A 72,089-nucleotide genomic window follows, 5' to 3' on the forward strand; every position below is an offset into this window, starting at 1 on the left:
GTCCATACTTTATTCGGAAATTGACGACGTAACTTGGCGTTGAACGCCAAGTACATGCTGCTGTCTGGAGTTAAACGCCAGAAACACGTCATGATCCGGAGTTGAACGCCCAAAACACGTCATAACTTGGAGTTCAACTCCAATAAAAGCCTCAGCTCCTGGATAGATCAAGCTCAGCCCAAACATACACCAAGTGGGCCCCGGAAGTGGATTTATGCATCAATTACTTACTCATGTAAACCCTAGGAGCTAGTTTATTATAAATAGAACTTTTTACTATCATAATCTCATCCTGGATCCTGGATTGTAATTTGAATCCTGTGATCACGTTTTGGGGGCTGGCCATTCGGCCATGCCTGAACCTTTCACTTATGTATTTTCAACAGTGGAGTTTCTGCACACCATAGATTAAGGGTGTGGAGCTCTGCTGTACCTCAAGTTTCAATACAATTACTATTACTTTCTATTCAATTCTCTTTTATTCTTATTCCAAGATATACGTTGCACAACACTTTGATGAATGTGATGATCCGTGACACTCATAATCATTCTCACCTATGAACGCGCGTGACTAACAACCACTTCCGTTCTACTCTAGGCCGGGTGCATATCTCTTAGATTCCCCAACAGAATCTTCGTGGTATAAGCTAGATAGATGGCGGCATTCATGGGGATCCGGAAAGTCTAACCTTGTCTGTGGTATTCCGAGTAGGATCTTGGGAATCCGGAAAGTCTAACCTTGTCTGTGGTATTCCGAGTAGGATTCCGGTATTGAATGACTGTGACGAGCTTCAAACTCCTGAAGGCTGGGCGTGATGACAAACGCAAAAGGATCAATGGATTCTATTCCAACCTGATTGAGAACCGACAGATGATTAGCCGTGCTGTGACAGAGCCTCTGGACCATTTTCACTGAGAGGATGGGATGTAGCTATCAACAAGGGTGATGCCTCCAGACGATTAGCCGTGCAGTGACAGCGCATAGGACCATTTTCCCGAGAGGATTGAAAGTAGCCATTGGAGATGGTGATGCCCTACATACAGCTTGCCATGGAAAGGAGTAAGAAGGATTGAATGAAAGTAATACGAACGTAGAGATTCGAAAGGATTCTATCATCTCCATACACCTGTCTGAAATTCCCACTATTGATTTACATAAGTATTTCTATCCCTTTTTATTTTCTATTTATTATTAATTATTCGAAAATCCATAAACCAATTTAATCTGCCTAACTGAGATTTACAAGGTGACCATAGCTTGCTTCATACCAACAATCTCTGTGGGATCGACCCTTACTCACGTAAGGTATTACTTGGATGACCCAGTACACTTGCTGGTTAGTTGAACGAGATTGTGGAAAGAAAGTGCTGAGTTAATGTTTTTGTGCACATGCCAAAGAGCCAATATTGTTGATCACAATTTCGTCCACCAGTACGCACAATTGTAATCTCAACTCTTTTTCACAACTTCGCACAACTAACCAGCAAGTGCAATGGGTTGTCCAAGTAATACCTTACGTGAGTAAGGGTCGATCCCACGGAGATTGTCGGCTTGAAGCAAGCTATGGTCATCTTGTAAATCTCAGTCAGGCTGATTCAAATGGTTATGGAGTTTTGATAATTAAAAGATAAATAAACATAAAATAAAGATAGAGATACTTATGTAATTCATTGGTGGGAATTTCAGATAAGCGTATGGAGATGCGTTATTCCTTCTGAATCTCTGCTTTCCTACTGTCTTCATTCAATCATTCATACTCCTTTCCATGGCAAGCTGTATGTTGGGGGATCACCGTTGTCAATGGCTACCGTCCGTCCTCTCAGTTAAAATGGTCCAAATGCGCTGTCACCGCACGGCTAATCATCTGTCGGTTCTCACTCATGTTGGAATAGGATCCATTGATCCTTTTGCGTCTGTCACTACGTCCAACACTTGCGAATTTGAAGCTCGTCACAGTCATCCCATCCCAGGTTCTACTCGGAATACCACAGACAAGGTTTAGATTTTCCGGATCTCAAGAATGCTGCCAATTGATTCTAGCTTATACCACAAAGACTCTGATCATGAACCAAAAGGCTAAGAGATATGCATTCAAGCTCATTTTCATGTAGAACGGGGGTGTTTGTCAGGCACGCGTTCATAAGTGAGAATGGTGATGAGCGTCACATAATAATCACATTCATCATGTTCTTGTGTGTGAATGAATATCTTAGAACAAGAATAAGCATGAATTGAACAGAAAAACAATAGTACTTTGCTTTAATACTCGAGGAACAGCAGAGCTCCACACCTTAATCTAGGGTGTGTAGAAACTCACATCGTTGAAAATACATAAGTGATGATGGTCCAGGCATGGCCGTGAGGCCAACCCCCAATGTCTAAGATAGCATCAAACTGATCAAAGATCCCAGCATGTATAATACAATAGTAAAAGATCCTATTTATACTAGACTAGTTACTAGGGTTTACAGAAATAAGTAAATAATGCAGAAATCCACTTCCGGGCCCCACTTGGCATGTTCTTGGGCTGAGCATTGAAGCTTTCATGTGTAGAGACTTCTCTCGGAGTTAAACGCCAATTTGCAGCCTGTTTTGGGCGTTTAACTCTAGCTTGTAACCTGTTTCTGGCGTTTAACGCCAGAATAGGGCAAAGAGTTGGCGTTTGAATGCCAATTTGCGTTATCAAAACTCAGAAAAAGTATGGACTATTATATATTTATGAAAAGCCCTGGATGTCTACTTTCCAACGCAATTGAGAGCGCGCCATTTGGGATTTTGTAGCTCTAAAAAATCCATTTCGAGTGCAGAGAGGTCAGAATCCAACAGCATCAGCAGTCCTTTTTTAGCCTCTGAATCAGATTTTTGCTCAGGTCCCTCAATTTCAGCCAGAAAATACCTGAAATCATAGAAAAATACACAAAACTCATAGTAAAGTCTAGAAATGTGAATTTTGCTTAAAAACTAATAAAAATATACTAAAAAGTAGCTAGATCCTACTAAAAACTATCTAAAAACAATGCCAAAAAGCGTATAAATTATCCGCTCATCAAACCCCCTCCTCCACCTCAGAATGGTCGGAAGGAGTGTTGGAATCGGAGGGATGACAGCATCCAGTGAAGCTAGCATCTGACTCACACGCTCATATCATCGCCTGTTGCGACGCTCACTCTGCTCCATAAGCCCAATGAGGTGTTGTACAAGTCGGTACGTCGGCTGGGGTGCTGATGGTGGTGGTGGTGCTGGTACTGCAGCTGGTGGTACTGCTGTAGATGGTCCATGTGCTGCTGCTGAAGAGGAAGATGGCCTAGGTATCACTGTTGTAGATGCTCGGGCTCTGCGTGGTGCTGGTGGTCTATCGTTCACCCAAGTCCCCCACAGAATAACTCTTTCCTTTCTGTGGACTGCGGATGGCGACTCATCATTTGGCAACCATGGTACTCCAGCCCGCTGAGCCATCTTTGTGACCAAAGTAGGGAATGGGAGTGTGCCTCTGACATGGGTTTGCCACATGAACTTTTTGATCAATCAGGGAAAGTATAACTCTTTCTCCTCGATAATGCACCCAATCAAGACGGACATCTCCACCGGAATCTCAGTGAAGTGCGTGGTAGGCATGATATAGTGAGCAAGAATTTGCTGCCATACCCTCGCCTCCCTCATCAAATAATCAAACATCATCCCCTTGGGTTTCAGTTTGTTGGCATTCATCTCCCAAGGGGCGTCCGGGTGAGCAATCACACTCCTCAAGGCATCATAATCATATGTCAGACAATGCATCTCCGCTTCAACCCTTTGAAAGGAATCTCTATCACTGACCTTGGGCTAACAGTGGAGTACATCCTCAATATCAGCCTCTATCAACAGAATCTGCCCACCTCTCAAGTGAACCGAGTCAAGGGCTGATCTAAAGAAATTACAGCAAAATTTGGGAACCCATGACTCGTTCACTCGTGGTAGCTCCCTATCCACGAAAGACAGGCCCATCCTCTCAATTCGAAGCTCAATAGACTGCCTCAAATTAGAGAGAATAGCCAGCTTCTTCTCCAGATTGAGCTTCTGTTGCTAAAAATGCAGAAAATGGAGCTCACAGTATAGATTAGGAAATCTCTCTAAGTCGGTAGCAAGCAGGAGCTGATCTGCCTTATCCTTGTCAGAGAGTTGTATCTTAGCATAACCGGAGGTCGTAGAGTCGGTAGATGACTGAGACCTCTTCCTTTTTCTGGAGGAAACCTTCGCTTTTCCCTTTCCTCTATCAAACATCCTGGAGAAACAGAAATCACAAGATATAACATATTAAGCAAAGCAGAGGAGTGGAAAAACAAGGATATATGCATGACGGCGCCCAATCGTACGAGTTGGGATTTCTAAAAATAGGATTAACGTTACAAGTATAGACCCAAACCCGACAATCGGTCGCCGACCAATTTGGAAATTCACAAGATGTGTCACAACTCAAAACCAATTTAAACCGAGAGTCTTTGACTCCCGGGTCATCTCCCAAGGAATCACTTAAGAGGCAATGAGTGTGCAAATTCCAGTTGTAGTGATCAAGGGGTTGTCAATGAAGAAATAAATATATAAAGCAATAAAAGAACATGCAAAATTGTAATGATTGAACTAATGAAGAAATTAAAGAACCGACTATATAATATAAACAAGTAAAGTATAAAAGAGATTAACATAGCAATGTATGGAAAATTGAAAGCATAGAAAGGGGTCTTGGCTTGGAGTGAGCTAAGGATCCTTTCCTTGTTGGAACCACAACTATGCCAATTATGTTGGATTAATCTCATTTGATCAACCCTCACATCGGAAAGTAAGTTAAATGAGCATAAGTGTTCTTAACCCACAAATCCTAAATTGCTTGCTAATTACCTTAGCAACAACTTTGCGTTAGTGGGAACAAGAACAATTAACAATCCAAGGATTGACACTAAATGTTAGACATCCCAACTCTAGGAACCCAATTTCTCACTTTACCCAAGCCAAGAGACAAAAATTTAGCCTAAAACCATGTTTGACATTTTGTCAAACACTTGGTGGGCAAAAAGCTTAAATATGATAAAAATAAGAAAAGGCTTGGAAGTAAAAGGAACAATTGATTTCAATCAACAAGAATAGCATAGGAAAGCATAGAACAAACATCAAACATCAAACTCATCAACAAGAAAGTGAAATTGCAAAAGAGAAGCAAAATTGAATTATAACTTGAATGAGAAAAAAGAGTAATAACAATGTAACTATAAAGAGTAATAACAAGAGAATACTTACAATGAGAATAGCAAAATCCAATGATAAAAAAATGGAAATGGCACTTGGAATGTAAAATCCTAATGAAACCCTAATGGAGAAGATGAGAATAACTTAGAGAAGACTAAAACTAAAAACCTTCTATTCTACTCCTAAAACTATACTAATGCTATGCTCTATTATTTCCTTCATTTCCCTTCCAATATGAGCTAAAAGACTTCAGAAATGGGCCTCCAAAGCCCTTAAATCACGAGTCACGTGGTTTTCTAATGAGGTCATGCGCGGACACCTGTGCGGTCGTACAGACGTGTGCGTCCGCACACTTTGCGAAATTCCCAACCTGTGCGTACGCACAAGTAGCTGTGCGCACGCACACTAGGCGATGCTTGACTGGACGCACGACGCGCTCGAAATGATCCACGCGCTCTGCTTGAGCTCCTGTGCGGACGCACAAGAGGCTGTGCGCATGCACAGGTCTCTGAGCTCATCTCCTTTGATTCTTCAAGTTTCCTCCACTTTGCATGCTCTTCTTCCATTTTCTCCAACCCATTCCTATCATATACACCTGAAATCACTCACAAACACATCAAGGCTTCGAATGGAAGGCAAGTGGAATAAAAATATATCAAATTAGGCACAAAAGAGCATATTTTAATAATCAAGCACAATTTGGGAGGAAGGTTCAAAAGCATGCTATTAAAGGGAATAAATACAATTTTATATTATGAAATCCATTCAATTCTGACCAAAATTCATCATCAAATATGGATTCATCAATGCAGCAGATAGAAAATAGGTAACAGAGGGAAATTGAGATATTCATGAAGTGAGTTAAAGAAATGAACTCTTGAAATGCAAGAAAATATATATAAGATATCAATCAGAATACAAACCAAGAATTCATGCAATAATAGTAAAATGCATGTTTGTTAAGTAATCATAATTATCATGCCTCAAAAAAATATGAAAAGGTTAATTTGAAAACTAAAAAGAAGGTTAGAGAGTCAACTAAGTCAAATGTTAAAAAATTGGTTAAAAATTAGTGGCATGACAATTATGGAGCTTAACCAAGTGAAGTTAAAAAAGTATAAGAAACAAGCATACCCACTTTCATGAAGATGATGCAAGATACTGATGATGAAAAATGAAATGCATAGAAGCATAGAAGAAGAATACAAGTCATCATCAACGTTTTTGGTCATTAAGTGCAAAAATTGGTGTTAAAACATTAATAGTGCACTCGTGTAACCTAAGGTAAATTGGATAATGAAAATGGCTACATGAGTGAAATTGTACCAATAATTATAGCTTAAAAGAACCTCAATTGGAAGACACAAGATTAGGTCACTTGAAGATTTAAGAGAAAAGCTTTCATGGTCAATGAAAAACAAGCTTGAAAGCGACCATGAAGGATGAAATTGGACCTATCTCGGGTGGTTCAAAACATAAAGAAGGTTTGAAATCAATTGGTTAATCAACAATACACATGAAAAGGGAACCAAAATAGAACACGGAAGTGCTGACCAATCAACCTACGTATTGAGTTTGGTGTATGTGAAATGAGCTTTAACTCAAAAAGTGCAAATTCAATCCATAGGTTGTAAGTTAATAATAGGACAATTTTCCAAAAATTTTGGCAGTATTCCGGCATTAAATTGGATGTTTTTGTATAACAAACAGCAACAAACAATCATATGAATCCAATATATGACAGACAACATGAAGAATCAAGAAAATTCATATGATTCAGGCATCATTAAGCAAAACAAAACACTCAGATCAGAATAGCAGCAAATTGGCTATCTCCCAAACTCAATTAATCAATTCAGAGCTTCTATGAATTCATTGACAATAAAAAACACCAAAGACCATATATAAAGCCATAGGGAGTAAACAAATGAGCCAATATGGATTGAAAAATCAGCAGCAGTTAAAATTGTAGCAAGAAGAAAATGGGTAATTGAACTTGAGCAATTGACAATTTAATTCAATTTCAAGAAAGGCAGCATCATTCAGTAGAAAACAGCCATCAATGGCCTAACATACAGCACCCAAAAAAGTAAAATAAACAATCCAGCAGCAATAAGCAACTTGAATTCAGAAATTTATTATAAATCATCAACATTAAAATAGTTATAACCAATTTAACCAGAACATTAACCACTCAACAGCAAAAACGGTGCAATTATCTTACCTAAATCCTCTAACCACATCCTAAAACTACTTAACCACCAAGAATCAACTAAACATGCATCTCTAACTAACCTAATTCTATTAGAAAATAAACTAAGCTAACTGAATTACTTAAACAGAGTAGAACAAGCGTAGAGGGGGAAAACATGGGGACCTGGAAAGGTTTGGAAGTAGAAACAGAAATAGCAGAGAAAGAGCAGTGCCAACAGTGCCGCTATAGAAACAGTGACGGTGGCTCGCAGTGGTACGCAGAGACTGCAGCAGCACAGAGAAGGGGTAGCGCTGCGTTGCAGGGTTAAGAAACAGGGGAGACAGAAATGGAGCAAGTGGTCGGGGCTTACGCACAGAAAGGGCGAAGAAGGGAGTTGGTAGCGATGGAAGGTGGTTTGCCGGCGGTAATGGGAGACCACGGTTCGGTGTCGTTGGAGTGGTGGTTAGTGGTGAGACAGAAGCTTGCTAGTGGGTGGTTATGGTGGTTTTGGTTTTTGGATGAAAAAGAAGAAAATGGAACGTTGGAGGGGGGTAGAAGGACGCGACAGGCTAGGGCTTGCGCGTCTAGGGGTGCGCGTGGGTCGACAGAAAGTGAATGTACGCAGAAGCCTCCTGCACGTGTACGCGTGGGTGGAACCAAGTAGGCATCGACGCGGAAGCGTCATTGACGCGAACACGTAAAAAGGAGAGTTCACAATGACGCGTACGCGTATTGCACGCATATGCATGTACTGAAAATTGTGCTAGAAGCACAAATCTCACACCAGTCCTGCACAACTCTCGAGTAAATTTATGGGACTTGCGTTGACGCATCGACACGTACGTGTCTGTCATGCGTACGCGTGATTGCCCATACACATTTTTTTTGAAGAAACACCAGAGCAGAGCCTACAAATCAAGAATTGAAACTCCCCCTAAACTATATACAACTTTAAACCAACCAAAATACAAAATCACAATTTTTGAATTTTTGAGGATTTTTCACAAAATTTGAGAAAACTTGCAATTCAAGCAAAAACTCAAATTCAAATAATCATCCTTATTCAGGGCATGAAACCAACAACAACCTAGCAACCCAAACAAAACATATAAAAGAATAAAAAGAAATGACTATAAATACTCTAAGGTAGCTAAAATTCAAATATAACAACAAATCATTTTGGCTTTTGGAAAATTTTCAAATACAAAACAAACGTGACTTACACTTCAAGCACGGCACAATTTAACAACAACTATCTTATTCAAAACATAAAAAAACAAACAACCTATCAATCAAACAATGTAAAAAGCATAGAAATTAAGAAAAACTATCTAAAATGGCAACCCAAGTCATTCATTGATTATATCTATAAGAGAATGGAAAGAGGTTACCATGGTAGGGTGTCTCCCACCTAGCACTTTTAGTTATTGTCCTTAAGTTGGACATTTGGGAAGCTCTTTGTCATGGTGGCTTGTGCTTGAACTCATTCTCGAACTTCCACCAATGCTTGGACTTCCAATAGGCTTCAAAATTTACAATCAATAGCACCAAGCCTTGATGAAATTCCACACAAGCTAAGGGCTCCCAAAATTGATCTTCACATATTCCCGAATCCCATATCTTGTTTCTGCACCCATCTTCATGTTGATCAAGACAATTCCAATTGGGTGACAAGTGATTTGAATTCTCTAGCAAACACCGAAACATCTTCCTAGACCCTTTTAAATTATCATCCCTCCAACCTTTGGGACTAAGCCTTGGGGTTTCCATCTTAATGAGCCTAACATTATTTTTCCAACCACCACACAACCTCCTTAATCCACAAAGAGCTCTAAGTTGACCATCCATTTCAAACAATCCATATTCAAGTGGAATTATAAAGTTTAGAGATAAGAGATTTACCCACTTGAATAGTGTAACGAATTATGGTAACTTAGGAAGGGGGACCTCCCCACACTTAGGCAATGCAAGGTCTTCTCCCTTGTGCTCTTCTACTCTTCTTCAAATTCCTCCACCTCTTGACGAGTATCTTCAATTCCAATTCCTTGTTCACCAACCTCTTCTTCACATTCCTCATTGCCTAAGTCTTGTGTCGGAGGTTGTGCATTGGCGTCCTCACCATTAAATTCACAACACAATAAGGATGCTTCAATAACACATCGGTTGGTGCGGAATCATCTTCAATAATAAGGCTTGTCATTTCCTCCACTTCTTCCAATCTTTCATTACTTAACATATGCCTTAGAGGTTGTACATCCTTCTTAACATCACTTTCTAATCCATTGGAAGAAGGCTCAACAAGATCATTAAGGGAATTGATCAATGTGGACAAAAAATCATTAATGATGGAATCTACTTCTTGATCAATTTCCCTCAACTCTTCGTCCACTTCCTTAACATCGATAACTTCAACTTCCTCCTCTTGATGTAAATCATGCTTTAGTTCCTCTTCTTCACCTTGAAGCTCCAAACTCACTTCCATACTATGCTCCTTGATTGCTTCTTCGCAATAAATGAGAGTGCCTTGATTGCATAGGCTTAGGCAGGATGAGTACATGTTACTAACGGCTTCTACCATGATAGCCATCTTGGCTTCTAGCTCATTAAACTCCTTTTCCATCTCCTCTTATTGCATTTGGATATGAGAGCCAAGATCTCTTAGTTCTAGCATGAGCGTTTCATTGGGGGGTAGTGGTGGAAGAGAGGGTTCATTGTTTGAGGAAAAAGTATTGTAGTTGGAATGTGGTTCATATTGGTGAAAGTTTTGAGGTGGTGTATGAGAAAATTGTGGTTCACGGGAGTATTGGTGTGGGAATGGTAGTGGCTCTAAGTATGGTTCATATGGTGGTTGGTATGGTGGATATGGGTTAAGGTCATATGGAGGTGTTTGGTAGTAAGGGACTTGTGAGTATCGTGGTTCAAAATTAGTTTAAGGGGGTGGTTCATAGGCATATGGTGGTAGTTGTTAACAACCACAATGAGGGTCACCACATCCATTAGATTGATATGCATTAGGAGTGGAACCTATAAGGAACCGGAGGGGGTTGTTGCCACGAAGAGTGATCAATCCTTTGAGGCTCCTCCCATCTTTGATTGTTCCATCCTTGATGCATGTTGTCATTGTAGTTCCCATTTTCTACAACATAATTTGAGCCAAACTCATAGGTAAAAGGGTGAGAATTCATAGTAGCAAATAAAAACAAAAGCTAACAAAAATAAGCAACAAGTCCTAAACCTAACAAAAACTAATAAACAAGTAAAAAGCAAAAGTATTCACATATTCACAATAGCCAATAACATAACACCATTGCAATTCCCCGGCAACGGTGCCATAAATTTGATAGGAAAATTATTATTGGTCTAGAATTTTCTCTTATAGAAATAAGAACTTCATTTAAGCATAGCTCCAAACCGATAGTCAATCTTCAATTCAAATTTAAATTATTGGTTGTCACAAGTAACAAATCCCAATGAAAGTTAACCGAAGTATTTAAACCTCGGGTCGTCTCACAAGGAGTTGCAATGAAGTGCTCAATTATTGGCTATGAAGGAGCAAAAGGGGTTTGATTTTATAAAGGGACAAGAAAAATAAGTGCAAGAAAGGTAAATCAAGTAACTAAAGGAAGTAATTAATAAAGAGAGGCATTCATGGCAGGGATTGAGAATATAGACTTTCTATCCTAGTCACCAATAACAATAATTAACAAGAATTTATCTTATCTAGTTAACTATAGTATTGGAAGAAGGTACAAAGTTATCTTCATACAAGAGAAAGTCAAATAAGACTAGCTAATCTCAATCCAAAAGTCCTAATCAACTCACTAATTGAATTAGCAAGAGATTAGAGTCAATAAAAATTATATTAACTAACAACCTAGATCACCAATTTGAATTGGGTATTAATGACTCGAGATTGTCTAATTCCTCTTTCCAAGCCAAGAATGCTCAAAAGCTACTCTAACATCCAACCAAGCATTTTGTTGAACACTTGAAAGACAACAAAGGAAAGCACAATAAATTGCAAGAAATATAAAATCTAACAACTACCCAATTGATGCCAGGGCATCTAGGCCAGTTCCACTGACCTTTTCTTTACTGTTTTAGGGTAGTTTCATGCATTTTCTTAGTGCATAAGGCAAGTTTTGGATGAAATTACACTTACACCTTGATTCAAGCAACTATTGTGAATTTTGCATGATTTCATGAGAATTTTGCTAGAATTGCATGATAAATTGATAATGCATAATCTCATGACTTTGGCTAGAGCTTTGATGCACTTTAATTGCTTGATTTCAGGACAAGGGAAGTAAGAAAGAACCACGTTAGTATTCACGTTAACCTAGTTAACGTGAACACTAACGTGGAATGGTAAAAAGCTTGCAACGTTAATGAAAAAAGTGACCACCAATAACGCCTGCGAAGCCATCCATAGCTCACGTTACTTGCCACGTTAACTAAGTTAACGTGGTAGTTAACATAGAAGAAAAAGAGAAACTCCAACGTTAAGAGAAAACGTGAACACCAATAACATTTTTCTCCAACGTTAGTGGTAAAAGTGAACACCACTAACGTTGAGAAACTTGGCAATGATCCACGTTAAGAGTCACGTTAACTTAGTTTATGTGAAATCTAATGTGGAAGAGAAGAACAAAAGCCAACGTTAGTGACACTCACTTTTGTCACTAACGTTGGACCAACTAGCATTGCCTACGTTAACTTTCACGTTAAGACCGTTAATGTGAAAGTTAACGTGGAGTTGAGATCAAAGAGCCAATGTTAGTGACACTCACTTTTGTCACTAACGTTGGAAGATGGCATCACTACTACGTTAAGAGCCACGTTAACTTAATTAACGTGAGTTCTAACGTAGAGAGTTTGGGCATTTGGAGAGTTAGTGACAAAGGTGAGTGTCACTAACGCTCTCGAAGGTGAGACACACCCACGTTAAGAGTCACGTTAGCTACACTAACGTGAACTCTAACGTAGGAACAAAAAGGCACCAAGCAACGTTAATGGGAAAAGTGATTCCCAATAACGCTCGCGAAGGGGTATAAGCCAACGTTATTGGGAAAAGTGTGTCCCAATAACGTTGGCCAAAAATTGAGAAGGCAACGTTAGTGGTCACGTTAAAACCACTAACGTTGGAGTTAACGTGGGTACATGAGGGTGGAACGTTAGTGGAAAAAATGAATGCCACTAACGTTCTCGAACCCACAATGACACTCAACGTTAATCTCACTAAATGCCCAAGCCTAATTCATATTTCTCTGCAAGCTGGGCCCACTAAAGATGAGAACTGCTTCAACTCAAGATCCAGAGCCCACATCCAAGACTTGCAGAACTCACTAGAAGATCAAGAGGAGTAGTATATATAGGAGTAGTTTTGAACTATAGAGAAGCTTGGCACTTTTAGGGAACAACTCTCTGTAGATTTACTTTTCTGCACTTTTAGCATGGATTCTTCTTTTCTGCCATTTTTCATTTCTAGATCTATGAACAACTAAACCCCTTTCATTGGGTTAGGGAGCTCTGTTGTAATTTGATGGATCAATTATAGTTTTCATTCTTTTTCTTCTTTCTTTTCTCTTGATCTTACTAGAAAGCTTTCGATCTTAATTCAATTGGTTAGTTGTCTTGGAAAAGAAACTCTCCATAATTGGATCTCCTTTGAGCCTTGGAAAAGGAATGAGGAGATCATGCTAGAAATGCTTTCTCATGTTGGACCAAATTGGGGTTTGGGCGGATATAGTGACATGTAATCCTCCCAACACTTTGATTTGGAAATACATGTGGTATAATCAGTGACCACACTTCATCTCTTCCCATGAGCAATTAAATCAAGGAATTGGGTAATTGTTCAAGCTTAGAGAGATTGGATTGCCAAGGAATTGGGATCCAATCACTTAAGATTGCCAAGGAGATCAATGAATGCATTGATTGAGGAAGAGATAAGAATGAACTTGATCCAGAGAATGCAACATCTCCTGAACCCAATGATTTTCCCATTTCTGATCTTACCCATTCTCTTTACTTTCTGCCATTTATTTTCATGCTCATTACCCCAAATCCCCATTTAAGATTCTGCACTTTAATTTCTGTTATTTACTTCCAGTCATTTAAATTTCTGCAAGTTCCCAATCTAAATTCTGTTTAGCTCAACTAGCATATTCTTCTAACTAAAGTTGCTTGACCAATCAATCCTTGTGGGATTCGACCTCACTCTATTGTGAGTTTTACTTGACGACAATTTGGTATACTTGCCGAAGGGAAATTTGTTGAGAGACAAGTTTTCATGCATCAAGTTTATGGTGCCGTTGCTGGGGATTGATTTTGAATCAACAATGATTAAGTTTGAAGATCACTAGATTGAGCATTTTTTTTCTGTTTCGTTATTTGTTTATTTGATTCAGTCAGTTTCCTTTAGTTCGTTTTAATTTCTTCCTCATCTCTTGCACCCTCTTTGTTTTTCATTCTTTCTTTCTTTATTGATTACAATTCTGCTCACTAACCCACTAACTGTTTGATAATTTGCATCACTCACACTAACAATTACTCTAACAAGAATAGTTTCTTCATTTTATCTCCTGTTGTGCAATATGTCTGTTGTATGACAGGGAGAAGAGAAGGAGTTTCAACATCCTTCGATTCAGAACCTGAAAGGACCCTTTGGAGACTAAGAAGGGAAGCAAGAGGGAAAAGAATTATTGGTGCTGAAGAAGAGGAAGAGTACTTTGAACCTAATATGGAAGAGAATTTGGAGAACAATCATGAAGAAGAAGCTCACAACCATGCTAGAGAAGGCCATGCAAACCGTGCTGGGCAATAAAGGAGAGTTCTAGGCTCCTATATCAATCTTAATCCAGGAAACTGTGGAAGTAGCATTCAAAAGCCCACCATACATGCCAACAATTTTGAACTAAAACCCCAGCTCATCACCCTTGTTCAGAACAATTGTTCATTTGGAGGAAGTGCTCAAGAAGACCCCAATCAACATCTAACCACCTTCCTTAGAATTTGTGACACTGTGAAGTCTAATGGAGTCCATTCGAATGTCTATAGGCTGCTCTTGTTCCTTTTTTCACTCAGGGACAAGGCATCCAAATGGCTTGAATTCTTCCCAAAGGAGAGCTTAACAAATTGGGAAGATGTGGTGAACAAATTTTTGGCAAGATTTTACCCTCCTCAAAGGATCAACAGGCTGAGAGCTGAGGTGTAAACTTTCAGGCAACAAGATGGTGAGACTCTCCATGAAGCATGGGAGAGGTTCAAAGACTTAACAAGAAGATGCCCACCAGATATGTTCAATGAATGGGTTCAACTTCACATTTTCTATGAAGGTCTTTTTTATGAGTCAAAGAAGGCTGTGGATCATTCATCAGGAGGCTCTCTAAACAAGAAGAAAACCATTGAAGAAGCCATAGATGTCATTGAAACAGTTGCTGAGAATGACTACTTTTATGCCTCCGAAAGAAGTAACACCAGAGGAGTAATGGAGCTGAACCACATGGATGCATTGTTAGCTCAAAATAAGATGATCACCAAGCAGCTAGCAGATCTTACTAAGAAGGTGGAGGAAAACTAAATTGCAGCAGCCATCACTTCATCACTAGCTCAAGAAGGAGCAAACATAGGAGAAGAAAGTGACTGGGAGCAAGCCAACTATGTTGGAAACTCACCTAGACAAGTCCATGATCCATACTCCAAAACTTACAACTCTGGATGGAGAAATCACCCCAACTTTGGGTGGGAAAACCAACAAGACCAAGAGCAAGATCAAAGACGCCACAACCTCAATTCCAACAACAATGCAACCCATCAACACTCCTCACAGAGATCCTACCAACATTCATCTAACCAACCTTCTCAACCACCTAATCTCCACCTATCATCAATAACCGAGGAGAGATTATCAAAGATTAAGGCTCTACTTGAAAATCTATGCAAGAAAATTCAAGATAGTAAAGCTTTCCGGGAAGAAGTGCAATCCAACATGCAGAATCAAGATGTTGCCATCAAGAAACTGGAAACACAGATTGAATTCTTATTCAAGCAAACCCCTGGACACAACAATTACAGCAATATTAAATCAATACCAAAGGAGAAATGTCAAGCCATCACCCTCAGAAGTGGAAAGGAATTGAAGGAGACCCACAAGAAACTACCAGAGAAGAAATTGGATGAAGAAAACAAGGGACATGAGGAAGCTCAAACCTCAACCCCTAAGTCACATCAAGAAGGAGAAGCGCTCAAACCATGCTTCTCAAAAGCTCCATACCCCCAGCAGCTGTGATAAACCACTATTTTATGGTTTATCTTGTGCTTAATTGAGTGGATTTTATCAATCTTTCATACATTTATTCATATGATTTGCATGTTTTACAATTCCTTCCCAGAATTTGTTCTATGATTGAAAACATGCTTCTTTGGCTTTTATTTTCTTTTATTTAGTCCTCTCTTATTACCATTAGATGCCTTGATATGTGTGTTAAGTGATTTCAGGGATTACAGGGCAAGAATGGTTTAGAGGATGGAAAGGAAGTATGCAAAAGTGGAAGGAATACAATAAGTTGAAGAAGCTGCAAAGCTCAGCCTGACCCTCTCGCACTCAAACGACTATAACTTGAGCTACAAAGGTCCAAATGAGATGGTTTTAGTTGTGTTGGAAAGCTAACGTCCGGGGCTTCGCAACGATATATAATTTGCCATAGCTGCCCCGATGCCAGGTGATGCGAACGCGTGGATCATGTGGCTGCGTGACCTGGCAGGAACACAACCCACGCTAACGCGTGGAGGACGCCTCCGCATCACTCTTCCGCGACCTGTACGGACCAGAAAGCACCAGGAGTGATTTCTGGGCTGATTTTGACCCAGTTTTCAGCCCAGAACATACAGATTAGAGGCTATAAAGTGAGAGAATGCATCCATTCATAATCATGCTTTCATAATTCACCTTTCATGTTTTAGATGTAGTTTTTAGAGAGAGAGGTTCTCTCCTCTCTCTTAGGATTTAGGTAGAGTTTTTAGAAATTAGGATTTAGGACTTCTCTTAGTTTTAGGAGTGACTCTCGATCCCAGGTTCAATGTTCTTTTACTTTACATTTATTTCTTATTTTCAGATACTTGAATGCTTATATTAGTTATGTTGCCTATTTGGCTTATGCCACATTCATGATGATTTTCCTATTTAATGATATTTGAGGTATTTCAGTTTAATATTGCTTTCTTTTGTTTATGCTATTGATTATTCCCAATCTGAGATATTTTATTCCAATAAATTTAATTTCTTTCCTTTTTGGTCTTGGTTAAGAAATCAGTAACTCAGGAGTTATCTTAGCTCAATATAATTGATAACTGTTATCTTGCTAATTGAACTGAACTTCAATAATCCCAACCTTTTCTTAGGAAATAAATAGGATTCAAAGGTCTAATTAATTAGTCCTTTGACTTTCCTTTGCTTTAGCAAAGGTTAACTAAGTGGAATTAAGATTCAACTTTCATTATTTTTGATAGGAATAACTAAGTCTGGACTTCCAATTTCTCATACCTTGCTAAAAGTTTGCTTTACAGTATTTATTTATTCTAATTGCTATTTTAATTAATTGCCACATTCACTCCTCATTCTTGAAACCCCAAATTTACAATCTCCATAACCAATAATAAGAACATACTTCCCTGTAATTCCTTGAGAAGACGACCCGAGGTTTAAATACTTCGGTTATCAATTTATTTAGGGGTTTGTTACTTGTGACAACCAAAATGTTTTCACGAAGGAATTTCTGTTAGTTTAGAATCTATATCTACAACGCGACTATTTTTATAAAATTCTTTACTAGCAAAAATCCTAACGTCAAAATGGCGCCGTTGCCGGGGAATTGCAAACGTGTGCCTTATTATTGGTTATTGTAAATATTTTTCAAAAAAAATTATTTTTCTTTTACTTGTTTATTTGTTTCTCCCTTTTTCCCCTTATTTCTGATAACTACTATGAATTCTCACCCCTCTCGCTTTGAGTTTGGTTCTAATTTTGTTGCAAGGAATGGAAGCTATAACAGGACTATGCATCAAGGTCTAAGCAATCAAAGATGGATGGAGCCACAAGGATCCAATCAACCCTTTAGGCAACAACACCATCCTAGATACCATGGACAAAGATCATTTTACAATGCATGTCCAATTGATAGATTCGATGGACCGCCTTGTAGCTACCAACAAGCCCCACCCTGTGCTCAGAGACCATCCTTCCAACACAACCCCAATCCACCATACTCACAAGCTTCTTTTCACCATTCACTACCACATAATCCTTATCCACCCCAACGCCAATTCAATCACTCCCATGAACCACCACTCTCCTACAAACCATGTTCATATCCATCAAGCCCAGAATCACAGGTTCGCCTCGAAGAATCAGTAAAATAATTTAATGCAACCCTTCATCAACTGGAGCAAGCAATAAAACAATTATCTTCCAGACGTTCAGCCCCTCAACAGACTCCCATGGCTTTATGTGGAGAATCCAATGAAGAACGCAGCACAAAGAAGACGCTAGAAGCTCCAGTGGACAGCATAGAGCATAACTTCGTACTGGAACAAATAGAGGAAGCTGTCATGGTAGAAGAAGAAGAGTTGGTTAAAGATTTAGGAGATGCCGAACCGCCACCTGAATCCAGAGTTGTGGAAAATTCCGTCAAGGATGTTACAATTGATGCTACAGAGGATGTTGCGAAGCCTCCAATGCAGATATCTTATGAAGAACTAGACGGAATAACCCAAGATACAAGTTTCCTTGGTGATGATGATCATAAGCCGAGTTCTCTTAGCAATGAACTTGCATCCGCAAGTGAATTCTTTGAGACAGAAAAATCTTCCCCAAGCGAATATGAAGATGATGCTGAGGTCGACTTCTCTCAACCTCCTATTTATGACTCAAGTGATGAGGAAGATATAGAAGACTTTGACCAGGACATGGCTGGAATGAAAAAGGTTTGCAAGGAAGTGGAGGGATTCACTGAAGACCACGAGGGAGTAGAGCTTGCAGTACCACTGAAAACACTGACCCCAAGGCCACTACCACCCAACACAAACCTTAAGTGGGTAAAATCCTTGACTTTCATGTTCAATTTCCCACTTGAATATGGTTTGCTTGAAACAGATGGCCAGCTTAGAGCTCTTTGCGGCTTTAAGAGAAAAAGGGAAATGACTCGCACTCAACGCTGGTATGCAAGATTCAATGAGGTTTCGCACCTCAATTTGAGGTGCAGAAATTGGTATCAAGCTCAATTTAAAGGATCTCGGAAGCTGTTTGGTCACTGCAGTGAGAATTCGGATAACTCATCACCCGACTGGAACGATGTAGATCAAGACAAAAACGGGTGTAGAAGAAAAGTTTGGGATCATGGAGTCTATTCTAACATTCAACACTCCGGGAGCCTGCAAGCCTGTGTGAACTCACCTAAAGGCTTTACGTACCTTGTTTGGGACCTCGGAGGATGCTGGCATTCCAAACACTGGTGGAGATTTTTGGACGAATTCAAGCATAAGCCACCATAGCAGGAAGCTCATCCAATGTCCAACTTAAGGACTTTAACTAAAAGTGCTAGGTGGGAGACAACCCACCATGGTATGATCGTTCTCTTTTTAGTTTTAGTCTATTTTTGAATTTTCATTGAACCTGCAAAAATTTTGCATGACATTCATTGCATTTTGCATTCTGCATACTGCATAAGAAAAAAACACGCACGCGACGCGACAGCATCGCTGACGCGTCCGCGTCACTAGTGCGTTGGGAAGAAAAGAATTGAACAGAGAGTCACGCGAGAGCGTGGCTTGAGGCGCGCCATTAGCATAATTTGACCCCACGCGACCGCGTCGCTCACGCGACCGCGTCATGTGGAACTTTGGCCTCCCATGCGACCGTGTCACTCACGCGGCCGCGTGCCATGAAAAACGACGTCAAAAAGGTGCAAGGCCGAAAGTTGTGCTGGAATTGGGCTGGACTCGTGCTAGAAGCCCAAGCCCTCCCACGCGAACGCGTGCCCCACGCGGCCGCGTCGTCTTTCAAAAATGGCCATCCACACGATCGTGTCACCCACGCGACCGCGTCACTCAGATTTTTGGCAAAATGCAATTCAAACAGAGAGTTGTGCGAATGCGAGGCTGCACTCGCGCCACTAGCACAAATCAAATGACGCGATCGCATGACCCATGCGTCCGCGTCGCCTGACCTTATTGGGCACCATGCGGCCGCGTCACCCACGCGACCGCATCGCCAGCGTCGCACACCTTAACCTAATATGCCAAAATATTTTATCTTTTCTTCCCCAATCCTAATTTTTCCTCCCTCCTTTCTTACTTACTTCCTCTTCCCTTCTTTCCCTTCTCATTCTTCTTATCTTTCACCTTCTTTTACTTAATTGCATACTTCCATTCATTGCATTATTTTCATTGGTGTTAAATTTTCTTATTCAACTGTTACATCTTTTCTGGTATTATCTGATGCTTAGTGACTTGTTTACACTGTTGGGTAATATTATTTAAATCAATGCTATTCTTTTATGATATTTGTATTCCTTTTTTTTGCATTGACATGAGCTTATATTGTCTTTTATTACTGATGAGCGGATAATTTGTACGCTTTTTGGCATTGTTTTTAGTATGTTTTTAGTATCTTTTAGTTAGTTTTTATTATATTTTTATTAGTTTTTAGTTAAAATTCACTTTTCTGGACTTTACTATGAGTTTGTGTGTTTTTCTGTGATTTCAGGTATTTTCTGGCTGAAATTGAGGGATCTGAGCAAAAATCTGATCCAGAGACTCAAAAGGACTGCAGATGCTGTTGGATTCTGACCTCGCTGCACTCGAAGTGGATTTTCTGGAGCTACAGAAGCCCAATTGGCGCGGTCTCAACGGCGTTGGAAAGTAGACATCCTGGGCTTTCCAGAAATATATGATAGTCCATACTTTGCCCAAGATTTGATGGCCCAAACCGGCGTTCAAAGTCACCTACAGAAATTCCAGCGTTAAACGCCGGAACTGGCACCTAAATGGGAGTTAAACGCCCAAACTGGCATAAAAGCTGGCGTTTAACTCCAAGGAGAGTCTCTACACGAAAATGCTTCATTGCTCAGCCCAAACACACACCAAGTGGGCCCGGAAGTGGATTTTTATGTCATTTACTCATCTTTGTACACCTTAGGCTACTAGTTTTCTATAAGTAGGACCTTTTGCTATTGTATTAGACATCTTGAGATCTTTGAATCTTTTGATCACTGGGAGGCTGGCCTCACGGCCATGCCTAGACCTTGTTCTTATGTATTTTCAACGGTGGAGTTTCTACACACCATAGATTAAGGTGTGGAGCTCTGCTGTACCTCGAGTATTAATGCAATTACTATTGTTCTTCTATTCAATTCCGCTTGTTCTTGTTCCAAGATATCACTTGTTCTTCAACTTGATGAATGTGATGATCCATGACACTCATCATCATTCTCACTCATGAACAAAGTGACTGACAACCACTCTTGTTCTACAAGCATATGAGGCTTAGTGAATATCTCTTGGATTCTTGATACACGATGCATGGTTGATCGCCTGACAACTGAGTGCTCGCCTGACAAACGAGCCAGCCATTCCGTGAGATCAGAGTCTTCGTGGTATAGGCGAGAACTGATGGCGGCATTCAAGAGAATCCGGAAGGTCTAACCTTGTCTGTGGCATTCTGAGTAGGATTCAATGATTGAATGACTGTGACGTGCTTCAAACTCCTAGCAGGCGGGGCGTTAGTGACAGACGCAAAAGGATCGATGGATTTTATTCCGGCCTGACCGAGAACCGACAGCTGATTACCCATGTTGTGACAGAGCATAGGCGACGTTTTCACTGAGAGGATGGGAGGTAGCCACTGACAACGGTGAAATCCTACATGAGCTTACCATGGAAAGGAGTAAGAAGGATTGGATGAAGACTGTAGGAAAGCAGAGAGACGGAAGGGAAGGCATCTTCATACGCTTATCTGAAGCTCTCACCAATGATATACATAAGTACCTCTATCTTTATCTTTATGCTTTATTCGTTTATCACTATACCCATTTGAGTCTGCCTGACTGAGATTTACAAGGTGACCATAGCTTGCTTCATACCAACAATCTCCATGGGATCGACCCTTACTCGCGTAAGGTTTATTACTTGGACGACCCAGTGCACTTGCTGGTTAGTTGTGCGAAGTTGTGTTTATGCCATGGTATTGAGCACCAAGTTTTTGGATTCATTACCGGGGATTATTTGAGCTGTGAAAAGTGTTGATCACAATTTCGTGCACCAAATTTTTGGCGCCGTTGCCGGGGATTGTTCGAGTTTTGAGCAAGCTTTTGGTCCGGTGACATCAGTACCAAAATCCGGCAACAGCACCAAGTTTTTGGCGCCGTTGCCGGGGATTGTGTTTGTGTATGGACAACTGACGGTTCATCTTGTTGCTTAGATTAGGTATTTTTTTTCAGAGTTCTTAAGAATGAATTCTAGTGTTTCATGATGATCTGTTGAAATCTGGCTGGCTGAGAAGCCATGTCTAATTTCATTGGACCGAGGTTTCAACTAATCATCACAATAGCTTGTTGATCTCTATCAATCTTGCTATTGGAGCAATGATCTGCTAAGGCTTGGCTGGCCATTGGCCATGTCTAGTGTTTTGGACCGAAGCTTTCTTTGGAAGCTTGGCTGGCTGTGAAGCCATGTCTAATTCCTGGACCGGAGTCTTAGACTAGCATTGCAATGATTCCTGAAATCCAAATTGAGAATTCTGAAACTTTATTTTCTATTTCCATATAATTTTCGAAAAAAGCACAAAAAAATTATAAAAACCATAAAAACCAAAAAAAATTTATGTTTCTTGTTTGAGTCTAGTGTTTAATTTTAAGTTTGGTGTCTTGCATGCCTTGTTTATTTGATCTTGGTTCTATTTTCAAGACAATAGTACAGGGAACTGAAGATTCAGAACATGCAGCAGAGGAATTACACAGAAAAAGCTGGGCGTTCAAAACGCCCAGTGAAGAAGGACAGACTGGCGTTTAAACGCCAGCCAGGGTACCTGGTTGGGTGTTTAACGCCCAAAAAGGTAGCATTTTGGGCGTTAAACGCCAGAATGGATACCATTCTGGGCGTTTAACGCCAGGATGGCACAAGGGGGAAGATTTTGTTTTTCAAATCAAATTTTTTTCAAGTTTTCAAAGTTTTTCAAAATCAAATCTTTTTCAAATCATATCTTTTCAATCAAATGTTTTCAAAATCAATTTCTTTCCTTTTTTTAAAGATACTTACTAACAATTAATGATTTGATTGAACAGTTCAAGTATATTGCCTTTTCTGTTGAGAAAGGTTTAATGTTTGAATCATATCTTTTCTTGTTAGGCAAGTCATTAATTTTTAAAATCATATCTTTTAAAATTGTTTTCAAATCATATTTTTTTAAAATTGTTTTCAAATCAAATCTTTTCAATCACATCTTCTTAATCACATCTTTTTCAAAATAAGTTTCCAATCAAATCTTTTTAACTTCTGATTTCAAAATCTTTTTCAAAAATTACTTGATTTTTTTTACTCTTGGTTTTCGAAAATCAATTAAAGTTTTTCAAAATGTTTTCAAACTTTTTAACTTAATTTTCGAAAATTCTCTTCCCTCCTTCTCACATCCTTCTATTTATGGAGTATCACTCCTTCTTGATGCACAATTCGAACTCCATCTAATTAAAGTTCGAATTCTTCTCCTTCTTCTTTCTTCTATTTTTCTTTTCCTCTGACACCTCAAGGAATCTCTATACTGTGACATAGAGGATTCCACGTTTTCTTGTTCTCTTTTCTTTCATATGAGCAGGAGCAGAGACAAAGGCATTCTTGTTGAAGCTGACCCTGAACCTGAAAGGACCTTGAAGCGGAAGCTAAGAGAAGCTAAGGTACAACTCTCTGTTGAGGACCTGACCGAATTCTTCAAAGAAGAAGAACCCATGGCAGCCGAAAACAACAACAATGCCAACAATGCAAGGAAGGTGCTGGGTGACTTTACTGCACCTACTCCCGACTTCTATGGGAAAAGCATCTCTATCCCTGCCATTGGAGCAAACAACTTTGAGCTTAAGCCTCAATTAGTTTCTCTAATGCAACAGAATTGCAAGTTCCATGGACTCCCATTGGAAGATCCTCATCAGTTTTTAGCTGAGTTCTTGCAAATCTGTGACACAGTCAAGACTAATGGGGTTGACCCTGAGGTCTACAGACTGATGCTATTCCCTTTTGCTATAAGAGACAGAGCTAGAATATGGTTGGACTCACAACCTAAAGAAAGCCTGGACTCTTGGGAAAAGCTAGTCAATGCCTTCTTGGCAAAGTTCTTTCCACCTCAAAAATTGAGTAAGCTTAGAGTGGAAGTCCAAACCTTCAGACAGAAGGATGGAGAATCCCTCTATGAAGCTTGGGAAAGATACAAACAATTAATCAGAAAATGTCCCTCAGACATGCTTTCTGAATGGAGCATCATAGGTATTTTCTATGATGGTCTCTCTGAACTATCCAAGATGTCTTTGGATAGCTCTGCTGGAGGATCTCTTCATCTGAAGAAGATGCCTACAGAAGCTCAAGAGCTCATTGAAATGGTTGCAAATAACCAATTCATGTACACTTCTGAAAGGAATCCTGTGAACAATGGGACAAGTCAGAAGAAAGGAGTTCTTGAGATTGATGCTCTGAATGCCATACTGGCTCAGAACAAAATATTGACTCAACAAGTCAATTTAATTTCTCAAAGTCTGTCTGGAATGCAAAATGCACCAAGCAGTACTAAGGATGCTTCATCTGAAGAAGAAGCTTATGATCCTGAGAACCCTTCAATGGAAGAGGTGAATTACCTAGGAGAACCCTATGGGAACACCTATAATTCTTCATGGAGAAATCATCCAAATTTCTCATGGAAGAATCAAGAGAGACCTCAACAAGGTTTCAATAACAATAATGGTGGAAGAAACAGGTTTAGCAATGGCAAGCCTTTTCCATCATCTTCTCAGCAACAGACAGAGAACTCTAAGCAGAACCCCTCTGACTTAGCAACCATGGTCTCTGATCTAATCAAGACCACTCAAAGTTTCATGACTGAAACAAGGTCTTCCATTAGGAATTTGGAAGCACAAGTGGGACAGCTGAGCAAGAAAATTACTGAACTCCCTCCAAGTACTCTTCCAAGCAATACAGAAGAAAATCCAAAAGGAGAGTGCAAAGCCATAACCATGGCCGAATCTAGAGAGGGAAGAGAGGAAGTGGACGCCACTGAGGAAGGCCTCAATGGGCGTGCACTGACCTCCAATGCGTTCCCCAATGAGGAACTATGGGAATCTGAGGCTCAAAATGAGACCATAGAGATTCCATTGGACTTACTTCTGCCTTTCATGAGCTCTGATGAGTATTCCTCCTCTGAAGAGGATGAGTATGTCACTGAAGAGCAAGTTGCTAAATACCTTGGAGCAATCATGAAGCTAAGTGACAAGTTATTTGGAAATGAGACTTGGGAGACTGAACCTCCTTTGCTCACCAAAGAACTGGATGACTTGTCTAGGCAGAAATTACCTCAAAAGAGACAAGATCCTGGGAAGTTTTCCATACCTTGTACCATAGGCACCATGACCTTCAAGAAGGCCCTGTGTGACTTAGGGTCAAGTGTGAACCTCATGCCTCTCTCTGTAATGGAGAAGCTAGGGATCTTTGAGGTACAAGCTGCAAGAATCTCACTAGAGATGGCAGACAACTCAAGAAAACAAGCTCATGGACTTGTAGAGAATGTTTTGGTAAAAGTTGAAGACCATTACATCCCTACTGATTTCATAGTCCTAGAGACTGGAAAGTGCATGGATGAAACCATCATCCTTGGCAGACCCTTCCTAGCCACAGCAAAGGCTGTGATTGATGTTGATGGAGGTGAACTGATCATTCAAGTGAATGAAAAATCCTATGTGTTTAAGGCTCAAGGATATCCCTCTATCACCATGGAGAGGAAGCATGAAGAGCTTCTCTCAAATCAGAGTCAAACAGAGCCCCCACAGTCAAACTCTAAGTTTGGTGTTGGGAGGCCACAATCAAACTCTAAGTTTGGTGTTGAACCTCCACATTCAAACTCTAAGTTTGGTGTTGGGAGGTCCCAACATTGCTCTGAGTATCTGTGAGGCTCCATGAGAGCCCTCTGTCAAGCTACTGACATTAAAGAAGCGCTTGTTGGGAGGCAACCCAATGTTATATTTTATCTATTTCTCTTTGTCATTTTATGTTTTTTGTAGGTTGATGATCATAAGAAGACACAAAATCAATTGAAAAAGCAAAAACAGAATGAAAAACAGGAAGAAAAACAGCACACCCTGGAGGAAGAATTCACTGGCGTTTAAACGCCAGTGAGGCTAGCAGTTGGGCGTTTAACGCCCAGTCTGGCACCATTCTGGGCGTTTAACGCCAGAAAGGGGCACCAGACTGGCGTTAAACGCCAGAAAAGGGCAAGAACCTGGCGTTAAACGCCAGGAATGGGCACCAGCCCGGCGTTTAACGCCAGAAATGGCTCAAAATGTGATTTTGAATGCCATTTGGTGTAGGGATGACTTTTCCTTGACACCTCAGGATCTGTGGACCCCACAGGATCCCCACTAACCCCACCACTCTCTCTCTTCTTCACCCATTCACCATTAACCTCCATACCTCTTCCTCAAAAACCCCTCACCTATCAAATCCCATCTTTCTCTTCACCACTCACATCCATCATTCATAAAACCCCACCAACCTCACCCTTCAAATTCAAACCACTTTCCCTCCCAAACCCACCCATAATGGCCGAACCCCATCTCCCCCCTCTCCTATAAATACCCTTCTTCACTCCTTCATTTTCACACAACCTAAAACACCACTTCTCCCCCTCTTTGGCCGAATACAAAGCCATCCCCTTCTTCCTCATTTATTCTTCTTCTACTCTCTTCTTTCTTCTTTTGCTCGAGGACGAGCAAACCTTTTAAGTTTGGTGTGGTAAAAGCATTGCTTTTTGTTTTTCCATAACCATTTATGGCATCCAAGGCCGGAGAAACCTCTAGAAAGAGGAAAGGGAAGGCAAAAGCTTCCACCTCCGAGTCATGGGAGATGGATAGATTCATCTCAAGGGTGCATCAAGACCACTTCTATGAAGTTGTGGCCTTGAAGAAGGTGATCCCCGAGGTCCCCTTTTCACTCAAAAAGGGTGAATATCCGGAAATCCGCCATGAGATCCGAAGAAGAGGTTGGGAAGTGCTTACCAACCCCATTCAACAAGTCGGAATCTTGATGGTTCAAGAGTTCTATGCCAATGCATGGATCACCAAGAACCATGATCAAAGTGTGAACCCGGATCCAAAGAATTATCTTACTATGGTTCGGGGGAAATACTTAGATTTTAGTCCGGAAAATGTAAGGTTAGCATTCAACTTGCCCATGATGCAAGGAGATGAACATCCTTACACTAGAAGGGTCAACTTTGATCAAAGGTTGGACCAAGTCCTCACAGTCATATGTGAAGAGGGCGCACAATGGAAGAGAGATTCAAGAGGGAAGCCGGTTCAATTGAGAAGGCATGACCTCAAACCCGCGGCTAGAGGATGGTTGGAGTTTATCCAACGCTCAATCATTCCCACTAGCAACCGGTCCGAAGTTACTCTAGACCGGGCCATCATGATTCATAGCATCATGATTGGAGAAGAAGTGGAAGTTCATGAGGTTATAGCCCAAGAACTCTATAAAGTGGCGGACAAGTCTTCCACCTTGGCAAGGCTAGCCTTTCCTCATCTCATTTGTCACCTCTGTTATTCAGTTGGAGTTGACATAGAAGGAGATATCCCCATTGATGAGGACAAGCCCATTACTAAGAAAAGGATGGAGCAAACAAGAGACCCCTCTCATCATGAGATCCCTGAGATACCTCAAGGGATGTACTTTCCTCCACAAGACTATTGGGAGCAACTAAACACCTCCCTAGGAGAATTGAGTTCCAACATGGGACAACTAAGGGTGGAGCACCAAGAACACTCCATTCTCCTCCATGAAATTAGAGAAGATCAAAGAATCATGAGAGAGGAGCAACAAAGACAAGGAAGAGACATTGAGGAGCTCAAGCACTCCATAAGACCTTCAAGAGGAAGAACAAGCCGCCATCACTAAGGTGGACCCGTTCTTTAATCTCCTTGTTCTTTAATTTTCTTTTTTTCAAATTTTAGTGCTTTATGTTTGTCCATGTTTGTGTCTTATGATCATTAGTGTCTTAGTGTCTATGCCTTAAAGTTATGAATGTCCTATGAATCCATCACCTTTCTTAAGAATTGTTCTTAATTGAAAAAGAAAAGAATTGCATGAATTTTGAATTTTATAACAGTTTAATTATTTTGATGTGGTGGCAACACTTTTGTTCTCTGAATGTATGCTTGAACAGTGCATATGTCTTTTGAATTTGTGGTTCATGAATGTTGGCTCTTGAAAGAATGATGAAAAAGGAGACATGTTACTGAGGATCTGAAAAATCATAAAAATGATTCTTGAAGCAAGAAAAAGCAGTGAATACAAAAAAAAAAAGGGGAGAAGGCAAGCGAAAAAAAACCCGAAAAGAAAAAAAAAGAAGAAAAAAAAGAAAGAAAAAGAAAGATATAAAGTTGTGATCCAAGGCAATAAGAGTGTGCTTAAGAACCCTGGACACCTCTAATTGGGGACTTTAGCAAAGCTGAGTCACAATCTGAAAAGGTTCACCCAATTATGTGTCTGTGGCATGTATGTATCCGGTGGTAATACTGGAAGACAGAGTGCTTTGGGCCACGGCCAAGACTCAATAAGTAGCTGTGTTCAAGAATCATCATACTTAACTAGGAGAATCAATAACACTATCTGGATTCTAAGTTCCTAAAGAAGCCAATCATTCTGAATTCCAAAGGATAAAGTGAGATGCCAAAACTATTCAGAGGCAAAAAGCTAAAAACACCGCTCATCTAATTAATACTGATCTTCATAGATGTTTTTGGAGTTCATTGCATATTCTCTTCTTTTTATCCTATTTGATCTTCAGTTGCTTGGGGACAAGCAACAATTTAAGTTTGGTGTTGTGATGAGCGGATAATTTGTACGCTTTTTGGCATTGTTTTTAGTATGTTTTTAGTATCTTTTAGTTAGTTTTTATTATATTTTTATTAGTTTTTAGTTAAAATTCACTTTTCTGGACTTTACTATGAGTTTGTGTGTTTTTCTGTGATTTCAGGTATTTTCTGGCTGAAATTGAGGGATCTGAGCAAAAATCTGATCCAGAGACTCAAAAGGACTGCAGATGCTGTTGGATTCTGACCTCCCTGCACTCGAAGTAGATTTTCTGGAGCTACAGAAGCCCAATTGGCGCGCTCTCAACGGCGTTGGAAAGTAGACATCCTGGGCTTTCCAGCAATATATGATAGTTTATACTTTGCCCAAGATTTGATGGCCCAAACTGGCGTTCAAAGTCACCTACAGAAATTCCAGCGTTAAACGCCGGAACTGGCACCTAAATGGGAGTTAAACGCCCAAACTGGCATAAAAGTTGGCGTTTAACTCCAAGGAGAGTCTCTACACGAAAATGATTCATTGCTCAGCCCAAACACACACCAAGTGGGCCCGGAAGTGGATTTTTATGTCATTTACTCATCTTTGTACACCTTAGGCTACTAGTTTTCTATAAGTAGGACCTTTTGCTATTGTATTAGACATCTTGAGATCTTTGAATCTTTTGATCACTGGGAGGCTGGCCTCACGGCCATGCCTAGACCTTGTTCTTATGTATTTTCAACGGTGGAGTTTCTACACACCATAGATTAAGGTGTGGAGATCTGCTGTACCTCGAGTATTAATGCAATTACTATTGTTCTTCTATTCAATTCCGCTTGTTCTTGTTCCAAGATATCACTTGTTCTTCAACTTGATGAATGTGATGATCCGTGACACTCATCATCATTCTCACTCATGAACAAAGTGACTGACAACCACTCTTGTTCTACAAGCATATGAGGCTTAGTGAATATCTCTTGGATTCCTGATACACGATGCATGGTTGATCGCCTGACAACCGAGTGCTCGCCTGACAAACGAGCCAGCCATTCCGTGAGATCAGAGTCTTCGTGGTATAGGCGAGAACTGATGGCGGTATTCAAGAGAATCCGGAAGGTCTAACCTTGTCTGTGGCATTCTGAGTAGGATTCAATGATTGAATGACTGTGACGTGCTTCAAACTCCTAGCAGGCGGGGCGTTAGTGACAGACGCAAAAGGATCGATGGATTTTATTCCGGCCTGACCGAGAACCGACAGCTGATTACCTATGCTGTGACAGAGCATAGGCGACGTTTTCACTGAGAGGATGGGAGGTAGCCACTGACAACGATGAAACCCTACATGAGCTTGCCATGGAAAGGAGTAAGAAGGATTGGATGAAGACTGTAGGAAAGCAGAGAGACGGAAGGGAAGGCATCTTCATACGCTTATCTGAAGCTCTCACCAATGATATACATAAGTACCTCTATCTTTATCTTTATGCTTTATTCGTTTATCACTATACCCATTTGAGTCTGCCTGACTGAGATTTACAAGGTGACCATAGCTTGCTTCATACCAACAATCTCCATGGGATCGACCCTTACTCGCGTAAGGTTTATTACTTGGACGACCCAGTGCACTTGCTGGTTAGTTGTGCGAAGTTGTGTTTATGCCATGGTATTGAGCACCAAGTTTTTGGATTCATTACCGGGGATTATTTGAGTTGTGAAAAGTGTTGATCACAATTTCGTGCACCAATTACCCACACTCTCCTCCCCTATGTTTCAAATCTTGCACCACTGTCATGCCATGGCTTGTATTATTTTCTCACTTGCATGTTGTAACTACCATGTAATTGAGACCCTTATTATCTGGCATCAACACCCATCCTTTATTTATTTTCTTATCTTTATTTCTGGGTTACTTTTTCTTCTTTTTCCTTTTCTTTCAGGATGGCCACCGAGGAAGGGAAAAAGAGAAACTTCTAAAAGGGGAGACAAACAAGTCCATCTGCACAATCTTTGGAGAAAAGCGTCAGTTGGAAAAACCCGTCCACTTGCACATCTCAGCATGCACCGAGGACGGTGCAATCTTTAAGTGTGGGGAGGTCGATACCGATCTCCATGGGTTAGTTACTCTTCTATCTCAACACCAATGGTTTATTTTCCTTGTTCATTGTTGCATTTGCATGATTGATTGCATGTTTGTTTGATTTTATGCATTTAGTTACTACTTGGTTAAAGTAATAAATTTCTTTTAAGACCCTATTTTTGAAAACTTTCACTAATTTAAATTAAAAATTAAAATTTTCTATATGTTAAAACTTGTTTGAAGTTGTATTTGAAACATGATTTTTGAGCCAAAGAACACACAACCTGTGAGATTTTGAGCTTATTTATATGGTTACATTATTTAACCATAAATTTTCATTCTTGTGTGTTTTCTTCTCTGTAATTGTAATCTTTGCTTTGTTCCATTCTATATGTCCAATATTTAATATATTTACATGCTTGCATATGATTGAGGCCATTGTTTGATTCTAGCTCACTTATCCCAAAATTAGCCTACCTTTTACATCACCCTTGTTAGCCCCCTTGAGCCTTTAATTTCCTCTTATTCTATAAATCACAACACTAGCCTTAAGCAGAAAAACAAATTTAAAATCCCAAGTTGAATCCTTGGTTAGCTTAAGATAGAAATTGTGTATTGTTTAAGTGTGGGGAACCTTATGGGAACATGGAAGATAAAAACAAAGGTAGAAAGTTAAAAAGAATAAAGACATTTCAAAATAAAAGTTTTGGGAAGCATGCTCATGTGAAATCAAAATAATTAAATTACCATGTGCATTGAAAAAAAATATTAAGTAATTAAATAAGGGGATACAAAAAAAAAAGAAAAGAGAAGAAAAATAATATTACCCCAAATGCAAATAAAAAGGATCAATGCACATGGGACAAAATTCAAAAATAAGTTTGATACATGAGCTTGTAATACAAAAGTGGAAAAAATTTGGGTAGTTAGGTAAAGTATTCTAAAATTGTATAAAGTATGTATATGTTAGGTGAGATCTTAGACTAATCAAGGATTCACTTTATAAAGCTCACTTGGCCATACATGTATCCTTACCTTTACCTCAGCCCCATTACAACCCTAAAAAGACCTCATGATGTTTGCATTGGTATGCTAAATATTTGTTGATTGGTTAGATGAAGAACAAGGTTTAGAAAGCATGACTAGGGAAGAGTAGAGTGATTGACCCTAGACACTTGAGAGATTAGAGTGATATACACTTCCTGTGAGGGTTCAATACTTGATTCTATGTTCCCTGCTTTCATGAGCTATCTTCTTACAAGTTTACTTGTCTTTATTTTATATGATTTGAATTAGTGGAATTTGAATTATTTTTGTCTTGGAGAACTTATTTACTTTTAACCAAGTAGGTAGAAACATTCTTGCATGTAGTTGCATTCATATAGATAGGTTGCATTGCATACATTCTACCATCCCTCTTCACCCCTTTATAGGTTCTCTTGAGCTTAGCATGAGGATATGCTATTGTTTAAGTGTGGGGAGGTTGATAAACCACTATTTTATGGTTTATCTTGTGCTTAATTGAGTGGATTTTATCAATCTTTCATACATTTATTCATATGATTTGCATGTTTTACAATTCCTTCCCAGAATTTGTTCTATGATTGAAAACATGCTTCTTTGGCTTTTATTTTCTTTTATTTAATCCTCTCTTATTACCATTAGATGCCTTGATATGTGTGTTAAGTGATTTCAGGGATTACAGGGCAAGAATGGCTTAGAGGATGGAAAGGAAGCATGCAAAAGTGGAAGGAATACAAAAAGTTGAAGAAACTGCAAAGCTGTCACCCTGACCCTCTCGCACTCAAACGACTATAACTTGAGCTACAGAGGTCCAAATGAGATGGTTTTAGTTGCGTTGGAAAGCTAACGTCCGGGGCTTCGCAACGATATGTAATTTGCCATAGCTGCCCTGATGCCAAGCGATGCGAACGCGTGGATCATGCGACCGCGTAATCTGGCAGGAACACAACCCACGCTAACGCGTGGACGACGCCTCCGCGTCACTCTTCCGCGACCTGTACGGACCAGAAAGCACTGGGAGTGATTTCTGGGCTGTTTTTGACCCAGTTTTCAGCCCAGAACACACAGATTAGAGGCTATAAAGTGAGAGAATGCATCCATTCATAATCATGCTTTCATAATTCACCTTTCATAATTCACCTTTCATAATTCTCCTCTCTCTTAGGATTTAGGTAGAGTTTTTAGAAATTAGGATTTAGGACTTCTCTTAGTTTTAGGAGTGACTCTCGATCCCAGGTTCAATGTTCTTTTACTTTACATTTATTTCTTATTTTCAGATACTTGAATGCTTATATTAGTTATGTTGCCTATTTGACTTATGTCACATTCATGATGATTTTCCTATTTAATGATATTTGAGGTATTTCAGTTTAATATTGCTTTCTTTTGTTTATGCTATTGATTATTCCCAATCTGAGATATTTTATTCCAATAGATTTAATTTCTTTCCTTTTTGGTCTTGGTTAAGAAATCAGTAACTCAGGAGTTATCTTAGCTCAATATAATTGATAACTGTTATCTTGCTAATTGAACTAAACTTCAATAATCCCAACCTTTTCTTAGGAAATAAATAGGATTCGAAGGTCTAATTAATTAGTCCCTTGACTTTGCTTTAGCAAAGGTTAACTAAGTGGAATTAAGATTCAACTTTCATTATTTTTTATAGGAATAACTAAGTCTGGACTTCCAATTTCTCATACCTTGCCAAAAGTTTGCTTTACAGTATTTATTTATTCTAATTGCTATTTTAATTAATTGCCACATTCACTCCTCATTCTTGAAACCCCAAATTTACAATCTCCATAACCAATAATAAGAACATACTTCCCTGCAATTCCTTGAGAAGACGACCCGAGGTTTAAATACTTCGGTTATCAATTTATTTAGGGGTTTGTTACTTGTGACAACCAAAACGTTTGTACGAAGGGATTTCTGTTGGTTTAGAATCTATATCTACAACGCGACTATTTTTATAAAATTCTTTACTAGCAAAAATCCTAACGTCAAGCTGCAATTAAAGAAGAGGGAAGAGGACAACCAATTCTCAAGATTCTTGGAAATCTTCAAGAAACTACAAATAAACATACCCTTTGTTGAAGCAATAGAGCAAATGCCACTCTATGCCAAGTTCTTGAAGGAATTGATGACCAAAAAGAGAAGCTGGAAGAACAATGAGACCGTGGTACTCACGGAAGAATGCAGCACAATCATCCAACATAAATTGCCCCAGAAATTGAAGAATCTTGGGAGTTTCCAAATCCTTTGTATCATTGGGGAAATCACGGTGGAAAAGGCTTTATGTGATCTAGGAGCCAGCATAAATCTAATATCTCTAGCAATGATGAAAAAAATGAAGATTGAGGAAGGCAAACCAACAAGAATGGCCCTGCAACTAGCAGACAGATCATTCAAATTTTCCCATGGGATAGTAGAAGATTTGTTGGTAAAGGTGGGAGACTTCATCTTTCCAGCAAATTTTGTGGTACTAGACTTGGAGGAAGGAGCTAAGACTTCCAATCATCCTGGGAAGGCCATTTTTGGCCACTGCCGGAGCCATTATTGATGTCCAAAAGGTTGAACTTGTCCTTAGATTACACGAGGAGAAAATGACATTCAATGTGTTTAAGGCCATGAGTTACCCACACAACTCATTGGGAGAATGTATGAGGTTGGACTCCGTGGAAGCTTTGGTACAAGAAACTCTTGAAGAAGAGCTTGAGGCATCAACAGAAGAAGAATTAGCAGCAAGCGAAGAAGCTACAGCCACTGAAATACATGTTCAAGGCATGCTAGAAGGAAAGGAAGAAAGAAAAGAAGTGCCCAAACTGGAGCTTAAAGAACTGCCACCCACTCTCAAGTATGCATACTTGGGAGAAAATAAAAGCTATCCAGTGATCATAAATTCAGCCCTCAGCCAAGAACAAGAGGAAGAGTTGCTTCAAGTCTTACAAAAGCACAAGGATGCCATTGGATGGACACTTGATGACTTGAAAGGAATCAGTTCAGCCATATGCATGCATAAGATACTCCTGGAAGAAGGTGTCAAACCTTCCATTCCGCCCCAAAGAAGGTTAAATCCAGCAATGAAGGAAGTAGTGCAGAAAGAAGTTATGAAATTGTGGCAGGGAGAAGTAATTTATCCAATTTCAGATAGCCAATGGGTCAGTCCAGTTCAAGTGGTTCCCAAGAAAGGAGGAATCACTGTGTTGCCCAACGAAAGGAATGAGCTAATCCCTACAAGAACCATCACAGGTTGGAGAATGTGTATTGACTACAGGAAGCTCAATGAAGCCACAAGAAAAGATCATTTCCCACTTCCCTTCATGGATCAAATGTTGGAAAGACTTGCGGGACATGCATATTATTGTTTTCTAGATGGTTATTCAGGATATAACCAAATAGTGGTTGATCCAAGAGACCAAGAGAAAATATCATTCACCTGCCCATATGGAGTGTTTGTCTACAGACGCATGCCATTTGGGCTATGTAATGCACCCACAACTTTTCAACGCTGCATGCTCTCCATCTTTTCAGATATGATAGAGAAGTTTATTGAAGTTTTCATGGATGACTTCTCAGTATTTGGAGATTCCTTCCCTAATTGCCTAAACCATCTTGCCTTGGTATTGAAAAGATGTCAAGAAACCAACTTAGTCTTGAACTGGGAAAAATGTCATTTCATGGTGACAGATGGAATAGTTCTTGGCCATAAAGTTTCTAATCAAGGCATTAAGGTAGACAGAGCTAAGGTGGAGCTAATTGAAAAGTTACCTCCACCAAGTGATGTCAAGGCAATTAGGAGCTTTTTGGGACATGCTGGCTTCTATAGAAGGTTTATTAAAGATTTTTCAAAGATAGCCAAGCCCTTAAGCAATCTCCTGATGTCTGATACACCATATATTTTTTATGAGAAATGCATGCTAGCATTTGAAAACTTGAAAAAGAGGCTATCCTCAGCTCCTATCATCACCCTACCTGATTGGAATTTACCATTCGAACTGATGTGTGATGCATCTGATTTCGTAGTTGAGGCAGTGTTAGGGCAGAGAAAAGAAAATTTGGTGCATGTCATATACTATGCCAGCAAGGTCCTTAATGATACTCAAAGGAATTATACCACTACCAAAAAGGAGTTGCTGGCTATAGTTTTTGCATTTGACAAATTTAGATCATATCTTATTGGCTCTAAAGTTATTGTTTTCACTGATCACACAGCACTCAAATATCTATTTGCCAAACAAGAGTCAAAACCAAGACTAATCAGATGGATCTTATTATTGCAGGAGTTCAACATTAAAATTAGAGACAAAAAGGGTGTGGAGAACAAAGTGGCAGACCATCTATCTAGAATCCCTTGTGAGAAGGATGATGCCCATGATACAAGTGTAAATTAATTCTTCCCAGATGAGCAGCTAATGATGATTCATAAAGCACCTTGGTTTGCGGATATTTCCAATTTTAAAGCAACCGGTGACTTACCCCCTGGAATCAACAAATATCAAAGAAGGAAGCTCATCAATGATGCCAAGTATTTCATTTGGGATGAACCTTACCTCTTTAAAAAATGCTCAGATGGAATCCTAAGGAGGTGCATCTCAGAAGAAGAAGGACGAAAGGTCTTGTGGAGTTGCCATAGTGCTAGTTATGGAAGTCACTTTGGAGGAGAAAGAACTGCCGCAAAGGTGCTGCAATGTGGGTTCTTCTGGCCCACTATCTTCAAAGATGCTAAAGAATTGGTGAGAAGCTGCAACGAATGTCAAAGGGCTGGCAACCTACCCAAGAGAAATGATATGCCACATCAATACATTCTAGAACTTGAACTGTTTGATGTATGGGGAATCGATTTCATGGGACTATTCCCACCTTCATATTCAAACAAGTTTATCTTGGTGGTAGTAGACTATGTATCTAAGTGGGTGGAGGCAGTGGCGACCCCAACTAATGACAACAAGGTAGTCATAAACTTCCTTCGAAGGAATATCTTTACCAGGTTTGGAGTCCCACGAGCCCTCATCAGTGACGGAGGGAGCCATTTCTGCAATAGACCATTGGAAGCCCTACTCCTACGATGTGGGGTGAAGCATAAGGTTGCCACACCTTATCATCCCCAAACAAGTGGGCAAACAGAGATATCTAACCGAGTTAAAAAGGATTCTGGAAAAGACTGTAGGGATATCAAGAAAGGACTGTGCGAAGAAGCTAGATGATGCTCTTTGGGCATACAGGACAGCCTTCAAAACACCAATTGGGATGTCCCCATATCAACTGGTGTATGGTAAGGCTTGTCACTTGCCACTAGAGCTAGAGCACAAGGCCTCCTGGGCCCTTAAAACACTGAACCTAGACAGCACTGCTGCTGGTGAAAAAGGGGTCCTGCAGTTTCAAGAATTGGAAGAATTTAGATCTCAAGCCTATGAAAATACCAAGATCTATAAGGAAAAAGCAAAAAGGAGACATGATCTCAACTTGGTACCCAGAAGTTTCGAAGAAGGGTAACATGTGCTTCTCTACAACTCTAGACTGAAACTCTTTCCTGGGAAACTCAAATCAAGGTGGTCGGGACCCTTTCTAGTCACAAAAGTCTCACCTTATGGACACATAGAAATAATGGAAGAAGGCTCAAAGAGAAGATTCACTGTGAATGGACAAAGACTCAAACACTACTTGGGCAGCATGGGGGAGACCCCAAACAGAAGTATAACCTCAACTAAGGAAAGAATCGTCGAGCTAGCGACGCTAAAAAAGCGCTTTGTTGGGAGGCAACCTAACCTGAGGTAATTCTCTTTTCATAAGTCTTTCAATAAAAATTTCAAGTTGGATTCTCTATAGTGTGAGGAGCTAAGTTTGGTGTTACACACCAAAAACAATTCAAGGGTGAATATAGGGCTCTAAGTTTGGTGTTCCACCAAAATTCCAGCTGAAGAGTGCATTGCAACCCTTAGTGATGAAGCATTCCTCTAGCAATTAGAGAACTTACTTGACAGAGGCTTAACCTCTAAAACATAGATTATCTTTTTAAGCTCATAGTTGTTTCTTAATAAAAAGCACACAAGGTTCTTACATGCGTCCAATTTGTTAAGTAAGCAAAGAACTAAGTTTGGTGTTCACACACCAAGTTAAGTCTGAAGCTCACAAGCACACATGCATGCTAACCCTTTTCCAAGTGCTTGGGGAACAAGCAACTTTCAATAGTGTTGTAGGAATTCAATCAATCTCAGGGAATGAGCATACCCATCATCCAAGGAAACAAACAGGGATGCAAATGCTAGGACGAGAATACCAAGGAAGATATCATGAGGTTGTTTCAAACCATCTCGAAATGCATAACTCTAAGTGAAAAATGATTGAATAGAACCTACATCTTTTACTTGTTCCTCTTTATTCACATCCAAGTGTGCTGGCTTAATGTCTCGAGTGTTCACTTTCATTTTTTTATTTGTATACTTGTCCTTTAAGTTAATCAAAAAGAAAATGTTATGAAAAGAACAAGAGTGGGGTTATTTTGTGAAGTGCATTCTGAATGTTTGTGGTAGGATGATTAGTAAGCTAAGTTGGTTCACCAAATAAGGAAAGAAAGCAACTATCTATCCTAAGTCCTATGTTTGAGACACATCCTTTGAGACTAACTAAACAATAAGATCCCAATAAGAAAAGAGAAAGAGCAATAAAAGTGAAAAAGAAAGAAACACAATAAGAAATAATGCTAGGCACCAAGGGTTTCAAAATTGAGGCATGTGTCTGTGGTGTTTATGTGCAAGGGATATACTTGGATGGATAAGCTCTTAGGGGTGCCTTATCACTTGGTAACTTGGATTAACTAATCCGAGATTATCAGCTAAAAGTCCACTATATATCAAGAGTAACCTTTGCTACAGAACACTTAGTAATCCAAAGAGGTGCTGGACACCAAGGTCTCAAGAAAGGAATAATAATAAACCATGTGCCTGTGGTGTGTATGTATGAGGGAAAGAGACTTGAGGGAGTAAGTCCGTAGGGGTGCCTTAACACCTAGCACCTTGAACCAATTGGTGTGGGAGTGTTGGCTGAAAACTTATCATAAAGAGTCGCCCTTTTACAGAGCACTTAGCCAAAAGAAAAATAAACCTTAAAAAAAAAGAGGAAGGATCAATAAGAAAGAAGTCTCAAAGGATGCAATCAAGAAAGTGACCAAGGAATTGATAAAGGCTTGAAACCTAAAAGGGAGGAACCTAAGTTGCTATACATGAAACCCCATAAACCAGGAATTCTACTTCTATTTTATCTTCTTGTTCTTTCATTTCATTCTTCTTATGCTTCAGTACTTGCTTAGGGACAAGCAAGCTTTAAGTTTGGTGTTGTAATGCCATGGCATCTAGGCCAGTTCCACTGACCTTTTCTTTACTGTTTTAGGGTAGTTTCATGCATTTTCTTAGTGCATAAGGCAAGTTTTGGATGAAATTACACTTACACCTTGATTCAAGCAACTATTGTGAATTTTGCATGATTTCATGAGAATTTTGCTAGAATTGCATGATAAATTGATAATGCATAATCTCATGACTTTGGCTAGAGCTTTGATGCACTTTAATTGCTTGATTTCAAGACAAGGGAAGCAAGGAAGAACCACATTAGTATTCACGTTAACCTAGTTAACATGAACACTAACGTGGAATGGTAAAAAGCTTGCAACGTTAATGAGAAAAGTGATCACCAATAATGCCTGCGAAGCCATCCATAGCTCACGTTACTTGCCACGTTAACTAAGTTAACGTGGTAGTTAACGTAGAAGAAAAAGAGAACTCCAATGTTAAGAGAAAATGTGAACACCAATAACGTTTTTCTCCAACGTTAGTGGTAAAAGTGAACACCACTAACGTTGAGAAACTTGGCAATGATCCACGTTAAGAGTCACGTTAACTTAGTTAACGTGAACTCTAACGTGGAAGAGAAGAACAAAAGCCAACGTTAGTGACACTCACTTTTGTCACTAACGTTGGACCAACTAGCATTGCCTACGTTAACTTTCACGTAAAGACCGTTAACATGAAAGTTAACGTGGAGTTGAAATCAAAGAGCCAACGTTAGTGGCACTCACTTTTGTCACTAACGTTGGAAGATGGCATCACTACTACGTTAAGAGCCACGTTAACTTAGTTAGCCACGTTAACTTAGTTAACGTGAGTTCTAACGTAGAGAGTTTGGGCATTTGGAGAGTTAGTGACAAAGGTGAGTGTCACTAACGCTCTCGAAGGTGAGACACACCCACGTTAAGAGTCACGTTAGCTATACTAACGTGAACTCTAACGTAGGAACAAAAAGGCACCAAGCAACGTTAATGGAAAAAGTGATTCCCAATAACGCTCGCGAAGGAGTATAAGCTAACATTATTGGAAAAAGTGAGTCCCAATAATGTTGGCCAAAAATTGAGAAGGCAACGTTAGTGGTCACGTTAAGACCACTAACGTTGGAGTTAACATGGGTACATGAGGGTGGAACATTAGTGGAAAAAGTGAATGCCACTAACGTTCTCGAACCCACAATGACACTCAACGTTAATCTCACTAAATGCCCAAGTCTAATTCATATTTCTCTGCAAGCTAGGCCCACTAAAGATGAGAACTGCTTCAACTCAAGATCCAGAGCCCACATCCAAGACTTGCAGAACTCACTAGAAGATCAAGAGGAGTAGTATATATAGGAGTAGTTTTGAACTATAGAGAAGCTTAGCACTTTTGGGGAACTACTCTCTGTAGATTTACTTTTCTGCACTTTTAGCATGGATTCTTCTTTTCTGTCATTTTTTATTTCTAGATCTATGAACAACTAAACCCCTTTCATTGGGTTAGAGAGCTCTGTTGTAATTTGATGGATCAATTATAGTTTTCATTCTTTTTCTTCTTTCTTTTCTCTTGATCTTACTAGAAAGCTTTCAATCTTAATTCAATTGGTTAGTTGTCTTGGAAAATAAACTCTCCATAATTGGATCTCCTTTGAGCCTTGGAAAAGGGATGAGGAGATCATGCTAGAAATGCTTTCTCATATTGGACCAAATTGGGGTTTGGGCGGATATAGTGACATGTAATCCTTCCAACACTTTGATTTGGAAATACATGTGGTATAATCAGTGACCACACTTCATCTCTTCCCATGAGCAATTAAATCAAGGAATTGGGCAATTGTTCAAGCTTAGAGAGATTGGATTGCTAAGGAATTGGGATCCAATCACTTAAGATTGCCAAGGAGATCAATGAATGCATTGATTGAGGAAGAGATGAGAATGAACTTGATCCAGAGAATGCAACATCTCCTGAACCCAATGATTTCCCCATTTCTGATCTTACCCATTCTCTTTACTTTCTGCCATTTATTTTCATGCTCATTACCCTAAATCCCCATTTAAGATTCTGCACTTTAATTTCTATTGTTTACTTCCAGTCATTTAAATTTCTGCAAGTTCCCAATCTAAATTCTGTTTAGCTCAACTAGCATATTCTTCTAACTAAAGTTGCTTGACTAATCAATCCTTGTGGGATTCGACCTCACTCTATTGTGAGTTTTACTTGACGACAATTCGGTATACTTGTCGAAGGGAAATTTGTTGAGAGACAAGTTTTCATGCATCACCAATGCAAGCGATCAATAATAAACAAAGCAATTAACCATAAGAACATAAAAGAAACATCAATTGCATTAATTGAAAACCCAATCCAACATAAGCATCCATATACTAAAAAGAGGCACAAAAAGGAAATTAACAAGGAAACTAAGAGAATTACACTACTAGAGCATGAAAAATGTAGAGAAAACAAGATGATAACAAGAAATTGAGCTTAGATATAAGATGAAAATAATCCAAAGAACCCTAATTTTAGAGAGAAGAAGGAGCTTCTTTCTCTAGAAATTAAACTACATGATACCTAAGCTACACTAAGTGCTCTCCCCCTGTCCAATCTTCAATTCTGCATGAGATAGTCCTTGGAATCAGTTGGATTTGGGCCTGGGCAGCTCAGAAATCGCCCCCAGCATTTTCACTTTAATGAGGTCACGTGCGAGCACCGACGCGTACGCATGGGTCACGCGTACGTGTCGCTTGACATTTTAGCATCCACGCATACGCGTCGCGATGCGACTTCATATCCACGCGTGCGCGTCGATGGATGCACTCGAAATCCTTTATTTTCTGTGAGTTCTCCACTTTGCATGCTTTTCTCTTCACTCCTTTGATCCTTTCCTAGCCCTTTTTAATCCTGGATTCACTAACAAACACATTAAGGCATCTAGTGGAATTAAAGGTGAATTAAAATTACCAAATTAAAGGCCTAAAAAGCATGTTTTTACACTTAAGCACCAAAAATAAGGGAGAATTACAAAACCATGCTATTTCATTGAATAAATGTGGGAAAAGGTGATAAAATCTCCCAAATTAAGCACAAGATAAACCACAAATTTGGGGTTTATCAATTACTTAATTTGAGTGAAACCAGTAATAAGAGAATGGTTGAGGCTTCGGAGATGCTTCATTCTTCTGGATAACGCCACAGACAAGGTCAGATCTCCTATTACAGACTCACACTGAACCCATGTAGAATGAGGATGAGTGTCACGGATCATCTCATTCATAAGGTTGAAGAAAATACCTAAAATCATAAAAAAACACACAAACTCAAAGTAGAATCAAAAAATATGAATTTTTCACTAAAACCTATGAAAATATAATAAAACTTAAATAAAACATAATAAAAACTATATGAAAGTAATGCCAAAAAGCGTATAAAATATCCGCTCATCATGGGTAATGAGGTTCATGTGGCGCTAAAGCTAGAATCATTGAGCTTCATTATTCGATCTGAAAGATCAGACCTTGTCTGTGGCATTTTGAGTATGATCACAAAAAGGAGAATGAATTGCGTGAGCTTCATCCTTGTTCATATTGAATGACCACTAACAACGACGTTTGATATGAATTAGAGGAGATTAACTTGATAAGAGGATATGAGTTAATCACTTAAAGCTTTGCCATAGAACAAATCACCCGTTGTTAAAGTAGTCAGTAAGAAGTATTAATTTAGAAAGATCAAGTACCTCCAAGCCTTAACTGGTTTCTTATTATTTCTACGTTAATTATTTATTGCTTTCTTTACTATTTTGTCTTATGCGCCACAATGATAACCATTATCTTTCTATTCGCCTGGCTATGATCTGCAAGATAATCATTGCTTGGTCAATCCAATAATCCTCGTGGGATAGACCCTCACTCACCATAGGTATTACTTGGACGACCCGGTACACTTGCTGGTGAAGTTGTGCGAGTTCAATTTCGCACACTACTCAACACCAAACAACACCAAGAACACTCTATAACATGAAAAACAACAAGAATCAAAGCTAGGGTTTATGGTATTGAACTAAACACAAGAGTTTGGTGATATCTTACCTTGCCCAAAGAGTTTTGGGCTAAAACTCACTACTCACCTAAGTTAGATTACACCTAAACAACAAGAACACAAAAAAACTCAACAACTCAAAGAGCCATTTTCGAAAATGACATAGGGTAGAGAAACTAGGAAGAAATGAATGAGTTACCACTTTGTTTAGTAGAAACTAAGAGCTCGACAAGAGCTTCGCGTGGCTGTAAACGGCTCATCAATCCAAGTACCGTAGCTCAAGATATGGCTCAGAGAAGAAGATGATGAATAGTGTCAATAGTGGACACCCTTCTCTCTCAATCTCACGACCCTCTCTCCCTCTTGTGTTGAAAATAAGCTTTCTTGGCTCATTTATGACTTTATATAAGTTGGGATTAGACCCAACTTAGGCCTGGTCTAACCGCGTAGCATTTTTTGTTCGTTTGGCTCAACTTTGGGCCAACCTTTAGGATAAGTGCCCGCTTTGCTATTTCAAATACTTTTCTAAGATTTTCTACTATTTTATTTTCCCTCACGCAGTACTAGACAGACTTAAGCTGGTACTACCAACTAATCTACCGGTACGCGTTTTTACGCGAAAAATTTCAAAAGAAAATATTTTTCCACTCAGAAAAATCCACTGACTCCAAATCTCACATTTATATTTTAGAAAAACATTTTTAAATTTTTGAACTTATTCCGGGCCATAAAATTATTCTATTATACTTAAGCGGTATTTTGTGAAAACTCCGATTCTTACAAGAGGCAGGTAATCTCCAGGTTCAGAATCCGGAGGCAGTGATCTCGGATAACGGGACGCAATTCACAGACAAGAAATTTGGGGATCAAGCAAAAGTTCCCTTCAGTAGATCATCCACAGAGTAATTGTCAGGTTGAAGTAGCGAACAAGATCATCCTCAAAGGATTGAAAAAGCGACTTGACCAGCAAAAAGGGCTCCTGGGCAGACAAGCTAGCTTCGGTCTTATGGTCTTATAGGACAACGCCGAAATCTTCCACTGTGAAAACTCCTTTCCGACTTACTTACGGAATTGACACGATCATTCTCGTAAAAGTTGGGGAACCATGTCCGAGGCTACTCCTCAGCGATGGTGAAGAAGCAGTCGAGAAAGACTTGATTGATGAGATGAGGGAGATGGCCCATTTGTTGGAAACCGCACTAAAATAGAGGATAGTGCTTCGATACAATGGGAAAGTTCTTAGCAGGAGTTTTGAAGAAGGTGACTTGGTCATACGGTGCAACAATATCGGGATGCCCCCCCAGGAGAAGGCACGCTGGGAACTAATTGGGAAGGCCCACACAGAGTGAGAGAAGTCATCGGAAAAGGCCCCTACAAGTTGGAGAGGTTGGATAGGAGTGATAAACCACTATTTTACGGTTTATTTTGTATTGAATTGAGTGGATTTTATCAACTATTCACAATTATCTATATAAATTGCATGTTTTTAAGTTTTCTTCCTAATTTTGTGCTATGATTGAAAACATACTTCTTTGGCCTTAAATTTGCTAGTTTTAGTCCTCTCTTATTACCATTCGATGTCGTGATACATTTGTTAAGTATTTTCAGGGTTTATAGGGTAGGAATGACTTAGAGGATAGAAAAGAAGCATGCAAAAGTGGAAGGAATACAAGAAATTAAGGATTTCAGAATCTGGTAGCGACACAAACATATAGAAGAAGCATACGCGTGCCTGGTGCTGCAAACAAATGACGCGCACGCGTGGATGACGTGTACACGTGACCAGGAATTTGTTCAGTGATGCGTACGCGTGGCTGACGCGTACGCGTGACAAGCAGCCCGTGCCTCACTTATGAGAAAACGCTGGGGGCAATTTTTGGGCTGCTTTTGGCCCAGTTTCAGGCTCGAAAATGAAGATTAGAGGCTGCAAAGAGGGATGAATCAAGAATTCACAATTCATTCATACACACTTTAGGTTTTAGATGTAGAATTCTAGAGAGAGCGAGAGGCTCTCTCCTCTCTCTAGGTTTTAGGGTTTCTTCTTTCAATTTCTCTTAGGTTCAGATTTCAGTCTTATTTTAATTTAGCTTTCTCTTACTTGTATTTGTTCTGGCACTTTAGTTATCTACTTCTCTTATTGATTCCTTTATTTTGCCCATTTAGTTTATGATCTCTTCTTGTTAGATTCAATTTCCTTTTAATGCAATTTGAGGTATTTCATGTTTATTGCTTCTTCTTCATTTATTGTTATTGATTCTTTGCAATTGTTAGTCTTAGATTTTACATTCTTTTATTACTTTTCTATGCTTTTATTATGTGCCTTCCAAGTGTTTGATAAAATGCTTGGGTGGATTTTAATTTAGATTTTTATATTTTTGACTTGGATTGATTAATTAGAGACTCTTGAGTTGTCAAAGTCTCTTGTTGATTGGTAATTGAAGATTACCGGTTAGAGGTTATCTAAGTGAAGGCAATTTAAATTTACCATCACAATTGACAATGATCATTAGGATAGGACTTCTAAATTCTCTTTCCTTGCTAAGAGCTTACTTAGTTATTAATTTATTTTCTTGTTATTTACATTCCTTGTTCAACATTTAAAAACCCCAAAAATACTTTTCCATAACCAATAATAAACACACTTCCCTGCAATTCCTTGAGAGACGACCCGAGGTTTGAATACTTCAGTTTATTTTATTGGGTTTGTATTTGTGACAAACAATCTAAATGTTGAGTGAGGTTTAATTGTCGGTTTAGAACTATACTTGCAACGCGATATTTTTGTGAAAATATTTGCTGACATTTTTCCTCCATCAGGGAGAGACATCCCGAGGACGTGGAATGTAGCAAACCTAAAGAGGTTCTACTCATAAGGAGTGACCTTCCGACATAGCAGTTTTTTCTTTCCACATTAACCCTATTTACAATATACTGTTTCTTTTTAGTTTCCCTGTCCGTTTGTTATTTCCTTTTCGATTGCCAATTTCTTTTTACTTCATTATTCCTGCAGTTAAATACTTTTCATATAAACGCATATGCACTTTCATTAACATTAGTGAGAAATTCTTTCTCTCAACCTCAACACGAGGATACGGTAAGGGGTCCTATTGAGCTCTATCAATCGCTGGGTTGAAATAACCACCGTTCTAATGGCAACTAGGAATGATCACCCTGGAGGCCAATGTGAACATAGTTAATGAATGCTCGACATGTTATGGCTTACGACTAAAGAGCCAAGCAGAAGCAACAATAAAAGTAACCAAGAAATTCCACGAGTGAAAATGATTTAAAGAAAAAGGGACCACATCAGCCCGAAATAAATTATGTAATTAGCGTCATACCAACGAAGCGATAAGAAAACATTTACAAAACAAGGCACCATGTTGGCCCAACAAAAGGAGAATACAAAGTTCATTTGATACAAGCAGAAATACAAAGTTGCTTCCTCAGGATGTCAACAATCTTGCCATCCTTAATGGTCTTGAAGGCTCCAATCGTCGAGGTGTCGAAGTCAGGTGACAGTAACTTAACTTGGGTTTTAATCACTTCCTCAGTACCTCCTATTGCATCTCGCACATTCTTGATGGTTTCCATGTTCTTCTTCTTGAGATTGGTCACCTCAAGCTTAGCGGTGTTAGCCAACGCAACGGCGTCTGCCAACTTCTTCCCATATCAGCTGCCTTGGACTCCGCTGCTTTCGTCCGACCTAAAGCGGCACCGAGTTGGCTTTCCAAGGTGAGCTCCCGATCGGAGAGACAAGCCACCAACCCGTAGGCGACTTTTAGCTTTTCCTGAGTTTTCCAATTTATTCTTCGCAATCTCTGCCTTAACTTTCAGACTGTCAATGTTTCTTGAAGCCACCCAAAGCTTACCATCTAGTACCCCAGCACTGGCCAACACAGGCTCAACTTTCCTTGCGATAGTGGCGGCACGGAGTTGGCAGCAGTAGACCCACTTTGCCTGGGAGGCCAGGTCCCCGTCATGGAAGAAATCCTCAGTCCCCGGTAAAAGCTAAGAGTCGATAAACCTCCCAGCGTCAAAGTTCCATTCCATCACAGTAAGTGTCCCTTCCGGGCTAGAGGTAGCTTTTCTTTTCTTGGGATTTTCCAAGATGGTCAGCTCGGGATCGGTGTCATCCTCAATGTTTTCAACTTAGTTGCCGACACCAGCACTAGAGTCGGGAATTTTCTCGGTAGCAGGCTGGGACTGGACCTCAATAGTGGGAGAAAGTGGGACCTCGGCAGAAGGAGTCTCAAAATTGCCCCGCTATTTCTTGGGAGGAACTGGGCCATCAAATCGATAAGACTAACTTGCCCAGCACCTATGGATACTGAAAGAAAAACAAATCCAATTATTATAAACTACAAATTATGTAAAGTATACAAGTCGGAAGAAAATGAGACCATGAAAACAAGGTATCCCGGATACTTACCTACGTGACTCCTACCGGTTTTGCAACCACCCATCAACAGGTGAGGGTTGAGGTTATTTCCACTAAAAATGGCCAATAGTATGTCGGTAATGTTCTGATTTCTCTGACTCAACCTTTCATAAGTGGTTTTTATCAAGAAGTTGGTCCCAGCACCAAAACTCTAATAAGCCAGTATGCGATGTTCCCCCTCTAGGGTGAGCCAGAAGGGGTGCCGACCTTTGGCGGGCCGTACTTTGAAAAAAATTTTCTTGAAGCCATGGAGCGAATCCTTGAACAATCTGAAGATCCGTCGACCCTACAAGGCTCAGAACGACAAAGATTCTTTTTTATGTTTCCTTCCTTTGAAGGGTTGGTCAGGAGGAAAAGGTAGAAGAAAAATTCTACAGAGGCTGGGAGATTTAGGTAGTTGCACACCATCTCGAAGCAACAGATGGAGGCCCAACTATTTGGGTGCAATTGCGAGGGTGCCACATCGCACCGGTTCAGAAGGGAAATTACGAAGGGGAAGAAAGGGAGCCGAACTCCCAAGTTGATGAACATGGGCTTGTACACCTACTTCCAACGGCAACCCAAGTAGTGTCCATGTTTATTTGGCAAATGCACTCCCGATCTTTAGGAACGAACACCTTGTAATTGGCCTTTCGGGGCCACCCCCACACAATAAGTCGGCGTTACAAAATTTTTGTAGCGCCTCCAGGGTTATCTTGGAAGCCGTGTCTTTGACGTTGGATGTGACCTAAAGATAACGATCTACGGTGACCCTCGGAGCAGGATGCTGTGCCATACCTACAATGGGGGCACCACTTAAGTTAAACTCGACAGGTTAGAAAATTGGAGGAAGCTATAGGTCCGGAAAATCGGAGGAAATTGAAACTAAGGCTACGTTCTGCTACGTCTCTATTCTACGTTAATCCATGGTCGATTAAAAGCCTAAAATAAAGAATTAGACACCTAATGGTAATCCCCCTATGATCTACCTAACAACGACGTGCTTAACCCAGGCAAGAATAGATAGAAATAACATAAAAGGTACGTAGTAATAGCAGCAAAACTAAAAACTGAACAATAATCATCTATAGTAAAAAGATAAAGGCGGATGAGAATCACCAACCACGGGCCAACCACGGGCTTCAATCCTCACGGTTGGCACGTTGGGGGCACTGTTCCGGCCCAGCCCACTAACACTCTGGGTCTAGTCACGAACCCCCGACCCGACGGGTTCACTGACCTGAGCCAAGAGGCGATCCGCGCGTCACCTCTCCCTACCACGAGGAACCTAGACAGCTAGCAGAAGCTTCCAGGAAGGTGGGCCTGATCACGAGGGGCCCACCCGAGCACGAAATATAAATAGGAAGGGGCCAAACCCCTCCCTACAGTTATGTCATCCATCTTACCCTAATTAGCCACCTTTTCTTACGGACACTAACTTGAGTGTCGGAGTCCTTGTAGGTGGCCCCCACCCGCCATCCAGATGTCATAGCCAAGCTCCCTTGTCCCAGCTCGCGCTCAGGTCTCGACCCCTTCACGTCTCTGCTCTAGCGACAATCTGACCCAATACTCCAAACTCCCGAGCAGACGAACAGTAGCCTACATCCAATCTCCACTACAATGATGGTGAAATTTTCACTATCTTTTCAAGTATTACATACACCAATTCCCAAAGATTCAATCTAATCCAATAAAGGACAAATCAATTTTCTTCTAAAGTTTGACTTGACTAGGTTCACTTCCTAGACTCTCAACACACTAAGTGCTTACCTAACTTTGCAAAAAATACCTCTCAGGTATATGATACAGAACAAAAATACAATCCAAAGAGATAAGACATAAATCTTGACTTTTCTCTCCAAGTACATCTTTTTGCCTTTTTTCTCAATGGCTTTTTCTAAATACCTCATGTATATGCCTTTTACCACTGAATAGAAACTGAGAAAGATATAACATACAAATGAAATATTCAAGAATAAACCATGAAGAAAATGATGTAGAACAACTATGATGCTATAAGATGAACTAGATTCAGCACTCTCAGATGTAGCTCTCCATTTTGGCAAAATATTTTTTTGAAGTAAAAGCATTGTCCAAAACATTGAGCAAGAACAGTAGAGAAACTCTCAATAAAACTCAAACTCTAGTTCACTCTCCTTGAGCAAAACTGAAGTTGATTTTTCTTTTTGTATTTAGCTTTGTTTCCATAGCTAGGGCTTCAAAGTCAGCTTCTTGAATATTGAACCAACTGAAATCTCCCTTTCTTTTTCTTTCATCAGAATAGAAAATCAGAAATTAGATATCAAAGCTAATCATAGGAGAGGAGAGATGAGCAGTGGCAACTTGCTTCTTTAATGAATTTTCCGAATCCAAATTCTTAATCTTGTGCTTTGGCCTCAAGTTTCAATAATAGTCATTGATTCACAGCAGATTAAAGTAACCTCTACTTTCTTCATATTACTCGAAAATGTTGTGCAGAAAGAAAGGTAAAATCAACAAGTAATTAACTTACATGTTTATGAAAATATTTTACCTTTTTTATTTTGCTTGACTTGAACATCTTACTTTCGGCTAATTTTAATTTGACATAACCACCAGAAAATTTAATTTGTACCATATCGAAATCACCATATCACCTCTATAAGCTAGATGCTATTCATTTTATGAAAATAATGGACTGGACTAAATGCTTGATCCAAGTAGCTATAGTTCAGGTGCTTGGTTTTGTTGTTTTTAGACTGCACACTAATATTTGGGTCTGTAATACCAAAGAAACCTTCAAAACACTTTTGAATTTTTCACTCATTTATAATTATATTTGTCATCACCAAAAATGTTATTATTATGTACTAAACTCAACAATTTACTATCTCGCACATTGCATAGGCCTCTAATTTATGGTTAAAATTTAAAACAAAACTGACCCACGTAACGAAGTCAATTATATATGGCAAGCTTCACTTTAAACAAAAGGGTAAAAATTTTGGGGGCCAAATTTGGTCTCTAAAATTTTAAATGTTCTATTTTTGTTCTAAAAAATTTTAAACGAATTTAATGTTGTCCTACCATATTAAATTTCATACTAATAGTTAACGGAATGAGTGACATAGACATTAATAACATTACTAGTTAAGTCATATCTTTTTCCACATGTGTTAGAAAAACATAACGAAAACCTTCTTGTAACACTTTTTTTTTTCTCAATTTTTTTCGTACAAAACTCTAAATTCTAACAATCAATCATTAACACTTCAAAATTAAAGAAAAATTTTTTATATTAGTGATCATTGGTGGATAGATTTTACTTACATACTAAAATCAAATACTATTGACTCTTCAATATACGAATTGTTTATATCAAATTTAATGGTGGAACAATATTAAACCTGCTTAAAACTTTTTTTAGAATTGAAACAGGACGTTTAAAAATTTTTAGACTAAAATAAAATATTTGAACCATTAGAAACTAAATTAAAATTCAATCTAAATATTGGGATCAAAATGATACTTTACCCTAAACAAAAATATGCCACTAAACGTATTATCAATTAAACCATTACTTTGTTTATTGACAACCAGTTTCTCTATCTTAATTCTTCTTGAAACTCTTGATAGAACTTAGGTTGCATACTTGCATTTGGTTATAAAGATATGATAACATAGGACATTAAAAACAAGATACGAAAAATAGAAATAAAAAAAGAGAAATAATACTAGACAGTTTTTAGAATTTATTGTTTTAGGCCATTGAGTTTAACTATAAACACAATTTTTTTAGTTTAATAATCCAACAACATATTTTAGTCTATATTTTTAAATATTTATGATCAAGAATAATAAATTCTGATAACTCTCTAGTATGTTTTTGTATAAAAATTAATATTTTTATATTTTATTTGATAATAAATTAAATATAAAAAATAATAAATTATAAAAATTTAATTTATTATAATTGTTTTTATAAAAATTTAAAAAAAATATAATTATAAAAAATGATTGAAATAATAAATAAAAATAAAAAATAAATTATATTTTTTATTAATATTCATATTTTTATAAAAAAATAATATAAAATATATTAATTTAATATTTTAAATATAATGTTTATATTAATATTTCATCCGTCAAATATAATAAAATTTTATATCTCTATCTTCGGTGCAAAATTTTAGTGCTGTCAATGATGTTCCACTATTTTTCTACGACAATATATCCAAATGAATGAGACAAATATAATCAGGCATGTACGAAGGGACATCCTTTTTCCATGGGAATTATCAGTTACTGGTAATAAAGATTCTTCTTTGTTCTCAACTCAATTGTTATCGTAAATTTCTATTTACAATTTTGTTTCCATTCAAATTACTTATTATAGAATTAAGTTCTGTGATGAGACTTGAGACACACACAAAAGGAATTAATTTTTAAAATTATATATTATACAATCAAATAATATACATACGCATATAAAAAATATATGAATATAGAAATTAATATTGTTCTCCTTTATTTAATTGTCCCTCTTCTTTGGCATTGCATTCACAATTTCACATGATCTAATGAGATCTTTTTAGAATTTTATACCCTTTTACTCTTGCTTCTTACATTTATTTATTTATTTAGTTTTATTTTTTTGCATTTTCTTTTCATTTACATTCCTTCCTTTCTGTATTCTATTAGACCATCTCAGTTCAAAGAACACATCAAGTAATGCACTGGTACAAAAAGAAAAAGAGAATTTGCGGTAGGACTATTTACAAAGAAAAGTGAGAAAAATCCAGAGATAAAATCCAGTCACAATTCAAGTAATGTGCTGGTACAATTACACTTCATTTTGTTTATATTACGTACTACTTTTCTAGCGTAACTAATTCAAATTTTACTAATTCAGTTATTTTGGCCCATTATGCATGTCACTTTTTAAAAAATATCAAATTTTGTTCTCCAAAATTAGATTGATAAATCAATTAATCTTTAACTCTTTTATTTTTAGAAATGAAATTTTTATCAGTCTCCAGCCAACTTTTCATCTATATTTATGAGTTTAAATGTGTAATATTAATGTAAATAGTTATGTCTCATTCTTACATTATAACAATTATTTGATGTTAAATACTTAATTAATTAATTTAGATGCCAAATACATCAAATAAACCAATTTCAAATACCATATTGACCGCATTTAAAAGATATCAACTCACAAGTCTCAACCTCAATTAGTCAATACAGTATTGACTAAATTGAATATTACTTTAAACTCTTTTTTTTTTTTTAACAAAACTTTAGAAAATAAAAGAAACGGAACACTAATTCATGATGAATCCCCGCATAGCCATTGAGTATCACAAAACTTTAGATAAGTTGAACACCTATCCTTCTAAGTTTCTAACTCGCTTCAAGTTGGTGCCATTAAAATTGAGGGGAAGGAGAATATGATGGATGATTAACAGAAGACAACATTTTGAATTTTGAGTTTCCAAAAAAGCCACCTTGTGTTGTTGTCTTTATAGCATTGTAGCTTAGCTGTCATCGTTATTGGCTCTGAATTCTAAGAACGTGCTTCCATTCAACCTTATTACTTCTTTTTCTCCGAATTCTCAAAACATGGCTTCTTCTTCTTCCCTCAGAGACCTTCTCAAACAAGAAGGCTTCCACCACCGTACAAAACCCAAACCAACCATCCCTTTCTACCTCTGCCATGATAACAACAAAACCGTCACAATGCAAAAAGAAAGGCTTCTTGGTTCCCAAGCATCGAATTCGATGGCTTCGAGAACCGCAGGACCACCAATGGATGCAGTTGCCATCAGAGCAGTCATTGCCATCCTCAGTGGCTACATTGGAAGATATGTCAAAGACGACTTTTTCCGAAAAACAATCAGAGACAAATGCAGTTCCTACTTGGCCACAAGAAGAAACAATGGCGGCGGTGGTGGTGGTGATGAGATTCTTGTGACCATGGAAATCGGTATAGAGAGCATAGATCAATTAGTACAAGATCGCGAAGAAACAAGGAGCCAGATGAAGATCAAGAGTCTGAGGAATTCAATTGAGCTTCTAACCATTGTTGCTTCATTGAATTCAACAACTTCAAGAAATGCTGAAACTTGTGGTATACCGAATTCTCACCTCTCCGCTTGCGCTCAACTTTACATGTCAATAGTCTACAAGCTTCAGAAGAACGATAGGATCTGCGCGCGCCATCTCTTGCAAGTGTTCTGCGATTCGCCATTTTTGGCTAGAAATTACTTGCTTCCTGAGCTATGGGAGCATTTGTTTCTTCCTCATCTTCTCCACCTTAAGATTTGGTACGCTGAGGAGCTTGAACGGCTTTCTTTTTCGAAGGACTTTGGTGGCGAAAAGGAGAAGAGAATTAAGGCTTTGAGCCGAGTTTACGTGAATAAATTGGATACAGGGACTGCTCTCTTTGCTCTGTATTACAAGCAGTGGCTTAAGGTTGGAGCTGGTGAGCCTCCTCTTCCAATTGTTTCATTGCCATCAACGATTACTTATGGATCGTCGCGAAAGAATTCGACGGATTCTTTTGCTTCTCATTCCTCAATTCGGCCAAACTTGTGAGTGGCATGTTGTATGATTCACAAGAAACAACTTTGTGGTAGTTAACTAATGTTTGTTTATGGTTTGGTTGTGTAATAGGTACAAGGAAGTATTCGGCCCGAAACTAGAACGGAATTCGGTTACTCTTGATGAACGGAATGGTGTTTCGACAGTTACATGGGGTTCTGGCTTTGGAACTGATGAACACAAGTGTAGTTCATTTAAGGTAAGTTTTTCAAGAACCTTCAATTCATAGCAAAACTATAAAAATTCAGATGCATTTTGAAAAATGTAAAATTATCCTGGCCTTTTATAGAAGGGAGATATGTTATACATTGGAAGACCATCGAGGCGAATCGACGAAGAATTAAGGTCTGAGTCGCAGCGATTGGACTATTTTAGATGTCTTTCTTGCCGGAACATTCGAGCAGAAAGCTTTGTGCACAGCAACTATGGATCCAAGAATTCTTCATTCGGAGAAGAAGAAGAAACAACTACTTTTCTTTCAAGTGAATTTGTTGGAGCTGTTACAACTCTATGTTCATCGGATACTCTAAGCGAATGTGAATTCGCGATTCGTGTAATCACCGGAGCTTGGTTGAAATCTCATGGCAATCCTCTCATTGAAAAGGCCCTGAGACAATACAGAGTAGTTGAGGCTATCATGGAGGTACTATTTGCATCAAGCAAAGATGAGATTCTAGAATTTTCTATTTCAGTTCTTGCAGATTTGGTAGCAAGGAACAATGCAATCACAACAATTATGCTGGACTCCGATCCGCAGCTAGAAATCTTCTTGAGACTTCTTAGAAGTACTAGTCTTTTTCTAAAAGCCACGGTTCTGCTTTATCTGTCAAAGCCTCAGGCTAAACAGATGTTATCGCCGGAATGGGTGCCATTAGTCCTTAGAGTGTTGGAATTCGGCGAAAAAGCGATAACCCTCTTCGCAGTACAATGCAATCCTCAGGTGGCAGCAATGTATTTATTGGAAAAACTTCTTACTGGTTTCCACCAAGATAAGAATCTAGAGAATGCTCGAGCAGTCGTTTCACTCGGTGGATTGACCCTGCTTATGAGAAGAATAGAGGATGGAGAGTTCAATGAGAGAAACAAGGCTGCTTCAATGATTCACCATTGCATTCGCGCGGAAGGAAGCTGCCGGAGTTTCTTAGCCGAAAATATAAACAAGTCTTCTTTGCTAGAACTCATTGTTCTTGGCAATAGTAAAAATTCAAGTGGTTTTGCATTTTCTGTTCTAGCTGAGTTACTCTACCTTGATAGGCATGTGTTTCTTTGCTTTGATTCTGTTCCATTAGAAAGTGCTTGTATTTATTTGTTTATTTATTTTTTTCTTTCTTGAAATCATAGCAGAACCTGCAAGATTTTAAGTTTCTTAAGGGGAATTAAAGATGCCTGGGGTGGCTTGAGCACAATGCACATTTTGTTCATTTTCCTTAAGAAGGCACCAATAAAAGAACACCCTTTAGTTGCAATCATACTATTGCTTCTTGATCTCTTGGTAATTCTTTGAACTTTATTGTATCTGGCTTCTCATTGAATTGGTGACCATGGAAGAGTTCATAAATGATAGCAGTTTTGTTGCAGGAAGATCCTTTCAAAGAGAGCTTCTATAGAGCAGAAGCGATGGAGGCAGTTATGGCAACCTTGAATTGTGAAACATGCAATGATACAATACAAGAGCAATCAGCAAAAGCTCTACTCTTGTTAGCATGTCACTTTTCTCATGATGGAGAATCCCTGATTGAAAAATCACTTCTACAAGAAGCAGGTTTCCAACAACATTGTTTAGGAGATTCCCATAATGCCAAAGAAATTGTTGTCTATGATTTAGATCACAAGGTAAGCTTTAAATTTTCAATTCCGATGTGATCATCTGATTGTGAACTTGTATGCATGGTTAATGTAAAAATGTTTTATCATGGTTGTGATAATCAGATCAAATCAGTCGATTTGACCGAATTAACTTGAACCCGTCATCAAATCGATCCGAAATAAAAATCAATTGTAAAAAATCAAAAATAAAAAAAACTGATAAATCAGTCATACCAACTCCGATTTTTAGCAATTAACAAATTTCATATAATTTAACACAAAAAAATTATTTTTAAAAAAAAATTATATTATATATAAATATATTATTTTATTATATCTAGTTTTATTTCGGTTAAATTTTTTAAATTTTTAACTCAGTTAATTTTATTGGTTTAATAATCAATTTTATTTTTAGTACATTGTGTTTTACACAAATATTCTATTAGTTAACTGTTGTTAGCAAATTAATCTAATTTAAAACTATATGTTGGTTTTATGTTGTGTGGATTAGGATGAAGAGATAGAAGAAGGTGAAAGTTGGAGAAAGAGAGTAGCCATTGGTTTGTTCAAAAGTGGGAATAAGAATTTGATATTAGCACTTGCAAATTGTGTAGCCAATGGAATCCCATGTTTGGCAAGAGCAAGCCTTGTAACAATTTCATGGATGAGTAGGTACCTCCACTTGGTTGAAGATAGAAAGTTGCAAGAAATGGCTCTCTCTATCTTCACTCCAAAGTTGATAATATCATTGAGTTTTGATAAGGATGCTGAGGAAAGAGTGCTGGCCTCATACTCACTACTATGCCTTGTGAAAAATTCAGGTATATATGAAATTTGTTACTTTGTTAATGATATAAGGTTCTAAAGTTTTAATAGTAAATATCTTTTTAAATACTTTATAAAGTAGAAATAGATTAAATGAATGACTAATGCCATGAGACAATAACACAAAATTATTTTATCTAACTTATATTCATAATTTTATCTATATAATATCTATAATTACATGTTTATTATATTTAAAAGGGTAAAATATATTTTGTTCTTGAAATTTATCAAAAATTTTAAAAATATCTCTAACTTTTGTTTTGTTTCAATTTTGTCCTAAAAATTTTTTATTTGCATCAAATATACTCTTGACAACTAAATTTTCAAAAATTTTAAAACTAATTCAACAATAATATATGACAATTATCTCTGATTTGCTTGTGTTGATGATTATTCTTGTAAAATTATTGCTACATTAATCCTAAGTTTTATGAAAAATTAACCGTTAGGAGTATATTATTATTTAATACAAATCGAAAATTTTTAGGATAAAAAAAATAAAATTTAAGAATATTTTTAAAATTTTTAATAAATTTTAAAAATAAAAAATATACTTTATTCTATCTAAAATTATTAATTTATTTTAGTAATAATTAAAAAGTACAAAACAAAAAAATTAATGCATTAAAAAAGAACAAAAAATTTAATATGACCCTATGGTTTTTAAGTTATAGCTCCCAGCCATTATAAAAATGGATATCTTAATGTATTAAAACTTTAAATAAAATGCAATCAATTCTCGCTTTATTTAATAATTAAGAAAATATGTAAAAGTTTTTTTTTTTTGGTCCAATTCATTATGTTTTACATTTGTCTTATCGTTTGGCAAATTTGTAGCAGGATGTGGCAAAGTACTACCATCATTGCTGGCTAATGCTAATAAGGCCTCATTAGGGTATCTCCAAAACCTCTCCCTTGTGACGTGTACTGCCAATGAACTCATCTCAATAATCTCCAAATCAAATGAAAATATCCATGTTGTTCATGAATAATTGTTCATGAAGAAATTAAAGTTCTATATAATGTTTCATTTTATGATAGTACTAAAATAGACTATTGATGTTCGTCAATAAATTATAATTCAAATGACATAATTTTTTTATATTTATTTAAAAAATTACAAATTTAAATCTTCTTATCTTTTATTAAAAAAAAATAAACTATTGATGTTCACAAAATTTATCTCACCAATCAAAAATGAAAGTGGACAAAATAAAAGATGAAAAAAAGTGGGTATTTAAAGTTTAAAGGTGTTCGTGTCCATAGTAATAACTTCTCACTCACGTGTATAATTAAGAGAATTATAAATAATTTTCAAAAATTTTAAGATGAAAAAATTATATTTTTATATTTGATTTAAAGTTTAAAAAATTAATTTTAAATTAATTTAATTTTAAAAATTAAAATACTATTGTTTTAATTTTTATTTTTTTTAGATATATTTAATTTTTATGAGAATGAAAATTGAGTAATAGAATAATATTTAATCTACACATATCCTTAAAGTTCTTAGGACTTGATTTAATCATTTAATACTCCTTAAAATTTAGGAATATTAAAATTCTTTTTAAAGAGTTAGAAAAGAGTTAAGGTTTATATGTATTTTATTTTTTTAAATTTATTTGAACTAAAATTATTATTTTAGTTTGGGCCAATTTGGGTTTATTTATTTTTTTAGATTAATATTATTTATATTAGATTATTATAATATTCTTGACAATTACCAAAAAAATATTTTTGACAAAAAAAGACTATTATAACATTATAATTAAAACAAAAATACTGTTTAAAAAAATTAAAAAATTAAAAAATTAAAAAATTAAAAATATATTTTTAGTATTAATTTTAAAAGACTAAAATATCCTTTAAAATTAAAGTTATTTAATTTGAATTACAAATTTAATTTAAAAAATTCACACATATAAAATAAACACAACTCAAAATCATACCAATATCTTGAATTAAATTGAGTTATATGCAAGTTTCATTTATAACTCTATGAGTTAAAGGATGATTTTTAATAATAAATTTTTAGAAATTGTTTATTGTTCCATTTTAAATTCATAAGTTTGTAAAACTGTAAATTTTCTAAAATTTGAACTAAAACATAAAAGTTTAATTTCTATTCTTATTCATTTTTTATTTTTCGATATTTGATTTGATTTCAAATGATAATATTTTTTTATTGACATTTATTTTTTTAAATTAATGAAGAAATAAATAAACGATTAACTTAAAAATAAGAAATGTCAATAATCTATATTAGTAGTAAATCGAATCAAGTTGATTCAATTTACGACTAGTACAATATATACATGGTAAATCGAATAAAGTTACACCAATGCCCTAAACTAAATTGAATTACATACATGTCTCATTTACAACTCTATGTAGATTGAATTTAATTGATTTGATTTATACTATTTACATGTAAATCGAATCAACTTAAATTAAGTTTATTTAAATGAATTAGAAAACAAAATTTTAAATTTTATATTATAGAAAGCTTTAATATCCTATTTAGGATTAATTTTAAAATGACTAAAATGTTCTTTTAGAATTAATGGTGTTTAATAGAGTTAAAATATTAAAATTTAAATTTGTAAATCGGTAAATAAAATATTTTAATTATTTATTTAAAAAAAAGTCTCTGGCTATCGTTGGTACCAGGATATTACCATATTAGTTATAAATATCAACTTTCAATTAATATTTACATCTTTACCTCATTATTTATTTTGTTTTTCTTTTTTACTCTAGTTTTTTATGTTTTGTAAATCGGTTTTCTTTTTTAACATTTTTTTAATCATGAAGTTGGATTATATATAAATTGAAAAGGAAAACTCACAATTAATTATAAAAATTCAACAATATATACAACCAAGTACAAGTAATTAAGTTGCAATATTTAAATAATATAACGTGAAAATATTAAAGTATTTAAGATTGTATTTGTTTAGTGTCTTACTGTCTTTTAAATATATGGATACAGACACAAATGTACAAAGAGATATATACATAAAAATACATAAATTTTTTATTGTATTTGATAATAATAGACAAGATACACCAGTATATAAACTAAATGTCAATTTTACTCCTATATTATCACCATTGTTTTATCATTAATACTACCACCACCATCGCTTTTTAGTTTTTACTATCACCATCCTTTAACATTAATCTAAATTATTTTCAACAAAAACTCTTTTCATAATGAATTCAATAATTTTTTCAGGAAAAAAATTTTAATTTAAAAATCAATTTATTACAAAAAAAAAATTTCCTATGTTATAACAATCTCTTCTTGTTCTTTAAATCTAAAAAAAAAAAAACATATTTAAAAAATTTCGAATCACACAGAGAAAGGAGTGAGAAGGGGAGGACGAAAGTGGAGTAAAAAGCAGAGAGAGAAATGAAAAAAGGAGAACGACGATAAAGTAAAGGCACAGAAAAGAGTAAAAAGGGAAGCATAAAAGTAGAACAGAGACAAAGAAATGAGTGAGGAAGGAGGAAGAAGGTGGAGTAGACACAAAAAGAAGAGTGAGAAGAGGAAGACAAAGAGAAAAGGGGTGCAGCGACAGTGGTAGTGGCAGTAACACCCTACTACACAGAGCTTTACGCTTAAGTCGTAGAATAGAGGTAGTGTGGTGTTACGGACCTCTAATCATAAAATACATACGTACAATAGTGGAAAAATATAATATACTCGGAGCCTTGAAAAATAGCAAAAGTAAAATTGCAAAATAAAAAGCGTAACATTTAGGAAACAGAATTACTTGTGGGCTAAGAAACCTAAAGATTATAGATATGAATAAGCGAAAGAGTGGATAGATAGCCAAGAATACAGCATAACTAGCTCCTAACTCAGCCTGCGAAGCCAAGGCTGGCCGGAGAATATTTACATACATATACAAGTATCCCAAAATACCCAAAATACAGAAATAAAACCTTCACTCTCCTTTAACCTCTATAAGGGACAAAATAATCAAGTTTCTTAAAGAGAAAGTTAAGTACATATATACATAAACTGATAATCAAAAGAACCCAGGGACTACTCCACTTCAGGAATCCAAACGCCTAGCGAGAAACCTCTCGACCTGCATCTGAAAACAACAACACAGTATGGGGTAAGAATCGGGGTTTCTCAGCATGGTAAAGGTGCCACGCATATAATATATAAGGTCTTGGAAATTCCAGAGGCAATCCTAAAATGCCAACACTCAGTTATGAAGCTTAGATTCTACACAGAAGCCATAAAAAGGTAGGTGTCCTACGGAATTCAAGACTTATATACTTAACCCTAACCTTATCGCCAATCTGTTCCACCTTTCCTCCGCTCCTCCATCACCAGTGGTTTAGCAGAGATAGCAACCACGAAAATTACACTCACACTATGTAATTCCGCACAAATAACCAGCAAGTACACTGGGTCGTCCAAGTAATACCTTGCGTGAGTAAAGGTCGAATCCCACGGAGATTGTTGGCTTGAAGCAAGCTATGGTTATCTTATTATTCTTAGTCAGGATACCAATAGGCTTCTTTAGTTTCAATTGTAAAAAGTGAAAGGGCATAAAATAAGTAATTGCTACGCAATAATGGAGAATATGTTGGAGTTTTGGAGATGCTTTGTCCTTTGAATCCTTGCAACATAATGCTTTCTTACTTTCAAACATGCAAGGCTCCTTCTATGGCAAGCTGTATGTAGGGCATCACCGTTGTCAATGGCTACTTCCCATCCTCTCAGTGAAAATGGTCCAAATGCTCTGTCACAGCACGGCTAATCATCTGTTGGTTCTTGATCATGTCGGAATAGGATCCATTGATCCTTTTGCGTCTGTCACTACGCCCAACATTCGCGAGTTTGAAGCTCGTCACAGTCATCCAATCCCTAAATTCTACTCGGAATACCACAAACAAGGTTTAGACCTTCCGAATTCTCAAGGATGCTGCCAATGGATTCTAGCTTATACCACGAAGATTCTGATTAAGGAATCTAAGAGATATTCATTCAATCTAATGTAGAACGGAGGTGGTTGTCAGGCACATGTTCATGGGTTGAGAATGGTGATGAGTGTCACGAATCATCACATTCATCACGGTTAAGTACGAATCAGTATCTTAGATAGAAACAAGCGTGTTTGAAGGGAAAACAGATATAATTGCCTTAATTCATCGAGACGCTGCAGAGCTCCTCACCCCCAACAATGGAGTTTAGAGACTCATACAGTTAAAGAGTACAAAGTTCATATCTAAAATGTCATGAGATGCAAAATAAATCTCTAAAAGTTGTTTAAATACTAAGCTAGTAACCTAGGTTTACAGAAAATGAGTAAACTAAGATGGATAGTGCAGAAATCCACTTCTGGGGCCCACTTGGTGTGTGCTGGGGCTGAGACTTGAGCTTTTCACGTGCCTGAACTGTTTCTGGAGTTAAACGTCAGGTTGTAACCTGTTTCTAGTGTTCAACTCTAACTTGTAACCTGTTTCTGGCGTTCAACGCTAGAATGCAACATGGAACTGGTGTTAAACGCCAGTTTACATCATTTATCTTCGCGCAAAGTATGGACTCTTATATATTGCTGGAAAGCCCTGGATGTCTACTTTCCAACCCAATTGAGAGTGCGCCAATTAGACTCCTGTAGCTCTAAAAAATCCATTCTGAGTGCAGGGAGGTCAGAATCCAACAGCATCAGCAGTCCTTTTTCAACCTGAATCAGATTTTTGCTCAGCTCCCTCAATTTCAGCCAGAAAATACCTGAAATCATAGAAAAATACACAAACTCATAGTAAAGTCTAGAAATATAAATTTTGCCTAAAAACTAATAAAAGTATACTAAAAACTAACTAAAACATACTAAAAACTATATGAAATTACCCCCAAAAAGCGTATAAAATATCCGCTCATCACAACACCAAACTTAAACTGTTGCTTGTCCTCAAGCAACTAGATAAATAAAATAGGATAAAAAGAAATCAAGAAGCAATAGTATCTCAAAGTTTTAAGTGAAGCTCAGATTCTAATTAGATGAGCGGGACTAGTAGCTTTTTGCTTCCGAACAGTTTTGGCATCTCACTTTATCCTTTGAAATTCAGAATGATTGGCATCCATAGGCACTTAGAATTCAGATAGTATTATTGATTCTCCTAGTTTAGTATGTTGATTCTTGAACACAGCTACTTTATGAGTCTTGGCCGTGGCCCTAAGCACTTTGTTTTCCAGTATTACCACCGGATACATAAATGTCACAGACACATAACTGAGTGAACCTTTTCAGATTGTGACATAGCTTTGCTCAAGTCCCTAATTAGAGGTGTCCAGAGTTCTTAAGCACACTATTTTGCTTTGGATCACGACTTTAACCACTCAGTCTCAAGCTTTTCACTTGGACCTGCATGCCACAAGCACATAGTTAGGGACAGCTTGATCTAGCCGCTTAGGCCTGGATTTACTTCCTTGGGCCCTCCTATCCATTGATGCTCAAAGCCTTGGATCCTTTTCACCCTTGCCTTTTTGGTTTAAAGGGCTATTGGCTTTTTCTACCTCTTTTTCTTTTTTTTTTTCACTGCTTTTTCTTGCTTCAAGAATCAATTTTATGATTTTTCAGATCAGCAATAATATTTCTCTTGTTCATCATTCTTTTAGGAGCCAAAAATTTTAACATTCATAAAATTCAATATAAAAAATATGTACTGTTCAGGCATTCATTAAGAAGACAAAAAGTATTGCCACCACATATAAATAATTAGAATTTTCCTTATTAAGAACTCGAAAAAAATGTTGCCTCTTTATTCTAAAAATCTACTATTTTATTCATGTTTGATGATGATGAGAAAAATAAATTATAGCTTAATTGGAGATAAAATCAAAATAGATATACTAATTACTACTACTCATATATAATTTCTAAGGTAAATTCCTATAAGAACAACTATCACAGAGTTAAAGTTAAGATTAGGACTCAACAACCTTTATTTTGGGAGGTGGATGCTCCTTTAATCTGTGGGGTGCTTGGCCCTTCAAGAGATAGCTTCTGATGCTTCAGTTGCCTCAGTTCATGCCTTTGCTCCTCTTGTTCCTTAAGCAGTTTACAAAGCTTGCTATTTTGATTTTGCTGTTCTTCCTTTAATTGCTCCATAGCTTCTTGCAACTTGGTGACAGATGCTTCAAGATGCTCCCAGTATTCAATTTGAGGGATTTCCGGGAGGAACTCCTGTGCTCTCCTCTTGATGGGGTCGTCCTGCACCTGTTGTCCTTCCATTGACTTTTTGGTGATTGGTCGCTCAACTGAGATATACTCGATTACTCCCATATTCACCCCAGCATCTTTACATAGCATAGAGATTAAGTTTGGATAAGCCAATTTGGCATCTTTGGAGTTCTTATTTGTAATTGTGTAAAGTTCACAAGAAATCAGCTGATGAACTTCCACTTCTTTTCCCAACATAATGCAATGGATCATTACTACTCTTTTGATGGGACTTCAGAGCGGTTGCTAGTGGGCAGTATAGAACGCCCAATGAAGTCCAGCCAGCCTCTGGCGACTGGTTTGAGATCTTCTCTCTTGAGTTGATTTGGAACACCCTTTGTGCTGGTTGTCCACTTGGTTCCAGGGAGGCATATGTCCTCTAGAATTTTGTCCAAGCCCTTATGTGTTCTCATCATTCTCCTATTAAAGGAGTCTGGGTCATCTTTCAGCTGAGGTAGCTTGAAGATCTCCCTGATTTTGTCAGGATAAAGGTGAACAATCTTTTCTCTGACCAGAGTTCGATAGTCATAGAAGGCGGCTCCAGCTAATCTCTTCCTGTCTGTTTGCCACAGATTAGAGTAGAACTCCTGAACCATGTTCCTTTCCACCTTTGTCTCAAAATTAGCTTGGATTTCCCAGCTCCTGTTTCGAATTTGCTCTTGGATTTCCGGATATTCGTCTTCTTTCAGATCGAATTTAACTTCCGGGATCACTGACCTTAGACCCATTATTTTGTAGTAATGGTCTAAATGTTCTTTAGTTAAGAACTTCCCTTGATTCCAAAGTGGTTTTGGAATATTCTCTTTCTTGCCTCTTGGAGTGGTTTGTTTTCCCTTAGGAGCCATGATCTTAGTGGGTATGGCTTAGTGATCACGGGTAAACACACCAAACTTAGAGGTTTGCTTGTCCTCAAGCAAAAGAAAAGAAAGGAGAGGGATAGAAGGAGAGCCAATATCGAATGGTGGAAGAGAGGAGGGAGGCCGAATGTGGATTTAAAGGGAGGGAGGGTGGGTATTCAAAAATTTTGAAAAAGATAAGATAGAAGATATGATTTGTGAAAGATAAGTATGATAGGAAAAAGATGTAATTTAAAATTGAAAAGTTATGAAAGATATTTGAAAAAGATAAATCTGAATTTTTATTTAAAAAAAATTTGAGATGAATTTGAAAAGATAATTGAGTTTTGAAAATAAATTTGAAAAGAAGTTGGATGAGGTTTGAAAAGGATTTGTGTTTATGAATTAAGATACATTTGATATCTTTGAAAAGGGGTTTGAAAAATTAGGATTAAAAGTTTTGGAATTGAAAGATGAGAGTTTGTAACATGTTTATGCAAGAAATCATGAATTGAAATATGAAAAATGGAAAAAATCTGAGTTGAAAACGAATTCACCTCCTCCCCACAATCCTGGCGTTAAACGCCCAAACACTGCATGTTTTGGGCGTTTAACGCCCATTTGTAGCTTCTCCTGGGCGTTTAACGCCCAGTTGTTGCTTCTGGCTGGCGTTAAACGCCATGAACTCCTTTGTCACTGGGCATTTTTCTGAACGCCCAAGACGCTGTAAATCTGGCGTTAAACGCCCAGAAGATGCTTCTTTCTGGCGTTTAATGCCCAGAAGATGCTTCTTTCTGGTGTTTAACGCCCAGATGGCTATCTCTACTGGCGTTGAACGCCCAGTAGATGCTTCTTTTGGGCGTTCAATGCCCAAAACAGCTCTTTACTGGCTTTTTCGCACCAGTGAGCTTCTTTTTGCGGTTTTATCCTCTGAATCCTTCTGTAACTCTGTATCATTCATTGAAATGTATTATCTAATTTAAAATTAAAATTACAAATAAAACAAACTCATGACTGGGTTGCCTCCTAGCAAGCGCTTCTTTATTGTCTTTAGTTGGACTATTACTAAGGTTTAATCAAGTCTCAGTTTTGAGCATTCTTGCTCAAAATTGCTTTCAAGATAATGTTTGACTCTCTGTCCATTAACAATGAACTTTTTGTTAGAATCATTATTCTGAAACTATACGTAACCATATGGTGATACATCTGTAATCACATATGGTCCTCTCCACCGGGATTTCAATTTTTCGGGGAATAATCTGAGCCTAGAATTAAACAGCAGAACTTTCTGCCCTGGCTCAAAGACTCTGGATGACAGCTTCTTGTCATGCCATCTTTTTGCTTTCTCTTTGTAAATTTTTGCATTTTCGAAAGCATTGAGTCTGAATTCCTCTAGCTTATTTAACTGGAGCAATCGTTTTTCTCCAGCTAACTTGGCATCAAGGTTTAGAAATCTGGTTGTCCAGTAGGCCTTATGTTCCAGTTTTACTGGCAAGTGACAGACTTTTCCATACACAAGCTGGTATGGAGAGGTCCCTATAGGAGTCTTGAATGCTGTTCTGTATGCCTACAGAGCATCATCCAAGCTTCTTGCCCAATTCCTTTTACGGTTAATCACAGTCCGTTCTAGGATTCTTTTAAGTTCTCTATTAGAGACTTCATCTTGTCCATTTGTCTATGGATGATATGGAGTGGCCACCCTGTGGCTAACTCCATATCGAACCAAAACAGAGTAAAGCTGTTTATTATAGAAATGAGTGCCCCCATCATTGATTAGTACTTTAGGGATACCAAATCTGCTGAAGATGTGTTTCTGGAAGAATTTTAACACTGTCTTAGTATCATTAGTGGGTGTTGCAATAGCTTTCACCCATTTGGATACATAATCCACTGTCACTAGAATATAATTGTTTGAGTATGATGGTGGGAAAGGCCCCATGAAGTCAATACCCCATACATCAAACAACTCAATCTCCAAGATCCCTTGTTGAGACATGGCATAACTGTGAGGCAAATTGCCAGATCTTTGGCAACTGTTACAATTAAGTACAAACACTCGGGAGTCTTTATAGAGAGTAGGCCAGTAGAAGCCACATTGGAGGACTCTTGTGGATGTTCGCTCAGTTCCAAAATGTCCTCCATACTGTGATCCATGGCAGTGCCAGAGGATCTTCTGTGATTCTTCTTTAGGCACACATCTACGGATTACTCCATCTGCACATCTCTTGAAGAGATATGGTTCATCCCAAAGATAGTACTTTGCATCCGTGATCAATTTCTTTGATTGCTGCCTACTGTACTCTTTGGGTATGAATCTCATTACCTTGTAGTTTGCAATGTCTGCAAACCATGGCACTTCCTGGATGGCAAAGAGTTCCTCATTCGGAAAGTTTTCAGAGATCTCAGTAAGAGGAAGGGACGCCCCTTCTACTGGTTTTATTCGGGACAGGTGATCTGCTACTTGGTTCTCTGTCCCTTTTTTGTCTTTTATTTCTATATCAAACTCTTGCAGAAGCAACACCCATCTGATGAGTCTGGATTTTGAATCTTGCTTTGTGAGTAGATATTTAAGAGTAGCATGGTCAGTGTACACAATCACTTTTGATCCTACTAAATAAGATTTGAACTTGTCAATAGCGTAAACCACTGCAAGTAACTCTTTTTCTGTGGTTGTGTAGTTCTTTTGTGCGTCATTTAAAACACGACTGGCATAGTAAATGACGTGCAGAAGCTTGTCATGTCTTTGTTCCAACACTGCACCAATGGCATGGTTACTGGCATCACACATCAGTTCAAATGGTAATGTCCAGTCTGGTGCAGAGATGACTGGTGCTGTGACTAGCTTAGCTTTCAGAGTCTCAAACGCCTGCAGTCACTCCTTATCAAAGATAAATAGTGTGTCAGCAGCTAGCAGATTACTCAGAGGTTTGGCGATTTTTGAAAAATCTTTTATAAACCTCCTATAGAATTCTGCATGCCCCAGAAAGCTTCTGATTGCCTTAACATTGGCAGGTGGTGGTAATTTTTTAATTACCTCTACCTTAGCTTGATCCACCTCTATTCCCTTGTTCGAAAATTTGTGCCCAAGAACAATTCCTTCAGTCACCATAAAGTGACATTTTTCCCAGTTTAAAACAAGGTTAGTCTCTTGGCACCTCTTTAGAACAAGTGCTAGATGGTCAAGACAGGAGCTGAATGAGTCTCCAAATACTGAAAAGTCATCCATGAAGACTTCCAAAAATTTTTCCACCATATCAGAGAAAATAGAGAGCATGCACCTTTGAAAGGTTGCAGGTGCATTGCACAGGCCAAATGGCATCCTCCTGTATGCAAATACGCCGGATAGACATGTGAATGCTGTTTTCTCTTGATCTTGGGGATCTAATGCAATTTGATTATAGCCTGAATATCCATCCAGGAAGTAGTAGTATTCATGACCTGCTAGTCTTTCTAGCATTTGGTCTATGAATGGTAAAGGAAAATGATCCTTTCTGGTAGCTGTATTGAGCGTTCTGTAATCAATACACATACGCCACCCTGTAACTATTCTTGTAGGAACCAGTTCATTTTTTTCATTATGAACCACTATCATGCCACCCTTCTTAGGGACGACTTGGACAGGGCTTACCCAGGGGCTATCAGAAATAGGATAAATAATCCCAGCCTCTAGTAATTTAGTGACCTCCTTATGCACCACCTCCTTCATGGCTGGATTCAGCCACCTCTGTGGTTGAACCATTGGCTTAGCGTCACCCTCCAACAGGATCTTGTGCATGCATCTGGCTGGGCTAATGCCCTTAAGATCACTGATGGACCACCCAAGAGCTGTCTTGTGTGTCCTTAGCACTTGAATTAGTGCTTCCTCTTCCTGTGGCTCTAAGGTAGAGCTTATGATTACAGGAAATGTATCACCTTCTCCCAGAAATGTATATTTCAGGGATGGTAGTAATGGTTTGAGCTCGGGTTTGGGAGGTTTCTCCTCTTCCTGAGGGATTCTCAGAGGTTCTATTATTCTCTCTGGTTCCTCCAGATCAGGCTGAACATCTTTAAAGATATCTTCTAGCTCTGATTCGAGACTCTCAGTCATATTGACCTCTTTTACCAGAGAGTCAATAATATCAATGCTCATGCAATCGTTTGGGGTGTCTGGATGCTGCATAGCTTTGACAACATTCAACTTAAACTCGTCCTCATTGACTCTAAGGGTCACTTCCCCTTTTTGGACGTCAATGAGGGTTCGTCTAGTTGCTAGGAAAGGTCTTCCTAGAATGAGAGTTGCACTCTTGTGCTCCTCCATTTCCAACACCACAAAGTTAGTGGAAAAGACAAATGGCCCAACCTTGACAATCATGTCTTCAATCACACCTGATGGGTATTTAATGGAGCCATCAGCAAGTTGGAGACATATCCGGGTTGGTTTGACTTCTTCAGTCAAACCAAGCTTCCTGATAGTGGATGTAGGTATTAGGTTGATACTTGCCCCAAGATCACATAGAGCTTGCTTGGTACAAGTACCCTTTAATGTGCATGGTATCATAAAGCTTCCGGGATCTTTAAGCTTTTCTGGTAAGCTTTTCAGAATGACTGCACTGCATTCTTCAGTTTGGTAAACTTTTTCAGTTTCTCTCCAATCCTTTTTATGACTTAAGATCTCTTTCATGAACTTAGCATAAGAGGGTATTTACTCAAGTGCCTCTGCAAATGAAATCTTTATTTCAAGAGTCCTGAGATAGTCTGCAAAGCGGGCAAATTGCTTATCCTGTTCTACTTGGCAGAGTTTCTGAGGATAAGGCATTTTGGCTTTGTATTCCTCAACCTTAATTGCTGCAGGTTTATTACCTACAGATGTGGGTTGAGAAGCCTTTTTAGAAGGGTTGCTATCAACACTTGTATGTGTCTGATCCCCCACTGGCGTTTGAATGCCAGGGGTGGAAGCTGGAGTGGGGTTAGACGCCAACTCCTTACCTGTTTCTGGCGTCTGAACGCCAGAACTGAGCTTCCTTTGGGCGTTCAACGCCATCTCCTTGCCTGTTTGTGGCGTTTGAACGCCAGAACTGAGCATGGGTTGGGCGTTCAACGCCAGCCCTTCACCTTTTTCTGGCGTTTGAACGCCATAATTGTTCCTCTCTGGGCTCTTACTGTCCTCAGAGGGGTTTTGGGTAGCAGTTTGTTCATTTCTTGGCTTCCTGCTACCTTGAAGTGGGGTATTTAATGTTTTCCCACTTCTTAATTGAACTGCTTGGCACTCTTCTGTTATTTGTTTTGATAACTGCTGTTTTGTTTGCTTCAATTGCACTTCCATATTCATATTAGCCATCCTTGTTTCTTGCAATATCTCCTTGAATTCGGCTAACTGTTTTGTTAGAAAATATAATTGCTGATTGAATTCAGTAACTTGTTCTGCATGACTGAGTTCAGCAGTTACTGTTTTAGCTTCTTCTGTCATAGAAGACTCATTACTTAAGTACAGATGCTGATTTCTGGCAACTGTATCAATGAGATCTTGAGCCTCTTTAATTGTCTTTCTCATGTGTATAGATCCACTAGTTGAGTGGTCTAGAGAAATCTAAGGTTTCTCTGTAAGCCCATAATAGAAGATGTCTAACTGCACCCACTCTGAAAACATTTCAGAGGGGCATTTTCTTAGCATCTCTATGTACCTCTCCCAGGCATCATAAAGGGATTCATTATCTCCTTGTTTAAAGCCTTGGATGCTCAGCCTTAGCTGTGTCATCCGTTTTGGAGAAAAATATTGATTCAGAAATTTTTCTGACAGCTCTTTCCATGTCCTTATGCTAGCCTTAGGTTGGTTATTTAACCACCTCTTAGCTTGGTCTTTTACAGCAAATGAAAATAGTAATAATCTATAGACATCCTGATCTACTTTCTTATCATGTATTGTGTCAGTAATTTGTAAAAACTGTGCCAGAAATTCTGTAGGTTCTTCCTGTGGAAGACCGGAATACTGGCAACTTTGCTGCACCATGATAATGAGCTGAGGATTCAACTCAAAGCTACTAACTCCGATGGAGGGTATACAGATACTACTCCCATATAAAGCAATAGTGGGGTTAGCATACGACCCCAGAGTCCTTCTGGACTGTTCATTTCCACTTAGGTCCATGATGGAGAAAGGGAGATGATGTGGATTTATTTTATTTATTTTATTATATAAGAAAAATAATTTTTGAAATAATAAAATAAAATAAAATAAAAACTAAAATAAAAATAAAATTTAAAAAAAATATTTTAAAATTTTTCGAAAAAGTGAGGAGAGAGAGAGAGTGGTTAGGATATTTTTTTTTGAAAAAGATATGATTTTTTTAAAAAAAAAATTAAAAGGATAAGATTTGAAAACTTTTGAAATTGAAATCTGAATTTTTATGAAAAGTTTCGAAAAAAATTGTCTAAAAATAGTTAGAAAAAAATATTTTATTATTTTTTTTATTTTTGAATTTTATTATGAAAGAGAAAAACACACAAAAGACACAAGACTTAAAATTTTTAAATCCAATGCTCCTTGTTTTCAAAAATTTTGGAGGGAAAACACCAAGGCACACTAAACTTAAAAATTTTAAGATCAAAACACAAGGAAGACTCAAGAACACTTTGAAGACTCACAAGAACAAAAGATAGTACACCAAACTTAAAATTTTTAGAAAACCACAATAAATTTTCAAAAATTAACGAAAATTAACAAGAGAACACCAAACTTAAAGTTTGGCTCAAGATTTAATCAAAGAAAAATTATTTTTGAAAAAGATTTTAAAAAGAAGATACCCAATTACCAAGAGGTATTTTTAATAAATAAAAATATTTTTTTGAAAACTAATATTTTGAAAAAGCACAAGAAAAATAAGAAGAGACACAAAATAAGACAAACCAAAGATCAAGCAAGAGAAATTGACAAGAACAATTTGAAGATCAAGGAAAAACAAAGAACATGCAATTCGAAAATTGTAAGACAAAGAAAAGCATGCAATTGACACCAAACTTAAAATATGAAACTAAACTCAAACAAAAGACTCCAAGAAAAATTAAAAACTAACAGAGAAAAATAATATTTTTGAAAGATTTTTAAAAGGAATAATAGAAGATGCAATCCTAGTGACTCTAAACAAAAAGACAAATTTTTCCTAACCTAAGTAACAAGATAAACTGTCAGTTGTTCAAACTCGAACAATCTCCGGCAACGGCGCCAAAAACTTGGTGCACGAAAATTACACTCACACTATGTAATTCTGTACAACTAACCAGCAAGTGCACTGGGTCGTCCAAGTAATACCTTACGTGAGTAAGGGTCGAATCCCACGGAGATTGTTGGCTTGAAGCAAGCTATGGTTATCTTATTATACTTAGTCAAGATACCAATAGGGTTCTTTAGTTTCAATTG

General features: G+C 37.9%; 1 protein-coding gene and 2 non-coding genes across 3 annotated transcripts; 1 reads left to right on the plus strand and 2 right to left on the minus strand.

The window, feature by feature from the left end:
* Nucleotides 1-14,610: 14,610 nt before the first annotated feature.
* LOC130978511 (small nucleolar RNA R71) lies at nucleotides 14,611-14,717 on the minus strand. The gene has a single exon (XR_009086138.1). It is a non-coding gene; the product is annotated as a small nucleolar RNA R71 (small nucleolar RNA).
* A 9,098-nt stretch (nucleotides 14,718-23,815) lies between these two features.
* LOC130977555 (small nucleolar RNA R71) lies at nucleotides 23,816-23,923 on the minus strand. The gene has a single exon (XR_009085242.1). It is a non-coding gene; the product is annotated as a small nucleolar RNA R71 (small nucleolar RNA).
* A 29,026-nt stretch (nucleotides 23,924-52,949) lies between these two features.
* Nucleotides 52,950-57,602, plus strand: LOC130974896 (putative E3 ubiquitin-protein ligase LIN-1). Its single transcript, XM_057899735.1, has 7 exons — nucleotides 52,950-53,966; nucleotides 54,049-54,175; nucleotides 54,266-55,230; nucleotides 55,321-55,468; nucleotides 55,555-55,809; nucleotides 56,294-56,603; nucleotides 57,451-57,602. The coding sequence occupies exons 1-7, from the start codon at nucleotides 52,996-52,998 to the stop codon at nucleotides 57,600-57,602; spliced, it is 2,928 nt and encodes a 975-aa protein (XP_057755718.1). The 5' UTR covers nucleotides 52,950-52,995.
* The last annotated feature ends 14,487 nt before the right edge of the window (nucleotides 57,603-72,089 follow it).

This window comes from Arachis stenosperma, chromosome 4, assembly GCF_014773155.1.
Source record: "Arachis stenosperma cultivar V10309 chromosome 4, arast.V10309.gnm1.PFL2, whole genome shotgun sequence".
In the NCBI taxonomy this organism is placed as follows: domain Eukaryota; kingdom Viridiplantae; phylum Streptophyta; class Magnoliopsida; order Fabales; family Fabaceae; genus Arachis; species Arachis stenosperma.

Coding starts and splice junctions, on each gene's coding strand:
- LOC130974896 (XM_057899735.1), top strand. CDS start 52,996: ATGGCTTCTTCTTCTTCCCTCAGAGACCTTCTCAAACAAGAAGGCTTC. Junction 55,231..55,320: donor GAGTTACTCTACCTTGATAG/GCATGTGTTTCT, acceptor AAATCATAGCAG/AACCTGCAAGATTTTAAGTT. Junction 55,469..55,554: donor TATTGCTTCTTGATCTCTTG/GTAATTCTTTGA, acceptor GTTTTGTTGCAG/GAAGATCCTTTCAAAGAGAG.